The following is a 68,496-nucleotide window of genomic DNA, read 5'->3' on the forward strand; positions in this document are numbered from 1 at the left end:
AGAAATTAAACCTGGCCTCGTACACTGCAGTTGTGACTACTTCCAACCCCACATTCAGGATATTTGCTATTCTGATTGTATGAGCCCAAGTCAGGTACACACGCTGGGGCTTCTGAATATATTTACAAGGAAATCAGCATAATACACAGTTAATATTCAGCATATGATTAATCCAAAAGCTCCGCTCCATATTCCAATTACGTCCACTGCTCCCCTACGTGCGCCGGGTTTTGCTTAAATGCATTTAGAGTTAGTGGAGCGCCAGATTTACGGAGGCTGCCAAAAGGATGGTGCTCTGATGGTAATAAGTTATATTCCTATTATGTGGCGGGCAATAAAGAATCTGACATTTATTCTTCTGGATTTTCGAGAAACTCTTGGAAAGAATCTAGGCTGCTGGAACACAGTGACATATTTCACAAACAAATGTCCCCACTGCGGTTTGACTGTTTAGAGGAGCTGGGGCTGCCTTAGAAACCCAGCACCCTAAAAAAAATTTTTGATTTTAAAAATAATTTTAAAAATAAAAATAAATTTAAAAATTAAAAATTTTTAAATTTAAAAATAAAGGGACTTCCCTGGCAGACCAGTGGTTAAGACTCTGCACTCTCAATGCAGGGGACACGGGTTCAGTCCCTGGTTGGGGAACTAAGATCCCACATGCCGCATGGCACAGCCAATAAATAAATAAATAATAAAAATTAAAATAAGAAGTAAAAATAATTTTAATTTTTTAAAAAATTTTAAAAAATTAAATTAAAAAAAAGAAACCCAGTACCCAAGTACTCGAGTAGGTCAACCAGCACCTCCATCATGGTTGGAAGTTTCTCACTACCCTTAGAGAGACACCTGGTTCTGTCCTCCTGGAAATCACAGGCTGTGTGACCTCGGGCAAGACCCTTACACCTCTCTAAGCCTTTTTCTCCATCTGTAAAATGGGAATAGCAATAGCAACCTCAGAGTTCTGTTGCCAGGATTAAATGAAATACTGAGCGTGCACCTGCCTAGGCCAGTGCCTGGCATGTAGTAAGCTTCTAATGGATGGTTTTCAAAGAAGAACTGGAATTTACCAATGAATAAGTGGATCAAAGTTAATTTCTTCAACTCATGAGGGCACTTATTAGAACAGTGTGTCCTCAAAAATGTGGTAACCGGGGACTTCCCTGGCGGTCCAGTGGTTAAGATTCCGTGCTTCCGCTGCAGGGGGCATGGGTTCAATCCCTAGCTGGCGAACTGAGATCCCACATGCTGCATGGTGCAGCCAAAAAATGAATAAATAAATTGTATTTAAAAAAATTTTTTAATGTGATAACTGTACCACTCGGGGGTGTAGGGAACGATTTTTGATGGAACATGGATGGTGAATTTTATTTTTAAAGTTATGTGTTTATTTTAGTGGGTCTTGAGGGGAAGTAATACACACTCAACCTCATGATTTTGTGAATATGACCGCTTGAGCCAGAACTATAGAGGGATGACTACTAGAACAAATCTTAAAAAAAAGGAATGTGTAACCAAAGATAGGGTAAAAACCTTGAAGGTGATATTAAAATAACTGGGGTTTGGGAAGCACTGTTCTGAAAGGAGAAAAATAAAAACTCTTGGGGTTAGCAAAGCAAATCTTGGGGTCAGCATAAACATATGTTTATGTTTTAAACATAAAAGAATCAGGAACCATGAAGGGTAAGACTGTGGGTATCTCAGGGTTGTTCCGAATTCCCCAGATGGTACCCACTGCCTATTCCCACCCATCCCCCACCTGCAGGAAAGCACATCTGGAAGTAAAGCATTGAAAACAGCATCATTATAGAAAGAAACTTGAATGTTCTCAAACTTATTTTTTAAGCAAATAATCTGCCAACTTTGTTATTTCACCAATAGCTCAGATTATTTTCCAACGTCCTTGATAACTTATGGCCACCCAGTGGGGATGCCATGCTGTGGCTGAGAACTGCTGGTCTCCAGAACCATGTCACGTGGTTAAATTAAAGCCACCTTGGGTATCAAGAAGCTGAACTCAGACTATAAACGGAGAGAGTTGGCTCCAGCTCTTTCTGCTGGTGTTTCAACATCTAAAGTGCTGCTACGGCCTTTGTCCTCTGCTCTCCTAAGTCCAGAGCTCCCCGCTCCCTGGAAGAGAAAGTCATTCCAGGCTGGAAACTGCAGAATGACAAGTTTCTGAAGCAGCAAGCATGGGGTTAGGTTGGTTGGCAGGGCGGCGGGGGCGGGGGGAGAGAAGTTCTCTCATGCACATGGCTAGGAGGAGAAGCTCTTTTCCTCTGGCAAATGCTAAGGAGCTGAAGGCTTTTCAGATTGCCAATGGCGGGGGTTCTCACTCAGAAACTGGGGTAAGATTCAGGAGGTCTATGGACCCCCTGAAATGACTGGAAAACCAGTGAAACCAGTGTGTGGTGTGTGTGTGGGGGGGGGTGCGTGCACACACATGCGTTTGAGTATTTCCCCAGGGGAAAGTCCATGGCTTCCACCAAACAGTCAAAGGGGCTGCTTTGGGTTTTGTCAGCTGTTTGGAGCTTCAGTGATATGGAATCTTAATGCAAAAGGTAAGAGAAGGGAAGCAGATGCATCAGTTAAGAGCAGAGAAGGTGGTTTGGGGTGTGACTGGGATAGAAGAAGAGGTTTAAGAAATACTTCTGTGTGGGCCTCCCTGGTGGCGCAGTGGTTGAGAGTCCGCCTGCCGATGCAGGGGATACGGGTTCGTGCCCCGGTCTGGGAGGATCCCATATGCCGCGGAGCGGCTGGGCCCGTGAGCCATGGCTGCTGAGCCTGCGCATCCGGAGCCTGTGCTCCGCAACGGGAGAGGCCACAACAGTGAGAGGCCCGCATACCACAAAAAAAAAAAAAAAAAAAAGAAATACTTCTGTGGAGCATGAGTCGTCTCCTAGTGTTGGGGAATTACGATAAATGAATGTAAGTTATTTTGAAATTATTCTTGGGAGCATGAGACTGTGCTCTGTTGATCTCAACAGCTCTTGAGACTGGGTCATATGGATCCCTGCGGTATAAGCACTACATCAACACTTCTCTCCATCACTCTTTTCTTCTTCCAGGTGCTCATCCCCTAGAAGGTAGGAACTCTGGCTAATGACACATCATATCCTCCACCACCTCTGAAGCTGGTGCTTGCTACATCCTTGCGGAAGGAGTGTCTGTGCCAATCTTTAGGGGTCATTGGTCAGAAGAGCACGAGCTTTGCACCCAGATGGACATGGACTTAAATTGTGATCTCCATCACATAGTCAGAAGGTTTTCCTGGGCAAGTTATGGAGCCATTTTCATCCACAGTTTCCCATTTGAAAGATGGGGGTGAACATTTCTAGTTGGCATGGCTCTCAAGATGATTAAATGAGTGAGTGGATTTCATGAGCTTAACGCCATTCCTGGTACATGTGAGGCACGCGGCCAATTGTAGTTATTGCTCTAAAAACACATTGGTTTGAAAGACCAACCCTACTTAATTGTTTAAAAATCATTTAGGGTCAGCAGCATAAATCTCACACAGAAAAATTTGCTGAGAGCCTTCTGCATGCTTTCTGTGTAGGGCAGCAATGATGCAATTCTTGCTTTCATAGGCGCCCGAAAGAGAAGCGATGGGTAAGCTGCACTTTGCAAGCTCAGTGAGAGCTCGACGCCATGAGTACCCCCCTGGACTTGGGGTCAGAGAAGAATTCCAGATGAAAAGACATGAGAGAAGAAGATGTAAGAAAAGAGCTGGAGAGGTAGCGAGGGAAAGGTGCTGAAAGAGGATTGCAGGTGAGGGACCACCATGTGAGGAACCCTGAGACAGGAAAGGGCTTGGTGAGTTAAAGGATCTGCCAAGGATCCCAGTGGGATGAGACAAGAAATCCCTCAGAACGTCCTGTGCTAGGACTACTGCAGGGTCTCCTACCTGTTCTTAGTACTGTCCTTCCAGCCGCCTTTTCCTTCCTGCCCACAGCAATCAGGGGGATCACTGAACAATATAACTTGGATCCTGCTGCTCCTTTTCTTTTTTTTTTTTTTTTGTGGTACGCGGGCCTCTCACCGTTGTGGCCTCTCCCGTTGTGGAGCACAGGCTCCGGATGCACAGGCTCAGTGGCCATGGCTCACGGGCCCAGCTGCTCCACGGCATGTGGGATCTTCCCGGACTGGGGCACGAACCCGTGTCCCCTGCATCGGCAGACGGACTCTCAACCACTGCGCCACCAGGGAAGCCCCCTGCTGCTCCTTTTTATGGCTCCCTGCTGCCAGCAGGATGAAGTCCAAGCTCCTTTTCTTACCCTAACTGACCCCTGCCAGCCTCATCTCTGGCCCTCCTGACACACCAGGCTCCTCTGTGATTCACCACACACACTGTGTGTCAGCCTCCTAACAGCATCCTTCCTCTTCCCTGTCTGGCCCACGTTTGCTCCCACCACAGGGCCTTTACACCTGCTCCTCCCTGGGCCTTGAATGCTCTGCTTCCTCCAGTCCCGGCCTTGCTGCCTCCCTCTCTCCATTCATGTGTCAGCTCTGCTGTCCTCTCCTACTTGTTTTCTCCACGTAGATCCCACAGTTGCCCTCTGTCACATCACCCTATGCTTCCTTCACATTCCTTACTATCTTCTAACACTTGGTTGCTCTGAATCAGACCTTTACACAAAAAGAAATAGAAATTTCTTCTCCCGACTCTACAGTGGCTACATTTATCCAGCGTCATCAGGGCAACCATGGGTATTTGCCCCAATTGCCATGGAAAACTTGATTTCAAATCCAGAAAATCCCTGACAAACCATGAGGTCCAAGAATTAGAAATTCTGATTAACTGGATTTTCCAGTCAACTGAAGGCTAATCAGGAAATCTTTTGCGTTTTAATCCCTCTGGCTGGTTATCTTTCAATACATGTTGTGGTCCTCTCCTGCTCTGAATCCCAGCTCTGTCCCGGAGGAGCTCTGTAGCCTTGGGCAAGTTACTGAATATCTTAGTTATCTATTGCCACATCACAAATTTCCTCAAGCTTAGTGGCTTAAAACCACATGCAATCAATATCTTGGCCGTTTCCATGAGTCAGTAGCCCAGGCATGGCTTAGCTGGGTCTTCTCAGGGTCCCACGATGCTTCAGTCAAGGTGTCAAGTGGGCTCCTTCCCAGAGCTCAGGGTCCCCTTCCAAGCTTGCAGCAGTATTGGCAGAATTCAGTTCCTTGTAGCTGTAGGACTGAGGTTCCCATTGTCTTCCTGGTTGTCATCTGGGGCTGCTCTCAATTCCCAGAGGACACCTACAGTTCTTTGCTATGTGACCCTTTGTCAACATGTTAACTTCCTTAGCATTAACTTGTTTAGTGTTCACCAAGATCCTCTGAAGGAGATGCAATTATTATTCCTACTTAGCAGATGAGGAAACTGGGGTTTAATAATGTGCAACGATTGGTAAAGGATATCCATCTGGTAAGTGGCAGAGCCCAAAACAAAGTCAGGTTGGTCTGGCTACAAAGCCCATGTGCTTACATAACCACTACAAGATCCTGCGTGTTGTGTCTTATTAAAACCTGGCTGAGGGCTTCCCTGGTGGTGCAGTGGTTAAGAATCCGCCTGCCAATGCAGGGGACACGGGTTTGAGCCCTGGTCTGGGAAGATCCCACATGCCATATAGCAACCAAGCTCGTGTGCCACCACTACTGAGCCTGCGCTCTAGAGCCCATGAGCCACAATTACTGAGCCCACGTGCCACAACTACTGAAGCCTGCATGCCTAGAGCTCGTGCTCCGCGACAAGAGAAGCCACCGCAATGAGAAGCCCGCGCACCACAATGAAGAGTAGCCCCCGCTCACCGCAAGTAGAGAAACCCTGCACGCAGCAACCAAGACCCAAAGCAGCCAAAAATAAATAAATAAATAAATAAATAAATTTATATATATATATATATATATATATATATAAAAACCTGGTTGAGTTTTATTTTGTCTTTTTTATTCTAGAGTATAGCTCTTGCACACAGGATAGAGATGTTCTTGGGAAAAGGAGCCAGGTCTCAAGTTATATGCGTCCTAGGTCCATAACACAGGTTGTAGCACATAATGAGTAATTAATAAACGTTTGCTAAATGGATGGATAGGGTGGGCAAGTGGTGGATGTCTGGATGGATGGATGGATGGATGGATAGATGGATGGATGGATGGATGGATGGGATAGATGGGTGGGTCTGAAGGGAGATGGAGTGGGTAGAGGAATAGATGGATGAAGAATGGGGTGGGTATTAGGTTGGATATGGACTGGGTAGTTGGGTGGAGGGATGAATGTGTGGCTGAGTTGGTGGGAGATGGGTATGGGTATGAGAGAACCGGGTAGAAACAGATAGTAACTTCTCTCTAGTAGCTTCCTAGAGATTTTCTACTTTCCCCCTGTAATCCTTTTATACTGTACACATCATGTATCTACAAGATTCAGGCTGGCCTAAGTTCGTCATTGGCTTGATACCCATAAATGTATATTTAGATTCAAGAATTCACAAATCCTAGGCTATTACAGGGACTGGCAGAGCCCTGTTTCTCTAGAATGGAGCAAGCTGAATGGCTGTTTAATAGGTGGATGACCCCAGACCACCAAGAGGCTGATCCTAGGAGACATTCCCTGCCCAGTGCATCCCAGAGCTTTGGAGGGCTGAGGGATGCCTCAGCTCCTACCTGCCTGGAAAGGAGAAGAATTTTACTTTTCTAAGAGCCGATGATATCCCACTGACCAAAGAACTGTGCATAGCCCTCCCAATAGCAGGGGTGGGTAACCCAGTGCTGTAGCATCAAATGGAGCATTCTGTGATATCCTGGCCCATTCCGGAGTCTCAGTCTTTACCCTGACCTCATTTAGGACATGTGTAGTTACAATAACAGTTTAACAAGCATTAGCAAAGTACTGTGCCAAGGGCATTAATGTACATCCCATTTAATCCTCAAAGTGGTCCTAGAACCTGGTGCTGATATTCTCTCTATTGGTTCAGGAATCAGGTGAGGTCAGCCTTCAAGGTCACCCAGCTGCCAAGAGGGGAACTTGGGCTTCACAACCACTTCGATCTGGCTTTAAAACTCTCGTTCTGCACTTGTGTTCCAAACTGCTCCCATCCAAGGAGAAGAAACGCCTTGTCTCTTGACTAGCAAGATACTTGGAGACGACAGGACAGAGCTGGGCCTCTTGTGAACAATCTCTTGGAGCACATGGTTTTGATAAAGACATTGGGAGGCAACAGATTCAAACAAATACTCTCTAAATCCCCCTCTCAACCATAATAATCTTGGGAATGGCTCTTGCTTGGCTGATGTATTGGGGAGGGGGGAAATTCCTGAAATAATTGTAGGATTGTTCAAGGAAGCCCTCCTGGCTAAGTCCACGGAGAGATCCCAAAGACCGTTCCCAATCACTGGCCAGGGCAAGAGAAAACCAGGGAGACTGAGAAGGTGCCCAAAGGGCTGTACATAGATGGGGCTCCTTGTGCAAAGCTCCACAGTGCTTTGTTAATTCAAGTGCCCCACACACCCTCTTTTGCTCTTAACTGCGCTGCCAGTTGCGGGTAAATAAGAATCAGATGGACAAAACTCATGCCATCTTCTTGCTGAGCTCACACTGTATCCTGTGCATGGTGCTGATTTATCTTTATGTGCATTACCTCATTGATCATAGCCGCCCTGGGCAGGGGCTTCTATTACTATCCCTATATATGAAAACTGAGGCTCAGAGTGGTGGAGTAACTTCCCAAGGTTACTCAGCTTGGAGGTGAAAGAGGCAGGATTCCATGCCAGGTCTGCCTGACTCCACAGACTCTTTTTTTTTTTTTTTTTTTTTGTGGTACGCGGGCCTCTCACTGCTGTGGCCTCTCCCGTTGCGGAGCACAGGCTCCGGACGCGCAGGCTCAGCGGCCATGGCTCACGGGCCCAGCCGCTCCGCGGCATGTGGGATCCTCCCAGACCGGGGCACGAACCCGTGTCCCCTGCATCGGCAGGCGGACTCTCAACCACTGCGCCACCAGGGAAGCCCTACTCCACAGACTCTTAAGGACTGCACTTGACAGCCCGGCATTGCAGTAAAAACAAGGGCTTTGCAAACACAGACGCATTTCATTTTGTCCTCATCTGTGCAATTGGTTCAGTTAATTGCCCATTTTACGGAGGAGAAAACCAAGCATCAGGGAACAGAGCCCAATTTCCTCAGAGAATCACAGGTAGAAAAGAGCACAACGGAAATACAAATCCGGTTCTGTCCACCCCAGAACTTAATCTCTTTCTTCCATGCCTCACTGCCAATCAAATCTACTCTCTCAACGAGACGATGTCCTGAGCAGGTCCCAATGGGAACTCTGGGCAGCTCTGTCCACAGCCCCCTGGAGAGAGGTCGGCCTCCTCCACCCTCTGCCTCGTCTCTCCTCTAATAGCCTGGCCCCTCTCCAGGCCCTGCAAGCTCTCCACCCCCATGTCAACTGTTTTTCAGGCTGCCTGTCACCCATGGTTTACAGCTCACTCGATGAAGAGCAAATTTGTATTGATCTCAGAACAACTCAAGCTGTAAATTACTCGTCATGATTGGCTCGGTCACCTCAAGATGAGGATCTATCCATTGCACCAGGGGTCTAAATCTAATTATCATCCCAGAAAACCCACTGGCAGTGTGACCCAATGTCTACGTGAAAAGAACTATTAAGATGGCCAAGAGCTACCTGTAAAAATACATATCACATGATTCAGAGCTGACCCTGGTCTTGGCTGACGGATCAAAGTCTTAGCGGATTACTTTGGCCATTGAATTAAGTTTGAGACCTGACCGTGAGCCATTTCTGTTATTAATAATAGTGGTAATAATGACCATGGCACAACAATATAGCTAATACTCACTTGACCCCTTTCCATGCAGTATTTCATTCTCACAAAAGCCCTGTTACCTATTAGCTATGGGATTCTGAGCAAGTTACTTAGCTTCTCTGCACCTCTGTTCCCTCACCTGTAAAATGAGGAATAATCTTAACAGCTCCCTTATCACAGTGGGGGAAAGGTTAAATGAAGTGATTTATGTAAATTGCTAAGATCAGGAGCTAGGTGTACTCTTACCCTCACTATTCATAAAGAAACGGAAGCTCAGGGATGTTAAGAGACTTGCCCAAGGTCACACAGCCAATATGGGGTTTTATTATAGATCACAGTGCATTGTTTTTAAAATGTTCAACTGCCAACACCGAAAAATAGAGATGACTTTCTGTTTCTCTTGAACATTGGGGAAAAAAACTGGCAGCACTGGGCTCACCTTTCTTTCCACCATATTTTTCTGCTAACCAAATCTGTTCCCTCCCATCAGCTAAGCCCAACAATGCCTAAATCTGCCCACAGACTCTGGAAAAAAAAAAATTCTGGGATTTTGAGGTTTACTAGAATGCCTGGATCAAATGCCTGAGTGCCCTGGAGCAGATGACGCTGGCCAGCAGCTGCCACCATTCCACGGGGTTAGGGCTCCTGGTTTACCACAGCTCCCAGCACTCCCTGCTGCCCTACACCTGGCCTACTTCTCATGTTCACAACGCCTGCCTGGCCTCTGGAGGCACCTGAGACTGTGGAATACATTAGCACACTCGAACCCCTGAGGGATGTGCCAGCGTCATTCTCAGGTGCAGAAGCACGGTCATGGAGACCGTGACTTGCTCAAGGTCACCCAGTCAGTGAGCGTCAGGACCGAGATTCCAACTCAAGCCTACCTTCTCCCAGAGCCAACCTTCTTTGTCCTTTGCCGAGTTTCCTTCCCAGGCTCGCAGGCTACGTGAAAGTCTGCAGGCAGAGACAGGAAAGAAAAATCAATAACAATCTCTCACCCTGGGGAAGGAATGTAAAAAGAGAGAGTCTTCAAGTCGTCTTTCAGGTCTCACAGCCTCTCCTGAAATGACTCTTCTGAGGACAAAGGCCTGTTTCCAGTGGTTAATGGCTTGGTCTGTGAAAGACCCATATCGGTGAGAACACAGAGCTTACATGTGTCCCTGTTTTGTGACCGTCACAAAAAGTCTCCCACGTTCAGGTTGCCGTCCCTTTTTCCATCTTCAGACCTAGCAGGAAAGAGGCAAGGAGGGCTGTGGCTGACAGACACCCCACGCCAGCCCCGACCCTAGGAGGTGACAGCACCTAGGCCCCTGAAGAGACGGCTCCCCCCACCCCAATGAAAGCAGCCCCCCTTCCTGGCCCCAGGGTTCGGGAGGTGGGGCGGAAACGGAGGCGGCGCCCGGAAGAGAGATTTCATTTTTTCTCCTCTTCCAGAGCTGACAGCTTGGACAGTAGCTTCTGAGGAACAAACTTTATTCTCAGGCAGACCGACAGGCCTGAGCTTTAAGTGATACCATGAATATTTATGGCTTTTCTCCCTGCTTCTTCCTCAGCCTTGGCCATTACACAAGGTTCGCGCTCACTGTCGGCAGATGCCTCATTATTGCTCCGCGGAAGCCGCTTCTCTGTCCCCGGGATGAAGAGCCACCAGGTGGCGCTGTTGTCTCTCGTGAATGTCGGCGACGATAAATCTACATCAGCCTCTGTAGTTTATGGAGTGCGCTAAGGGCTTTACACAGGTTACATCATTTAATCCTCGCAACAACCCCGAGGAGGAGGCAGTGAGGCGCAGAGAGGAGAGGCTGCTTACCCAAGGTCACACAGCTAGGAAGTATCGAAGACAAGATTCAAATCTATACGCCGGCGGCAGAAAATTTCTGTAGCAAAAATGTCAGTGTACAAACACCGACTGTCCCTGCCTGGGAAAGGCTATGGTTATTTTTTTTTCCTGAAGTTATGTCCTTCTTACGTTTAAGTGTTAAGATGGATTTTCTTTTTTGAAATGATGGAGACGGGATGTGTGGTGGGTTTTCATGTCTTTAATAAGCAAAATTTAAAATTTCCTAGCCAATGGACCTAGAGATTATCATACTAAGTGAAATAAACCAGATAGAGGAAGACAAAAATATCATATGATATTGCTTATATGTGGAATCTTAAAAAAATGATACAAATGAACTTATATACAAAACAGAAATAGACCCACAGACATAGAAAACAAACTTAAATTACTGAAGGGGAAGGAGGGGGGAGGGATAAATTAGGAGTTTGGGATTAACATATACACACGACTATAGACAACCAGCAAGGACCTACTGTATAGCACAGAGAACTATACTCAATATTTTGTAATAAACTATAAGGGAAAAGAATCTGAAAATATATATATATACGTATAACTGAATCACTTTGCTGTACACCAGAAACTAACACAACTTTGTAAGTCAGCTATACTTCAATAAAAAAATTTTTAATAAATAAAATTTCCTATCCAAAACTTTTTCCCCCCAATTTTCAAGCCCCAGATATTCAAGATCAGGGACCATTTCCCTTAATGGACAAGCTCTGGTGTTCAGTTAGGAGGAAATTCAAGTTTGTACAACAGAATTCTGTTGGTAACCCAGTCACACAGAAGTACAATCAGTAACGCATCGTCTGGTACAAGTGGATGTAGACAGGGGACCCAAGCTCTCTGGGCCTCAGTCTCCTCACTAGTAAAATGGGATAATTACAGCAACTCACGGTCTTGTGATGAGGACTGAGTGAGATGATGCGTGTAACTTGCTTATCACATTATCTGGCCAACAGTAGGTAATCTGGTGTCTGATTTCCTTCCTCTGTGAGGTTCGTCTATCTTGTTCCATGCAGTTGTGGTTTGCTCATTCTCTGTGTATGTAGCGTCCCACTGTGTGAATATGCCACGCTTTATTCATTCTGCCATTAATGGGCATGTGGACTGTTTCACATCTGGGATTTCACAATCTTAGGGATTGTGGTCCTATGAACATTCCAATACATGTGTATTTGTGAACATAAGTACACATCTGTGTTGGGATTATGCAGAGGGGAGACTGTGGTGTCCAAGGTATGGATGTACTCACTTTTAGGAGATACTGACACATAGCTTCCCAGAGTGTGTGTCAACTTACCCAACTGTCAGCCCTGGAGGAGTTCCCGTTCCTCCACATCCTCAGCAACACTAGATATGAGAACTTTTATATACTTTTGACATTCTAGCAAATGTGTGGAACTGTCACATTGAGGTGTCAAACTGCATTTCACTGAAGACTAATGAGCACATTTTCATTTGAGTTTTAGCAATGGATATCCTCTGTTGGGAAATGTCTATTCACGTCCTTTGTTCATTTTTCCTTTTTTTTTTTTTCCACATCCTTTGTAGGAAATGTGTTTTGAAGAAAGCCTTTTCCATTGCACTTTACTGTCTCTCACTTAATGGTGTCTATTGATGAATGGAACTTATTTTAAAATAATCAATTTTTTCCCTTCATGGTTAGCACTATTTTATCCTAGTTACGTAATCTTTGCCTACTCCCAAAGTCATGAAAACATTCTCCTTTGTTTTATTCTACAAGTATATTGTTCTACCTTGCATAATTAGATCCACAATAGACCTGGAACTGATTTTGAGGTCGGTTTAAAGATTTCCATATGGAAAATTTATTGAAAAGCATGGTCAAATTTATTCTTGTTTTCACTTCCAAGAGTGAGGTGTTTTAGCTGCAATCATCTTTAAGTGCTTGTTGTAGAACCTGCAGTAGTTTATTCATTTATTCAGTCAACATTAACTGAGGTTGTACTTTGTGCCAAGCTCTCTGCTGGGCACTTTGGACACACGGGTGCTGCCCTCAAGATTCCCTGGGGAGTGGACACAGGACATACTGTCCATTGAATGGATCTGTCATTCATCTCTGTATTCTCCAAGCCCCACACAGTGCCCAGCCCATAGTAGGAGCTCAATAAATAGCAACTGCCTTGGGCAACAGAACAATATTATGTCTCTGGCATCTGGACTTGGACAAAAACTTTGTCAAATCACAGCCTGTCCAGTTATGTGCTGTGTGACTCTGGGCAGGTCACACCATCTCTCTGAGACTCGATTTCCTGGTATGTAGGATGGGAGTTTACATTGCAGGGTCTCCTGGGGGTTTAAGGAGCTAATCCACGAAAAGAGCCTGGCACACACTGAGTGCGTGACAAGTTATAGCTTTTGGAGTTAATATTGTCACCATAATGTCAACAAGCCCTGGTAAATACTACGGTCTCCATTCTCCCTTCTGGAAAATAAGGAGGATGGACCACATCACCTCTGTCTCCTCCACACCAGGACCCTAAGGGATCAGACACGGCTGCTGTGAGACCTTCAAGATGGCGGAAGAGTAAGACGCGGAGATGACCTTCCTCCCCACAAATACATCTACCTGTGGAACAGCTCCTACAGAGCACCTACTGAACACTGGCAGAAGACCTCAGACCTCCCAAAAGCCAAGAAACTCCCCACGTACCCGGTTAGGGCAAAAGAAAAAACAGACAAAAGAATAGGGACGGGACCTGCACCTCTGGGAGGGAGCTGTGAAGGAGGAAAAGTTTCCACACACTAGGAAGGCCCTTCACCGGCGGAGACATGGGATGGCGGGGCGAGGGAGTGGGTGCGGAGGGGGGAGGCTTCGGAGCCACAGAGGAGAGCGCAGCAACAGGGGTGCAGAGGGCAAAGCAGAGTGATTCCCGCACAGAGGATCGCGGCCGACCGGCACTCACCAGCCCGAGAGGCTTGTCTGCTCACCCGCCGGGGCGGGTGGGGGCTGATAGCTGAGGCGCGGGCTTCGGAGGTCAGACCGCAGGGAGAGGACTGGGGTTGGCGGCGTGAACACAGCCTGAAGGGGTTAGTGCGCCACAGCTAGCCGGGAGGGAGTCCGGGAAAAAGTCTGGAGCTGCCGAAGCGGCAAGACAATATTGTTACGGGGTGTGTGAGGAGAGGGGATTCAGAGCACCGCCTAAACGAGCTCCAGAGATGGGCGCGAGCCGCGGCTATCAGCGCGGACCCCAGAGACGGGCAGGAAACGCTAAGGCTGCTGCTGCCGCCACCAAGAAGCCTGTGTGGAAGCACAGGTCACACTCCACACCTCCCCTCCCGGGAGCCTGTGCCGCCCGCCACTGCCAGGGTCCCGTGATCCAGGGACAACCTACCCGGGAGAACACATGTCGCGCCTCAGGCTAGTGCAACGTCACGCCAGCATCTGCCGCCGCAGGCTCGCCGGGAGCTCCGTACCACGCCCCCCACCCCTCCCTGAGTAAGCCAGAGCCGCTTAATCGGCTGCTCCTTTAACCCCGTTCGGTCTGAGCGGGAACAGACGCCCTTACGCGACCTACGTGCAGAGGCGGGGCCAAATCCAAAACTGAACCCTGGGAGCTGTGCGAACAGAGAAAGGGAAATCTCTCCCAGCAGCCTCAGGAGCAGCGGATTAAATCTCCACAATCAACTTGATGTACCTGCATCTGTGGAATACCTGAATAGACAATGAATCATCCCAAATTGAGGCAGTGGGCTTTGGGAGCTACGATATATATGTTTTTTTCCTTTTTCTCTTTTTGTGTATATGTGTATGCTTCTTTGTGTGATTTTGTCTTTATAGCTTTGTTTTACCATTTGTCCTAGGGTTCTGTCTGTCCGTTTTTTGTTTTTGTTTTTTTTAGTACAGCTTTTAGCACTTGTTTTCATTGGCGGATTTGTTTTTTGGTTTGGTTGCTCTCTTCTTTCTTTTTTTTTTCTTTTTTTAATTACTTTTTAATTTTTAACTTTTAATTATTTTTTATTTTAATAACTTTATTTTATTTATTTATTTTTCTATCTTTTTTTCTCCATTTTCTTCTAAGCCGTGTGGCTGACAGGGTCGTGGTGCTCCGGCTGGGTGTCAGGGCTGTGCCTCTGAGGTGGGAGAGCCGAGTGCAGGACTTTGGTCCACCAGAGACCTCCCAGCTCCATGTAATATCAAACAGCAAAAGCTCTCCCAGAGATCTCCATCTCAACGCTAAGACCCAGCTCCACTCAACAACTAGCAAGCTACAGTGCTGGACACCCTATGCCAACCAACTAGCAAGACAGGAACACAACCCCACCCATTAGCACAGAGGCTGCCTAAAATCATAATAAGGCCACAGATACCCCAAAACACACCATCAGACGTGGTCCTGCCCTCCAGAAAGAAAAGATCCAGCCTCATCCACCAGAACACAGGCACCAGTCCCCTCCACCAGGAAGCCTACACAACCCACTGAACCAAACTTAGCCACCGGGGACAGACACCAAAAACAATGGGAACTACGAACCTGCAGCCTGTGAAAAGGAGACCCCAAACACAATAAGTTAAGCAAAATGAGAAGACAAAGAAACACACAGCAGATGAAGGAGCAAGGTAAAAACCCACCAGACCAAACAAATGAAGAGAAAATAGGCAGTCTACCTGAAAAAGAATTCAGAGTAATGATAGTAAAGATGATCCAGAATCTTGGAAATAGAATGGAGAAAATACAAGAAACATTTAACAAGGACCTAGAAGAACTAAAGAGCAAACAAACAATGATGAACAACACAATAAATGAAATTTTAAATTCTCTAGAAGGAATCAATAGCAGAATAACCGATGCAGAAGACCGGATAAGTGACCTGGAAGATAAAATAGTGGAAATAACTACTGCAGAGCAGAATAAAGAAAAAAGAATGAAAAGAATTGAGGACAGTCTCAGAGACCTCTGGGACAACATTAAACGCACCAACATTCAAATTATAGGGGTCTCAGAAGAAGAAGAGAAAAAGAAAGGGACTGAGAAAATATTTGAAGAGATTATAGTTGAAAACTTCCCTAATAAGGGAAAGGAAATAGTTAATCAAGTCCAGGAAGCACAGAGTCCCATACAGGATGAATCCAAGGAGAAACACACCAAGACACATATTAATCAAACTATCAAAAATTAATACAAAGAAAAAAATATTAAAAGCAGCAAGGCAAAAACAACAAAGAACATACAAGGACATCCCCATAAGGTTAACAGCTGATCTTTCAGCAGAAACTGCAAGCCAGGAGTGGGTGGCAGGACATGTTTAAAGTGATGAAAGGGAAAAACCTACAACCAAGATTACTCTACCTAGCAGGAGTCTCATTCAGATTTGATGGAGAAATTAAAACCTTTACAGACAAGCAAAAGTTAAGAGAATTCAGCACCAACAAACCAGCTTTACAACAAATGCTAAAGGAACTCCTCTAGGCAGGAAACACAAGAGAAGGAAAAGACCTACAATAATAAACCCAAAACAATTAAGAAAATGGTAATAGGAACATACATATAGAAAATTACCTTAAATGTGAATGGATTAAGTGCTCCAACCAAAAGACATAGACTGACTGAATGGATACAAAAACAAGACCCGTGTATATGCTGCCTACAAGAGACCCACTTCAGACCTAGGGACACATACAGACTGAAAGTGAGGGGATGGAAAAAGATATTCCATGCAAATGGAAATCAAAAGAAAGCTGGAGTAGCAATTCTCATATCAGACAAAATAGACTTTTTTTTTAACTTCTTTATTGGAGTATAATTGCTTTACAATGGTGTGTTAGTTTCTGCTTTATAACAAAGTGAATCAGTTATACATATACATATGTTCCCATATCTCTTCCCTCTTGCGTCTCCCTCCCTCCCACCCTCCCTATCCCACCCCTCTAGGTGGTCACAAAGCACCAAGCTGAGCTCCCTGTGCTATGTGGCTGCTTCCCACTAGCTATCTATTTTACGTTTGGTAGTGTATATATGTCCATGCCACTCTCACTTTGTCACAGTTTACTCTTTCCCCTCCCCATATCCTCAAGTCCATTCTCTAGTAGGAAATAGACTTTAAAATAAAGACTATTACAAAAGACAAAGAAGGACGCTACATAATGATAAAGGGATCAATCCAAGAAGATATAACAATTGTAAATATTTATGCACCCAACATAGGAGCACCTCAATACGTAAGGCAAATGCTAACAGCCATAAAAGTGGAAATCGACAGTAACACAATCATGGTAGGGGACTTTAACACCCCACTGTCACCAATGGACAGATCATCCAAAATGAAAATAAATAAGGAAAGACGAGCTTTAAATGATACATCTAAACAAGTTTTAAATGATACATTTAAACAAGCTTTAAATGATACATTAAAGACAAGCTTTAAATGATACATTAATTGATATTTATAGGACATGCCATCCAAAAACAACAGAATACACTTTCTTCTCAAGTGCTCATGGAACATTCTCCAGGATAGATCATATCCTGGGTCACAAATCAAGCCTTGGTAAATTTAAGAAAATTGAAATCGTATCAAGTATCTTTTCCAACCACAATGCTATGAGACTAGACATCAATTACAGTAAAAAATCTGTAAAAAGTACAAACACATGGAGGCTAAACAATACACTACTTAATAACCAAGAGATCACTGAAGAAATCAAAGAGGAAATCAAAAAATACCTAGAAACAAATGACAATGGAGCCACGACGACCCAAAACCTATGGGATGCAGCAAAAGCACTTCTAAGAGGGAAGTTTATAGCAATACAATCCTACCTCAAGAAACAAGAAGCATCTCAAATAAACAACCTAACCTTACACCTAAAGCAATTAGAGAAAGAAGGACAAAAAACCCACAAAGTTAGCAGAAGGAAAGAAATCATAAAGATCAGATCAGAAATAAATGAAAAAGAAATGAAGGAAACAATAACAAGGATCAATAAAACTAACAGCTGGTTCTTTTTTTTTTTTTTTTTTTTTTTCCGGTACGCGGGCCTCTCACTGTTGTGGCCTGTCCCTTTGTGGAGCACAGGTTCCGGATGTGCAGGCTCAGCGGCCATGGGTCATGGGCCCAGCTGCTCTGCAGCATGTGGGATCTTCCTGGACCGGGGCACGAACCCGTGTTCCCTGCATCAGCAGGTGGACTCTCAACTACTGCGCCACCAGGGAAGCCCTAAAAGTTGGTTCTTTGAGAAGATAAACAAAATTGATAAACCATTAGCCAGACTCATCAAGAAAAAAAGGGAGAAGACTCAAATCAATAGAATTAGAAATGAAAAAGGAGAAGTAACAACTGACACTGCAGAAATACAAAGGATCATGAGAGATTACTACAAGCAACTCTATGCCAATAAAACGGACAACCTGGAAGAAATCGACAAATTCTTAGAAAAGCACAACCTTCCAAGACTAAACCAGGAAGAAATAGAAAATATAAACAGACCAATCACAAGCACTGAAATTGAAACTGTGATTAAAAATCTCCCAACAAACAAAAGCCCAGGACCAGATGGCTTCACAGGCGAATTCTCTGGCATTCCTGTACACTAATGATGAAAAATCTGAAAGTAAAATCAAGAAAACACTCCCATTTACCATTGCAACAAAAAGAATAAAATACCTAGGAATAAACCTACCTAAGCAGACAAAAGACCTGTATGCAGAAAACTATAAGACACTGATGAAAGAAATTAAAGATGATACAAACAGATGGAGAGGTATACCATGTTCTTGGATTGAAAGAATCAATATTGTGAAAATGACTATACTACCCAAAGCAATCCACAGATTCAATGCAATCCCTATCAAACTACCAAAGGCATTTTTCACAGAATTAGAACAAAAAATGTCACAATTTGTGTGGAAACCCAAAGACCCCGAATAGCAAAAGCAATCTTGAGAAAGAAAAACGGAGCTGGAGGAATCAGGCTCGCTGACTTCAGACTGTACTACAAAGCTACAGTCATCAAGACAGTATGGTACTGGCACAAAAACAGAAATATGGATCAATGGAACAGGCTAGAAAGCCCAGAGATAAACCCACATACCTATGGTCACCTTATTTTTGATAAAGGAGATGAGAATATACAATGGAGAAAAGACAGTCTCTTCAATAAGTGGTGCTGGGAAAACTGGACAGCTCCATGTAAAAGAGTGAAATTAGAACACTCCCTAACGCCATACACAAAAATAAACTCAAAATGGATTAAAGACCTGAATGTAAGGCCAGACACTATAAAACTCTTAGAGGAAAACATAGGCAGAACACTCTATGACATAAATCACAGCAAGATCCTTTTTGACCCACCTCCTAGAGAAATGGAAATAAAAACAAAAATAAACAAATGGAACCTAATGAAACTTAAAAACTTTTGCCCGGCAAAGGAAACCATAAACAAGATGAAAAGACAACCCTCAGAATGGGAGAAAATATTTGCAAATGAAGCAACTGACAAAGGATTAATCTCCAAAATTTACAAGCAGCTCATGCAGCTCAATATCAAAAAAACAAACAACCCAATCCAAAAATGGGCAGAAGACCTAAATAGACATTTCTCCAAAGAAGATATACAGATTGCCAACAAACACATGCAAGAATACTCAACATCACTAATCATTAGAGAAGTGCAAATCAAAACTACAATGAGATATCACCTCACACCAGTCAGAATGGCCATCATCAAAAAATCTACAAACAATAAATGCTGGAGAGGGTGTGAAAAGGGAACCCTCTTGCACTGTTGGTGGGAATGTAAATTGATACAGCCACTATGGAGAACATGCTGGAGTTTCCTTAAAAAACTAAAAATAGAACTACCATACGACCCAGCAATCCCACTACTGGGCATATACCCTGAGAAAACCATAATTCAAAAAGAGTCATGTACCACAATGTTCATTGCAGCTCTATTTACAATAGTCAGGACATGGAAGCAACCTAAGTGTCCATCAACAGATGAATGGATAAAGAAGATGTGGCACATATATACAATGGAATATTACTCAGCCATAAAAAGAATTGAAATTGAGTTATTTGTAGTGAGGTGGATGGACCTAGAGTGTGTCATACAGAGTGAAGTAAGTTAGAAAGAGAAAAAGAAATACCATATGCTAACACATATATATGGAATCTAAAAAAAAAAAATTGTTTTGAAGAACCTAGTGGCAGGACAGGAATAAAAACGCAGACATAGGGCTTCCCTGGTGGCGCAGTGGTTGAGAGTCCGCCTGCTGATGCAGGGGACACGGGTTCGTGCCCCGTCTGGGAAGATCCCACATGCCGCGGAGTGGCTGGGCCCGTGAGCTATGGCCGCTGAGCCTGGGCGTCCGGAGCCTGTGCTCCGCAACGGGAGAGGCCACAACAGTGAGAGGCCCGCGTACCGCAAAAAAAAAAAACAACGCAGACATAGAGAATGGACTTGAGGACATGGAGAGGGGGAAGGGTAAGCTGGGATGAAGTGAGAGAGTGGCATGTACTTATATACACTACCAAATGTAAAACAGATAGCTAGTTGGAAACAGCCGCATAGCACAGGAAGATCAGCTTGGTGCTTTGTGACCACCCAGAGGGGTGGGATAGGGAGGGTGGGAGGGAGACACAAGAGGGAGGAGATATGGGGATATATGTATATGTATAGCTGATTCACTTTGTTATACAGCAGAAACTAACACAACAAAGTAAAGCAATTATACTCCAATAAAGATGTTAACAAAAAAAAAAAAGAAAAAAGAAATGGCTGTTGTGTTGGGTGGGTGTAGAGTGGCATCTAATGGAGAGGAAGAAAAAGTGACAAAGTGTCACAAGGACATTTGGAAGAGAATGTTTTCAAGGCTGGCAGAAAAGCCAGCCTTGAGAGGTGACTGGCACGTACTTGTGTCCCCAGCAGTGGAGGTAGACAAACTGCCCTCGGCTGCACTCAGGACTCCCTCTCATGTGCCTGAGCCCCACGTACTAATGGAAAACTCCCCCTCCCCAGGCCTCTCTGGGTTCTGGGTCTCTGGGTCCTGTGGGCTCAGAGGCTCATCTTCCATGTTCTGCTCCACCTGCCCCGTGTCCAGCTAAGGGCATTGCCTCCGCTGCCCCCAAGTCCCCAGCTCTCAGGATAATTAAGACCATGTAAGTTAGCAATGTTCAAACACATTTTTCTGTTTCCATGTTTTGCTACTCCAAGTGCAGGAGCAATCTAAGGCCTGACTCCAGCCTTTTGTTTTCCTTGTTTGTAAACAAATCAATTTTCTTTGTGGTCCTGACAGGTCATTAGTCTGCAGCATCTTCATGTGACAGAGTCAGGCAGGACCTCTGTAGGTTCAGATCACAATTTTACTGGAAGCAAAACCTGCGAAGTCTTCTTAAATAATGTATCACAAAGTCTTCCACTCTGTGAACACAGGATATCTTTCCATTTATTTGTGTCTTCTGTATTTTGGTTTAGCAATGCTTTGTAGTTTGTGGGAGATGGGATATCTCTGCAGATTGCAGTATGGGGACAGAGGTACCATTGCTGGACACCAGGAGGTGTCCATGGACAGAAATAGGATGTGGAACTAAATGGAAGAGTATTTTCCATACTATGTGGGACGTGAGGCCTTAAGCAAAATAAAGAGGAACAATGAATCTCCAGATATCATGGAAGAAACTGGTCTGATTAATTTGACTGATTAAATTGTGCTTAATTTGTGATATAACAGTTCTGTTTTCAAGTTACAAACAACTTGAACATAATCTTACTGTTTTTCCCCACCTAAAAATGTATCATAAATTAGATATCTTTTCTTTCTTTGTATACATTTTTTGTAAGACTGAATTTTGGTCCTATTTGATAATGATTTATCACGTGATTAGCAGACACAGAGAACAGACTTGTGGTTGCCAAGGGGTGGGAGGGTAAAGGAGGGATGGACTGGGAGTTTGGGATTAGCAGATGCAAACTATTATACATAGGATGGAGAAACAAGGTCCTACTGTATAGCACAGGGAACTATATTCAATATCGTGTGATAAACCATAAAGGAAAAGAATATGAAAAAGAATGTGTGTATATATATATATATATATATATATCTCTGAACCACTTTCCCATACAGTAGAAATTAACACCACATTGTAAATCAACTATACTTCAACAAAATTAAAAAAAAATTTTTTTTAAATATCAAAAAGAAATCACGTGATTAGATGACTCTTACAGATTCAATGTTTTAGCAATGGGAATAAAGACTCGGGGAGATGGTCTGTGAGAGGCCAGGTTAATTCTAAATGGTTGGATTAAATTGTATTGCATCTAGAAAGTAATCACCCGGTGTTTGCTTTTTGCTGGGTTCTTTGGTCATTGTAAAGACAGAGCCCAGCGCTCCTGTATTATCTAATTAAGAAAATCTGAAAAAGTCGCAACTCTAGCTGAAAACTGTGATCCGTGTTCTGTGAGGTGGGGGCTAAATTTCAAGTGTAAAAACAAAAGACAGTGGAAATAATTTATCTCAATATAAGAACAAGTTTATACAGCATGCAACCAGTGAGCTGGGCTTTCAGTTTTCGTGGAGCCAAACACGCTCATCTCTGGGCTGAAAGGACGGCATGTGGATGTCGCTGGAAGAGTGAAAACAACATAAGCTGGTTTTTTGTTTTTTACCTTTTGGCCCCGCTACGCGGCATGGGGGATCTTAGTTCCCTGACCAGGGATTGAACCCACGACTCCTGCATTGTGAGCATGGACTCTTAACCACTGGACCGCCAGGGAAGTCCCCTGTTTATTAATCCTGTAGATGTAACTTGTAGGGAATAGGAGGACCCTGATGACCGCATTAATGGACAAATGTACAGTATGTCCACGAGGTGGCGCGAGGACGATATTCTGTGACCTGTGGAAAGATGTGCAGTATTTGCCTGCGGTGCCCCCAGCAGCTGTGCTGATGAGCATCTTGCGTGGCGGGAATGGCTGGGTGCTGAGACCAGGATGAAGACAGTCATGGTTTTGGGGAAAGTTAACAGAGAGCAAGGAGCTGAAGTCTTGGAGCAATGACGGGGTAGGCCCGGCAGCTATTGCGTCCCTGCAGTGAATCCATGTATGGCCCTAAGCAAGATGCTGAAAGAGCACAGTCCCCAGCAGAGAGGTCCAGCAAGGCAGCAGTGTAACCAAGGAGACGCCAACTCCGGTGATGGAAGCAAAGGGTGGAACCTTCAGAGAATCAGCTCAGGACACGTGGGAACTGTGGGTGAGCATCCACGATTCTGAGGCAGCCGGTGGAGGGTTGATGAGAGGCCAGAGGGTGAGGCGCTACCAGGCCCCACCTGCACGGAGCCAGGGGTGATTCAGGCAGTGGGTGGGTGTGAGGTCGACACCTGGGGGCAGGAGCATCAGACAGCAGGTGTGCCAATTTTTCAGATGTTGGTTACTACTATAATTAATTTTGTGAATGATGGAAATATTGATGGCATCATCGCTTAAAATTCACTGTGAATAACATTTGCTTTGTTTTACCAAGAGCCCAAATTGACCTTTTTTAGTCTTTTATATTATGTACACATTACTTTGATAATGTTATTTAAGAAATAAAATTTCCAAATTGTGTTTCATTTTTAAACAATATTGAATATCTTTAAATTACATTTTCAGAAGCTTCTTTTCTGAGTGTTCACCAATCTCCCCACGTATTGCTTTCGTCCAGTGTTTATTGATGTTGCTTTGACCTTGAAGAAGAGGTTTACATTATCAACAAAATTAAATCTAGACATTCTACTTTATTGTTGCATGTACATATATAATTATTACTGTATAAATATATATATAAGTACAGTATAAATATAACATTAGATACATATATGTGTGTATATGTGTGCGTAAATATTTCATGCTTAATCTTTAGCCAGGGCAATAGTGGGTTTTTAAAACAAAAACAACTCTCATTTTAACTTCACTTGATGGCTTTTTAAGATTTAAAAAGTTCATTATCACACAAATCGTATCAATGTTTTGTTAGGTCAGTCTCCCAAGGCATTAGAAGTAAAAGTAAAAATAAACAAATGGGGCTTAATCAGACAAGTTTTTATACAGCAAAGGAAACCACAAACAAAATGAAAAGAAACCTACGGAATGGGAGAAAATATTTGCAAATGATGTGACTGACAAGGGATTAATTTCCAAAATATCCAAACAGCTCATACAACTCAATAACAAAAAAACAAACAACCCAATCAAAAAATGGGCAGAAGACCTAAATAGACATTTCTCCAAAGAAGACATACACATGGCCAACTGGCACATGAAAAAATGCTCATGATCACTAATTACTAGAGAAATGCAAATCAAAACTACAATGAGTTACCACCTCACACTGGTCAGAATGGCCATCATTGAAAAGTCTACAGATAACAAATGCTGCAGAGGGAGTGGAGAAAAGGGAACCCTCCTACACTGTTGGTGGGAATGTAAATTGGTACAGCCACTATGGAGCACAGTTTGGAGGTTCCTCAAAAAAACAGAATTGCCATATGATCCAGCAACCCCACTCCTGGGCATATATCTGGACAAAATTATAATTCAAAATGATACATGCACCCCAATGTTCATTGCAGCACTATTTACAATAGCCAAGACATGAAAACAACCTAAATGTCCATCAACAGATGAATGGATAAAGATGTGGTGTGTGTATACACACACACACACACACACACGCACACAATGGAATATTACTCAGCCACAAAAAAAGAATGAAATAATGCCATTTGCAGCAACATGGATGGACCTAGAGATTATCATACTAAATGAAGTAAGTCAGAAAGAGAAAGACAAATACTATATGATATCACTTATATATGGAATCTAAAATATGACACAAATGAACTTATCTATGAAACAGAAACAGACTCACATGTATGAGAGGGGAACTCAGCAGTGGGACAGGAACATCGCCACTCATGTCCCTGTCAAACCTGCCAGAGGAAATAGGGTCTGGGTTTCTTCTGAAGCCTTAGCAAGTAACAAGTCAAGGGAGTTGTTTGAAGTCAAAGCAAATATAAAATGAGGCAGAGTCTGACCTGAGGATCCTTTTGTTTCATGGCTCCTGTGTGAAATGCATGGCGTTTTAATAGAATTTGATTGTCCTACAGGAGTGTTGATATTTTTCCCCACAAAATAAAAGAGTAGACTAGAGCTTCCCTGGTGGCGCAGTGGTTGAGAGTCTGCCTGCCGATGCAGGGGACGCGGGTTTGTGTCCCGGTCCGGGAGGATCCCACATGCTGCGGAGCGGCTGGGCCCGTGAGCCATGGCCACTGAGCCTACGCGTCTGAAGCCTGTGCTCCTCAACGGGAGAGGCCCGCATAACGCAAAAAAAAAAAAAAAAGAGACTACTTGATTAAAAAGATCAAATTTTCCCCCAGAAGCAAGGTTCTCATAACAAGATTATCCTAGAAATCCTTCATCTCTAGATCACAGATTCACAGGGGTGCTTGAGGGGACCCTGGCCGTGTGTGATTAAAGGTTACAGCGAGAGATACCAAGAGCAGCTGCCCAGTGGGTTCCATAGGAGACATCAGGGCCCAGAACCTTGGGCGGGACCTTGAGAGGGAAAAGATATGGAGAGACACAAGAAAGACACAAGAGTACCCAGGCCATGGGAAGGAAGAGGGGTGATAGATTCCAAAGTCTTCAGATGGGAAAAATCAGTAGAGCATCACCACCTGTGTCCAGCCATGGCCATCTCTACCTTTGTGCTCCTTCCATGTGGGGATGAGGGAGGATGAGGTGCAGTGGCTGCAGTGAGAATAACAGGGACATCCACCTTATTGTCTGCAGAGGGGAGCTGCCTTCCTATTCTGTTGTCTTCTCCATCAGCTGGAACATACCTGGCACTTTGCATCATGGCAGTTGGTGAGAGGCAGAGAAGAGGAGTCAGGTCTGACCTGGGTCAGCAGGAATGGACTACAGCGTCCGGCCAGAGACAGGAGGCTCTGAGACCTCTTCTCCCTCATGCTGGGACAGGGACCAGGTTTTACTTTTCATCAGCTTCTAGAGGTTGCATGACTACTACTCCTTTTCTAGACAATATTAACCAAGGATTTTTCAGCCCAGAAAAGTGTTTAAACTGAAGAGAGCTCACAGCATGTGGCCAGGCAGCTGTAGAACACTCCAGGTGCAGTGGAGGTGGGGAGGGGCACAGGCACTAGCACGGGGCAAGCTCAGCGAAGACGTGAGGGATGTTCCCAGAGTCGAGGTGGTCCTTGCTACTCTTCTCTATGACTGAGAGGCATCAATTTGAGAGTTTCTTCAAAATCGTCTTGGAATTCTCAGGCCCAAACTCTGTGTCCTCCCACTTGTGGGGACAGGAACTTTGGACGTAGGTGACCACTGCAAGGGCACTGCCTGTATCTTCCTCATCAATTCTCACTCCAGTGCTCAGCCCTAGACAACCTGTGTTAGGTCCCATAAATGTCTAATGTACATCCCCCCCACCCCGGACTGGGATCCAGTTCAGGGGTGGAGAGGGTCCCTCCTCAGCTTGTCCAGGCCTGCTGGGTCCACACCAAGCCAGGGGCCTGCCCAGGTTCTAATCCAGATCAGGAATGAGACAGGTGGGCTCCTGAAGCATCCCTCCCTCACCCCTGACCCCACTGTTCTGATTACATCTAGCACAGGTGCGCCCGGCCTTGCTTTTCATCTCTGCTGACAGGTGGGCCCCCTGCTGGGAATCCTCTAGGACCTGGGTGTTGACCTTACTGTCTGTGTCCCCAGGGCCTCACTTAGTGCCTGGCACGTGTACGTGAGGCCAGGAAGAACCTACAAATGCATGGTCAGATAAGACCAGCAAACTATACTTACAAGGAACAAGTCGGAGCGGGGGAGACTCTGTCTTCCTCATCTTTGGATTCTATAGCTGTGACATCCAGTGTGGTGTTCCCTCGCCAGATTTGCCTGTTTATAACTAACTAATTAATTAATTATAAATAAAATGAACATTCAGTCCATCCATCACACCAGCCATGTTTCACGTGCCTTATAGAGTTATGTGCTAGCAGCCACTATATTCAACAAGGCAGAGAGAACATTTCCATCCTCACAGGACACGGTCTTGTGCAGCTGACCTGATCCGGGCACAGGTCTATTGGTTGAACTCATCTAATTCAAAGTGTTTCAATCACAGGTGGAATTTCAGGTTGATAAATTTGCAGGTGAGAGTGGTACTTATCTGGTGGGAACTGGGGTGGTGAGAAGTTGAAGAGGGACCCTCTCTCTCATGAGAAGATTTGCAGCTATGATCTTGGTGAAGGGCTCTGGCTCCAGGGAGCCCAGGGAAGGCTGAGAACCCAGAGGAAAGAGCTGGGTGATGCCGAGTGAGCCAGCATGGCCTCCACTGGAGTAGAAGGAAGGAGTGAGCCACTCTCTCTAACAACCTTATTGCTCAAGTTTGTGTTTCTAAAGAATGGCTTGAGGAGAGCATATATGACTCAAGCAATGAGGATGAAGACGCTCCAGGTAGGGAACAAGGCTCAACTGCTTTAGTAGGCTGAGGAAGAAAGGTGTAAAATCAGAAGGAAGAGGAAAACATGGAGGCTTGTTTTGTGTTTTCCGCATTTTTAAAATTTTATTTATTTATTTATTTATTTTTGGCTGCATTTTATTTTTGGCTGCATTGGGTCTTCATTGCTGTGTGTGGGCTTTCTCTAGTTTCAGCAAGCAGGGGCTACTCTTTGTTGCGGTGCACAGGCTTCTCATTGCAGTGGCTTCTCTTGTTGCAGAGTGTGGGCTCTGGGTGCACGGGCTTCAGTAGTTGTGGCTCGCGGGCCTAGAGCGCAGGCTCAGTAGTTGTGGCACACGGGCTTAGTTGCTCCGTGGCATGTGGGATCTTCCTGGACCAGGGCTCGAACCCATGTTCCCTGCATTGGCAGGTGGATTCTTAACCACTGCGTCACCAGGGAAGTCCCATGTTTTCTGTATTTTAACGACCTAATAGGAAGAGTTGTATTATGTCTGTGGGCTTTGAGGGTGCTGTGTTTGTAATCACCTTTTCTTGCTTTGTTATTTAAGATAATCATTTCCAGGAGACCAGTTCTTGCTGCCTTTGCCACTGCCAAATACCAGAACCTTTGCTTACGTTTGGTTGGCATCTCTTGGGAATAAAGCACAAGTGTTATTGGGTTGGGGTTTTGGGGTTGAGCTGGGATGAGGCCATCTGGTGGGACACGACTCCCTCAGGAACACTTGAACCTGGAGACACAGTTCTCCGTGTGCGATCCCGGTGCTGGGTGAGAAGCAGACGCTCTCCCTCTGCACATTCAGGTCTTGTGGCGGCACCTTCATGTCCTGTCCTCAGGTTTACTCCTGGTTTAAGGGCGCTCCCAGGGGGTGGGGAGGTTAGACAGGACGTCCTCCCAGCTTCCTGCATCGGTTCCTGGGTCCTCCTGGAGAGGTGAGGGGGGAGCACACCCTGGAGCACATTTCTCGCCTCCACTGCTCACCCACAACCCAAATCCTGGGACCAGGAATGAGGCCCATGTTCAGCTGCCCCTTGAGCCCCTCCAAGGCTGGCTGGCAGGAATTCTCGAGGATGCTGTTAAGGGTTGTTGGGCTGGCCCCACACACTTGTCCTCATAGCCCTGCTGACCTGGTCCTCTGGGACTGACCTGCCCCAGGACAGAGCGTCTGGGAGGCAGGGCCAGGGGGTTGCTTCTCCTCTCAGAACCCACTACTGCAGCCAGGCAGCACTGCCCCTGCTCCCCCATACCCCAGCCATGCCCAACCTGTGCCCTTCCCCCAGGCCGGCCCAGGTCCCCTCCTCCCCAGTCCTTCCAGGACTCCAGGAAAATCTAGCAGGTACTGTTTACTCATGTGGGCATATATCCTCCTGCTGGAGAACCCTTGTTGCATCACTTGCAGAGCAAGAGAATTTGGACAAGTTACTTTACGTCTAAGCTTGTGTTCACCCCCTCTAAGGAGCTAGAAAACTTACAGGGTTGTGTGAGGACTAAGTATCTAGCAAGTAACTAAGGTCATCGTCTCAGGCACAGGACAGATAAGTTGTATGTGGAATTGGCTGCCATTCTCTCCCAGGAGGCCCATCGAAACCCTAGGTCCATGACAGGTGCTTCCTGCATTTGGTTGGATTGGTTCATCGATCCATTGATTGATTAGGGAGAGTGGCAGGATACCTACAATTGTTCCTGCAATGTTCCCATATGTTGGAGAACAATATGGTTGGTGGAGGTTGTGAAGGAGAAGGGACTTTAAGCCGACAAGGAAGGGAAGAAGTAAGGAAGAGGAGGGAGCTGGGAGGAGGGCAGTGTTGTGCACAGAAAGCCGTGGAGATGTGACTGGCTGTTGGAGGCACAGGAGGACACAGGCATGGCTTCCTGGTCATAGTTACAGAATTCGAGGGCTGGAAAAGGGGCCCTAGAGATCCTAGACCCTCTCCCTCATTGCAGAGGTGAAGCCATCAAGGCCCTGGGAGAGATGGAGACAGAAGGGGCCCCGAGTTCTGACCTTGACTCTGATTCTCAGCTCTCCTTTCACATGCCCCCACCCCCAGTATCATTGCTGTCCTTGGGCACTAAAATACTCGTTTGCTGACAGTGAAGACTCTGAACAGGAGGGCAACTATCTGCATGTAACTTACTCTTTCATCTCCTTTACATTTTCTCTCTTTTCTAATCCATAAGCTCCTCTATGTAGCTCTTCCCCATCCCCTCCTTCCCTCTTTTTAATGATTCTCATCCAGAAGGACCTGTTCTCATCCAGGCACTTGAGGTCCTGGGATCTTCTATAAAATCTGTACAAACCCTCTGCAGCCATCGTCCTCCACTTTCCTAGCATTGCCCAGGCTCCAGAGTGCCCGCCCACCACCCTGTCTGTATCACTGAATCGTGTTGAGCAGCCCTGAGTGCCCCCCTCCCTGGGGCAGGAGGCAGGTCGGAGTCAGAAGGACTGGGCCCACCCTGCTAGAGCCACCCCAGCCCCACCTGTGAAGTCTGGCTCTGCCCTGCCCCCTCCCACCACTGCCACCAATGGGTGTAGTCCTGCCCTGGGCGCCTCTGACATGTGCCATTGTTTTCTCTCCAGCTGTCAAGAAATTATCTCCTACTCTATTAGAATGAAGGAAGGAGATAAAGTGGAATAAGAGGAAATGGGAGTATGAAACAAGTAAACTGCGGAGGGGAGGCAAATAAGGGCACATGGGTTCCATTGCTTCCTAACTTTCTTTCTGGCACTTTGGTAGAACCAGCAAAACTGAGGAGCACACTGGGGTGGCCAGTATTGCATGCAAGGAGACAAGAGGATGGTAAAAATCTATACAGACAAATGAAGGGTGCCCTGAGAACATCTTTCCTGGAAGCGATAACCCACTCCACATAACCTTTTAAGGTTGCTGGGCCAAATCCTCCAATGGCTCCTCCATTTGGAGGAGAGGGCTGTAGGTTACTGTAAGACCACCTGTGCCTGACTCCAGGCTGCGTTGTTCACGTCATACACATTTGTAAGAGTCTTCCAGGATTTATTTAATATCTTGGGAGTGCGGGACCCAGCTCTGCTCCAGCAACCCCCTTAACAGCAACAGGGGGCATCCCCCACTCAGCGGCTGAATGCTAGATCCGCTAACATTGGATATGATGAGACAGCATGGCATGGTCCTGACCCTCCCCCTCCTTCAGGCCTCCTAGGAAAAGGGTGAGAAGGACAGAGGCACCTGGGACTCCTTCTCATGCAATCAGGACAGCTCACCTGGGCCAGCTTAGAGCCCTGTCTGCCTGTAGTAGTCTCAGGATCAAGTAGGGGACTCTGCAGGATCCACACGCAGCTGGGAGGGAGCCAACCCCTGGGGGCCCCTCAGCCTCTACAGAGCCCTGCAGAGGGCCTGAGTCACCTCATGGCAACGTTTCTCAGGCTGAGGTTCTGTAGATTTGTCATATGTATGTAAGAACAAAACACACACACAAAAATGGAAGGAAACTCAATGCCATGCTCATTTGGGATAGGGTAAGGGGGCAGAATTATAAATTGCTTATGTTTCTTTAATTTCCAAATTTGTAAATAAGTAAAAAAAATTATATATTTGATTATATTTCATCTTTTATTTATTTTTAAAATATTTATTTATTTGGCTGCATCAGGTCTTGGTTGTGGCATGTGGGATCTTTAGTTGCAGCACGTGGGATCTTTAGTTGCAGCACGTGGGATCTTTAGTTGCAGCACGTGGGACCTTTAGTTGTGCATGCGGACTCCTAGTTGCGGCATACAAGCTCTTAGTTGGGGCATGTGGGATCTAGTTCCCCGACCAGGGATCGAACTTGGGCCCCCTGCATTGGCCCTTAGTACTACTTCCACACTTGTTTTAGTTTATCAGGACTGGCCTCCTGTCAAACTCAGTGACGTCTCCGCAGTTCTCTTGATATCTCTTCTTGAAACCTTCCAGCCTTGGCATTTAACTACGCCTGTTCTACCTCTGTCCACACTCAATGAACAAAGATTAAATGGAGAAAATCTCAATATTTTCTGAATCTTGAAAAACAAATCAAATCCTTAGCTCTAGAGCTGAAAGGATGCTATTTGAGTGTAATGAGCAACGCTCTGCCTACACCATGGCCACACGCTGGCAGTGAACTGCTGGAATGTGCCCAATGTTCCAGACTGTCACTCACCCTGAATCCCTTGTACCCAACTCACTGTCCTTCCTTCATAAAGTTCAAGTGACTGGAGGTCTCCCCATGGCACCCAGCAACCTGACAGTGACAGGGATCTACACTCCAAAGTATTTGCAGGAAAAGAGCCTTCACTGTGATGCCAGACTGCCCAAATCTCAATGCTCTCACTTCCTAACTGTGCAGCCGCACACAAAGAGCTTAAACCTGCAGGTGTCCTCATCTGTAAAATGGGGATAATCAGAGCACTTGCCTCAGAGTTTGCTGTGAGGATGAAGTCACTTAACTTGCATCTAAAAGAGCACTGGCAAGTGGAGGCACTCAGCAACATTAGCTATTATCTGACCAACTGAAAAGGAAGAAATAGTAATTCCAAATCTCCAATTCCAGGAAGAGCTTGAAGTGGCCCCATGGCCAAGGGTACCTTCCAGGGAATTAGAAGAGACACCTGTCCAGTTAGGAAAGGTGGACGTCTCACATGGCTTCCCTTTACCAACTGCTCTGAGTGGTAACACCTCAACCTCCAATATCCAGCACCTTCTACAGTGTGACCACAAGGTATGCGTCCAGGTTAATCTCCCACTAGCTCCCCAAATGAACCTTGTTCTTTCATTGGACTAAAACTTAATCCTCTGCCTGCACACGCCCTGTCCTCTTCTACATTTGGGCCATCACCCTGGACTCCACCCTCTTCCACTTTAAGTACTCCAACATGTCACAATCCCACATCCCTTCCAAATCCTGCTGACTCATATAAATCACTTTCTTTAATGCCTCCTGCACCGTTCAACCTTTTTTACAAAGCTGAATCCTCATTACCCTTTGTAAATTCTGTAACTGTCTTCTTCCACTAGAATGTGTGCCGACTACCTTTCTGTTTTTTTTACATATCCCAAAGTGTTTAGCACAGTATCTTGCATATAGAAGATGCCCAATGTTCACTAAATGGGAGGACCTGTCTCAATTCATTACCCCATCCTACCCCACGTACATCTATAATGATTGAAATCTAAAAGACTTGAATTCTTTTTTTTTGTTTTGTTTTTGTTTTTTTGCAGTACGCGGGCCTCTTACTGTCGTGGCCTCTCCCGTTGCAGAGCACAGGCACCGGACGCGCAGGCTCAGCGGCCATGGCTCACGGGCCCAGCTGCTCCGCGGCATGTGGGATCTTCCCGGACCAGGGCACGAACCCGTGTCCCCTGCATCGGCAGGCGGATTCTCAACCACTGCGCCACCAGGGAAGCCCAAGACTTGAATTCTTAATTCTGAGCTAGATCCAGACTTAAAGTGAGACCTCTTGCTTTGAAACTCGAGAAGTCTACTGGTCTAAAACAAGTCCTTTAACAGAAGGAAGACCTTGCCTTAAATTAAAATACAATATACTTTATAAGCTCTTTATCCTTTGCATGTTAAGAAGCTCTAGCGGTTTGACAGGAAAGTGTCTATTGATAGGAGAGTGTCTGTGAAAATTAGATTATAAGTTATAATATACATTTATAACAACTATACCATCTGTGTGATTAGCTGATAAGACACACGAAATGCTGTTCAAATGTCAAGTAGACATTTGTTGATTCTAGATGTTAGTCTGCATACTAACTTTCTACCTTCTAAATAAATGCCATGATCATCCCCTAATTTCCGATTGTTTGGATTTTTTTTTAGCAATATGATATTTTAAGGAGATATAAATAAGCTTTACCAACCATCAAATAAACTACATTCTATTTTTATATGGCAACAGATTCATATCTTTAAAAATATATTTTATTAAATAATCTACTTGGAGAATAATTACAAAAGCTTTAAACAATAATTCCAAGTAGTGAAAGGCAGTTTCCTTTAAAAGAAAAAAAAAAAAAAAAAAAAAGACCAAACAGTCCATATTATGTTTTGCTGCTTTATACACAGGAATGATTTATTTTAAAAACTAGTCAGTTGCAACATTAGCCTGTAAAAATCAAAAACATTTTTTATTATGTCTCAAAGGCAAAGTTAACTTTATAACGATATGTTTTCACATTAACCAGTATGACAAACCATAAGAAACTTAACGCCATAACAGTTCAAAATAAAATGTACAGAACAGGCACTTTGAAGTCAGCTATTGTGTGTAACTCTCACAGTTAATGTTATGTGTACACATCTCATATTTCATCAAAGGTTATCAACCAATGAAGCAAATATTCCTTTGATGCAGAAGCACAAACACATTTAGGTTCCAAACACCATGTTCTGGTTGTAATACGTGCAAGACAGACCCTAAATTAGAAAAATCTTCTGAAAGAAAATGAAGAAAAACAAAAAGCCAGGAATGAAAGCATTTACAAGCACTTGAATAAGGCCTTTAAGTGTTAAATCAGTGTTTTTTAAACCCCTTCATTCTCAGGTAAGGGATTAAGAGGCCGAGAGAGAGATCGTCTGCGAGGGTGAGGATACTGGAGGCTGGCAGTGTCAGCATCGCAAGAGTGCTCTATCAGAGGAGGAGGAGGAGGAGGAGGAGGAGGAGGAAGGAGCTGGGCATAACTGGACCATCTCGATCCAGCCCGTGGGGAATCCAGAGGGGGAAAGAAATACCTGAAACAATGAAGACAGGAACAAAACACCAAAACAAAACAAAAACAACAGAAAAAAAAAAAAAGAAAAAACAGAAGAAAAAGAGAAAAGTAGTAAATACAAAGAGAACCAAAGAGGAAAAAGCACATGCTAGAAAAAAAAGCTTTACTATATTCATGCCAAAACTAACGGAACATAATAGCAAAATCAAGACCCTTACTCAAATCAGGCTCACTTAAGCAAGTATAGAAACTTGAAAAAAGAAATACAATCTGTTAAACTTAAAATGTTAAAAAAAATTATCAGTATGAATGTTACAAAAAAGACATTAATTTTATAATTTAAAACATTTTCTAGTCTCTCAGAAACATATTGATGCTCTCCTGTAATTTACAAATCAAATAAGCTTTTTCTTTAAGCAACACTTCACTTGTAGCAGCAGCACATTTTTTAGTGCATACATGATACTGAGGACCAATTCAGATAGACTTTCACATTGTATGGCCAGCTCTGCAACATACTTTTGAAGAAACACAATCTTTGAATGTACTTAGATGTTTTTCTGCAAAAAGATTAGTACAAAATTTTGATAAGTAAAAGGGCTCAAAAATATGTCCTATTGTTATTCTTCTGCCATTTTAAAACTTACCCGTAATACTTTAGCATTTTCTCAAAAAAAGATTTATAGCTTTGTCATCAGAGGATATGAACTAAATGAAGCAGCCAACAAAATTAAGAAAATCCTGGGACATGGAATGTGGAGGTTAACATGCATGCACAATTTTAACAGAGTTTTATCTGCTTCTTATACTATGTTTCCAAATTTTGACTTGAAGGAAAACTTAAGCCATGAAATCACACCATAAAAATATACAAGCACATATTAGAAACATTTATCTCTTTAGTGAATATGAACTGAAAACTTACAAAGATGTTTTCATTTTACTTCTAAATTATAAATGAAGCAATACCAAATGTTGTTTGGCTACAAACTGTACAGCCAAGTTACTTTCACTACTACTTCTCTCACTCCTTCACTAATACTTTTTAAATATTACAAAGAAATAACAGAGTTGTACTGAATAATATCATGTATAAACCAATTCTACAAAAGGTAAACAAATTAGCACTCAAAACAATCTTTATGAAAAATATTCAATCTTCAAATTAAAATTATAAAAATTCATTTTAGCTTACTGTTTTAGAAAATAAAAGACATAAGTCTATATATAGTCTCCAGATGGAATAAAGTGATATTTTCCCTCCTCCCAACTAGCAATGAGGATGGTAACAATTCTTTAATTTTAAATCCCATGTTCGTTTCAGAAACATTTCAAAAAATTGTTTTGGTGACAATGTCTCAACAAAAAGCCTCTCCATTTATATTTCAAAAGTTTCAAATAATGTCAATAAACTGGCTAGCACAAAAAAAAATGATATACACTGTATTTTTAAAGGCCTTTTGGACTGCGTTTAGTAGTAAGCAGGCTGTTGGTGTATCTTGGGAGAGGTCAAACGGCGCTGGGGAAGGGGAAAAGGAGCTTGCTTCCCATTCCTGTGTGCATGCAACAAGCAGCAAAACAGCAAAGTTACTCCAGTTAGCTGGTACTCAGCTGTGCTTTCTGTTAAAGGACATAATACAAATGGAGAAGGGAAAATGCATCACAGATCTAACACACATGGTTATTGGCACAATAAGAACACATCAAAACTTCAAAGCTCTTTACAAAAGAAAATATGCAGTACAGGCAGCAACCAAAAACCAGATTTAAAAAAAAAAAATTAACACTAGTATCTTTGCTTCATGAAATAATCTTTATAATCTGATATCTTCTATGGTAACCTGAAATTGTTTTCATGTAAATACTTAAAAATCAAAAAGCAGGACTCCTTTATAAAAATATAACAATATAAAAATAGTTGAGGAGGGCTTCCCTGGTGGCGCAGTGGTTGAGAGTCTGCCTGCCGATGTAGGAGACACGGGTTCGTGCCCCGGTCCGGGAAGATCCCACATGCCGCGGAGCAGCTGGGCCCGTGAGCCATGGCCGCTGAGCCTGTGCGTCCGGAGCCTGTGCTCCGCAACAGGAGAGGCCACAACAGTGAGAGGCCCGCATACCGCAAAAAAAAGAAAAAAAAAAAAAAGTTGAAGAAATTTAAAATACAATTCTCTTCTTTCACTTAAGTTGACAACAGGACAACCACGTGACAGTTTGTTAAGGCTGTGCTTTGAAGTTTCCTAAATAGTGTTCCAAATTATTCACGAAGGCATATTAAAATAATTTTGGCTTACAAATTCACATTTGAAATTTGAATATGAAAACAAAAGGACAACTCTTTAGATAACATTAAACATTCTTTGAGAATCTAAAATACACTAACAATTCTAAAAATCAAGAACTCAGAATTTACCATATCCTCTTACAATCTCCATGAAAATTTTAAACACACACAAAAAAACATATAATGTACTCACTTTTATAAAGCCTTAGTTCGTGTGTTTTATTTAAAATTTCAGTTTAACCTAACTCAAAGGCCACCCTACCAGCACTAGCAACACTAATGCTCATCTGGGACTACGATCCTCAGTACTGTCCCAAACTTCCTCCTCATCTTATTACTTCAAAGTTATATATGTTTCTGGAAGACCACTAAATTTCAGCATATAATTGAGTTTGTTTAACGGCCTCAGAACCTACCTGTAAATATTATGACCAAGTAATAAGCCAAATACAGAGCTACCAAAGTGCCTCCTTCTCTTCTAGTGCCACAATTACGTGTGAATTTCTTGATTCAATCTTAAAATCCATGAAATAACACACCTTCAGTATGGCTACCAGAATGATTTAAAAAGAAGATAATTTCTAGTTTTCTCACAAAACAGCCTACCTGCCAGCAGAAGATCCGTTTAATGAATTCTGAAGATTTGGGATATTTGAACCTAGGGAAGGATTTGAGTTTCCCTGCTGAGAGCTCCCATTGACAGGGCTCCCATTACCTTTCAGAATACCAGTACACTTCCAGTTGTCCATATAATTAGCTGAAAGGAAAATGGTCAAACTCATTAACATGACTAATACCTATGTTCCAGGACACAAATCTACCATTAAAGAAATAAAAGAGACCTACAGGCTACATATCTCTCAGGATAAATGGTAAAGACATTTTTTTAAATGAAACACATATATCTCAATTTTAACAATTATTTTTTGAAGTTTTTAAAGAAATACTAATTTAAAAACAAAGCTCTCACCACCCATTTCCTTTCCTTACAAGATAAATATTAACAGAGACAATTCTCTAAGCTACCACATTATTACATTAAGTTAATATCAAAATAAAATTCTGTCTTCATTATAATGAATTTCAGTTCTGATGTGTGGGTAACAGAGTCACCTTCTCGGTTAAGCGAGTACAAGTCATGTCCTCATGGATGTAGGTAACAGAACCTCTGGGGTTTGAGTGGCTTATCCAACTTGGCCTAATTGTTTGGATGCAAAACTGGTCACTGCAGACACTGAGCCCAGGAGATCCAAGTTAGGCAGGACAGGGCAGCAAAGACCCTGAGGAAAGGGACACCTGGGCTGGTTCTACCACAGCCTAAAGCTGATCATAGGAGACTCAGCCAAACTGCAGTTTGGGAACAGTAACTCCTCAGGGGAAATGAACGAAGCTATAACTTCGAATCCTAAAGATGGGATGCCACCGACTAGAGTGGTACACAGAGCCAGTCGATAAACATCCGTGGAGAAGTGCAGACCACGCCACAGCACCCACAGTCTGTGTCGACCGTCCAGACCGCCTTCTCTGCTTGGCATTTGTAAGAAACTTTTAGAATCAGTGGCCTCAAGATTCTCTAACTTTGGGGAGCTGTAGAGAAGAAGTGGGGAAGATACTGGATTTTTCTTCTCTTAAGGGCTTGTTGGCTAAAGCAATTGTTTAATCAAGTAAGAGATGACTATATCCTGAGTTTGTAGAGAAGTCCCACAAGTTACACACATAGCAAATGGTATCTTTGGAGGTAGTGTATATTCTGTTACAATTAGTTTTACTTTGTTCCACATGGAAACTTAAACAATTCAATTAGTCAATTACTGCTATGAACTAGGTAAAATGATAAAGATTCAACACAATACGAGACATTAATTTAAAAGTAACTGTAGAAAGATAATTTTTTTTCAAAATACTTCAGAGTTTACATTGCTAAGTGAAAATTCTAAAGTAGCATCATAAAGCAACAATTCCTCCAATGAAATCTTACCTTTCCACAACCTGACACAGCCATCATCTCCTGAAGATGCCAGCACTGTCCCTGTTATATTCCAACTCACTCGCCAGACCTGAGAATTATGATTATCAAACTGAGCCACTATATGGATTTCAAATTTTGTTGGCCCACCAGAGGAAGTAAGTTCTTTCCTGTTAATAAAAAAATTTTCCTGAGGAATTCTGAGTACGTACACACATACACACACACACACACACACACACACACACACACACACTGTTCTAAATTAAAAAATACAAATGGTCTCACATAACACGCCATATCAATGTCATATTCATACTTGCCCCCCAACCTCCGTAGCTTACTGAGAGATGGGCCATGTCACTTTCATTTGATTCCCCAGTACCTGGCATGATCCTACCACATAAAAGATATTAAGTGACTAAAGAGGATTTTATTCCCCCCAAAAGGTTGAGGAATAAAAGAGATGATAATGATTAATTTTAAAAGAAAAAGTAGTAGGAAGGGAAGAATAGGAGAGAAGGAAAAAGGAAAAAAGAAAAGAAAAAGAACTGAAACTCACAATTCCAAAGTTAAAGCTAAATAGATTATTCACAATAATGTCTCAGTGCTAATTTAATTTTCCCTAAGTAGACTGCCACCTCTCATTCCTTCAAACATTTATAGAGTGCAATTATATTCAGAGGATCCAATTCATTCTAGTATCTGCCTAAATAAAACACAACTAAGAAAACATAAATCTCCTCTCTTTACTCAATTCCCTATTCCCAAAAGTCATATATTTGTAGATAAAAGATTCATTAAAGAATCCAGTCTTCAGACCACTGTTGCCTCTACACCCTCCTCCACAAATGAAAACAAGCAAGAGGTAAGAGAACTTTCAAATTAGTAATTGTTTCAAAAACTCACCTCACAGGCTTTAATGTAAAAATTCTCACGTCTTTGGTTGCTATGGCAAGAATGTGGAAAGACCGTCCCAAGTTTGGAGCAAAGGCGATATCGTGGACAGGATCTGTGACTGTCAGGAGGGTTTCAGCTTTCGCATATTTCCTAAATGAAAAAACAATTTACGTTAAAATTATCAGAAATGAAAATTTTAAAAATCCACATGTCTAGGTATCTCCATTTTCTCCATCTCGCTCACAATGAAGTAGTGTTTATCTCTGCAATATATAATATGTCCAGCCCCAACCCCCAGAAACTGTGAATGTGACCTATCGGAAAAGGGCCTTTGCAGATACAGTTAAGGATCTCAGGATGAGAGAGAAACAGACATTAGAGAAGAAGCCATGTGAAGACACAGGCAGAGATTGGAGTGATGCAGCTCAGCCATGGAACTCCTGGAGCCTCCAGAAGCTGGAAGAGACAAGGAAAGAGTCTGAAAGCAGCACAGCCCTGACAACACTTTGATTTCAGATTTCTGGCCTCCAGAACTCTGAAAAGAAACATCTCTTTTAAGCCACCAGTTTGTAGTAATTTGCTTTGACAGCCCTAGGAATGTAATATAACCTCCCAGGTTTCTTCCTTTAATTTTTTTTAAGTTTAGCTTAAAACAGAGTAACTAAAACTTAATTAGAATGAGATCTTGATTTGTTAGCCATTAACATCTTTTTTAAGAAAAAGGGTACCTGAATTTCCTAAGATTTGAGTGTAAAGAAAAAAGTTAAGCTGACAACAGCAAGAATTGAGTTTTTTAAGTGATGATAAAGGAAGCTACACCAAAGTCTATTTCCACACCTCAGGAGTGTTAAACTACCATCTGATCCTGTTATTCTCCAACTGAGAAGTCTTTCAATGGCTTCACATTACCCTTAAGATAAAAATTAAACGTTGAATAGTAGGTCTTGCAGGTATAAGCCTTCCAGATTTCTCATCACACTCCCTTTTACCTATTATGTTCCAAGCACAGTGAAAATATATTGGCTCTTTCTCAACACATGCAGTTTTCTCCATCTGGAATGTATTGCCCTCTTTGTCTGGCTAACTTCTATTCATTCTATGGGTCTCCTTTTGAATGAACCTTCCTTGCCCCCTCCCCCTAGGCATAATCTCTTAACATCCTGATTCTCCCAGTTTATAAAATTCATCACCATTTTTCACCTTTTTTTTTTTGTTTTCCCTTCATGATGGTACATACTGGGAGATCAATTACCTTTTCCTCTACACCACTCAATTTTATATTACCAGAGCAGAGAACTTAGCGTATCATAGGAAATCAGTAAATATGGGACAAATAATGCATAACTGAGTTAATGAATAAAGAAATAACATTTTAAAAAATTAAATGCAATTCAGAACAATAACTAAACCAAAGCAGTACTGACCTGGTGTTTTCATTATATTCGAAAATCTGAACCTTGGCCATTGCGTTTGGGCTGCTGTCATCACTTCCTACAGCGATCATGGGGGAATGAGCACGAGAGCTAGAAAAGAAAAGTAAAAGATATTTTACATAATTATAAAGTTAATGCACATTTAGTTCAGAGAATTAAAAATGCATCCAGCAGCCATGCAACCCACCAGTCAGCGTGTCACTGCAGACCAGACCCCTGCCACGCCCGGCACCACACACCCAGGAAGGGTACCCCAGAGGTCTCAGCCTGGGGACTGAGGACACCAGGCTTTCACCTTGTTTTTAACCACATTTTCTTACGGCTGAGATAGAAAGTAGTCCTTTTCCCAAAACAAAAGGCTTCAAGCAGTTAATAGATTTTTTTTTTTAAAAGACACCTAAGAGGCATTAGAATTTTTCTTTCTAAAAGATCTGGTCATTAACTATAGAATGAAAAGTAATTTTATGGTGACCAAATTCATGGCAAAAAGATTTTTACGTGCTTCGTACAAAAAGAACCCCACCCCGATGGAGGAGGAAAAGTAGAAAAAGACCACCCTCAGGAAGGCATGCCTGTCATTCTCTAGTCTCCAGACTCATTTGTGGTCAACTGAGTTTTGAAAAAGGCAAAAGATAAGCAATAAGAGAGTGAACTCCACTGAGGTGGACTCTAGGTTGAATCATTTTTTTTCATTTCTATGTCTAATTTCCTAGATATTGATATCCTTTGCTTCCCCCATCCAGATTAAGTAATACCTCTATGAACATGACATAGAGGTATTGTTTAACCTTTGATCTTGATATTGTGATCTGCCAATTTCATAAAGCTGAAAACAAAATGCGATAATTAAAAAAAAAGGTTTAGGTGTTTATTACTAAAGCTTCTGATAACGACATCACCTAATATAAGGAAAAAACCAGGTAGGGACTTCCCTGGCGGTCCAGTGGTTAAGAATCCACCTTCCAATGCAGGGGACACAGGTTCGATCCCTGGTCGGGGAACTAAGATCCCACATGCCTTGGGGCAACTAGCCCACGTGCTTTGGAGCCTACACGCCACAACTAGAGAGAAGCCCAAGGGCTGCAACTAAGACCCGACGTGGCCACAAATAAATAAACATTTTAATTAAAAAAAAAAAAAGAAAAATACCAGGTAAACTACAAAGTGCTATAGTAATAAAATAAAATTACAAGTTACTTATTATAATTCTTGGCTACTCAAAGGGATGTAAATCATAGTAATTTCTATATCTTGCAAAATTTCTTTTTTCAATGTTCCACAAATGTATTTATTTCAGCAAGGACAAGTACATTTACAGTAATATATTCTAAAATTACTGAAAATATAAATTTTTAAAATATTCTAAAAAATAAATTATGAAACATCCAGATAACAACCTGAAATGAGGATTATCTCATTTGTATACCCATAAATAAGATGATCACATTTAAACCATTTTCCAAATATGACTCATAATTAAACAGTGAGCAAAACCATCCAACTCTCTGACTGAATACAGGAGACTGATCACCTGCATCTCCTTCCTACGCCTCCAGGGAAATGATGAAAAAATAACACTGTAACAGCGCAGAAATCAGAATGTGCCATCAGAAATCATGAAATCTGGAGGATTCCAGGAAGCAAAAGGAGATCAGACAGTTAAAAAATGCTAAGGTAAAAAGAGCTCAACAACTATCATTAAGGAGGAAATTCTAGGAGCTCCAACCTCTAATCAATAAGCAAGTAAATAACGAATCAATCAATCAACCAATAGTAATGAGTAATGGGGCAATCATGAATTGATTCATTTAATAATCTGCAATCAGAAGAGCCCCATGGTTGGCAGCTGACTCTGCTCTAGGCTAAAGAAAGTCTGAGGAAGGATCCTAGTGAGATGATTAGAACTTATAAGAGGAGAGATATGAATCTGAAATAAAGTAGCACTCCAAAGCCGGCAGGGAGAGGGACAAGAAGAAAATACATTAAAGTGCTCTATCCCCCAAGTCAAAACCTCCTGACTTTGGCAATTTGGGGGTAATGCCCACCTGCCAGCTCCCTCTTGGTTGCCCTACAAGGAAACTCTGCCAAACCACTCCACCTACTTAGTCAAAACTCAGCCAATCCCCTAAGTAAGAGAATGAGCTGTTAAGAAAACAGCATCTAACAGGAGAAAAATACCAACACCAGTTCTCTCTAGCAGCCATCACAGTCTCCTGTTCATAAACACAAATACATGAGCAAAGACTAACATGCACTTGAGAAAAACAAGGAGTGTGACAGTTAAAGACCAAGGTATACAAACAGTTCTTTGAGGAAACAGATCTTTGAGAAAATATAAAACAGCCTATAGTCCACATCATACGCAGATTCTACATTTGTAAACTGACCTACTTGCTAAAATTTATTTGCAAAACCAAAAATCCAATACTTGGGGCATTCATGGGCCTTCCTGTTTCAGCTTCATGCTGAAAAACCAGTGTCTGTTTTGCACTCTATTTACCATCATGTTTTCTGCATTTTTGTTCTTTGTGTTGATTATTTCGCTGTTTAAAATGGCCCCCAAGCGCAGTGCTGACGTGCTGCCTTGTGTTCCTAAGTTTAGCAAGGTCATGATGTTCCTTATGGAGAAAATACCTGTGTTAGATAAAAGCTGCATTCAGGTGTGAGTTAGTGTTGTTGGCTGAGTTCAATGTTAATGAATATATGCTAAATAAGGTGTCTTTAGACAGAAATACACATAAAACAAGGTTAAGTATTGATCAGTTAACAAAAATGTGATCAGAGGCTGGTGGCACCTAATCCTGTATTTCCCCTGGGAGGGGTGGCTCAGTATTAGCTAATTCAGTGTTCGCAGCAACTTGATAGAACATAACTACTGCAAAAAAGGAGACTTGACTGTAAATCATAAAACGTAAAATTTTTAAAAATTTTAATTAGGATCCTCAGAGAAATGTTGTATCCATGTAACAAAAACTGACTGGCATAAAAAAAGGAGTTATCAGAGAAAAAGAAAGACTTCTTAACAATTAAAAATGATTGCTACCCCCACCAACCCCCAACATCACTGGATGGTATAAAATGGACACCTGAAGAACAAGTTGGAGATCTGGAAGACAGAGTAGTAAATCTCCAAACAATTTTAAAGAAATAGAGAGTAAATCCAAGAATAATCAAAGATGAATTCCAGAAGGACAGAATCGAGAAAACAGAAGGATAAATTATCAAAGAATCCTAAAATATCCCCAATCTGAGACAAGGACCTTCACCTTAAAATGGACCACTAAGCATCAAGCAGGATGAATTCAAAAAAGACCAACATCTAATAGTGTATGTCTGGATTTACTTAAAAATAATCCAGTTTTGGGCTTCCCCGGTGGCGCAGTGGTTGAGTCCGCCTGCCGACGCAGGGGGCGCGGGTTCGCGCCCCGGTCCGGGAGGATCCCACGTGCCGTGGAGTGGCTTGGCCCGTGAGCCATAGCCGCTGAGCCTGCACGTCTGGAGCCTGTGCTCCACAACGGGAGAGGCCGCAGCGGTGAGAGGACCGCGTATCACACACACACACACACAAAAATAATAATAATCCAGTTTTTTTTGTTTTGTTTTGTTTTATTTGTGAAGGTGGGGAGGAATATACAGATTAAACAAGAGTAGCTTTGAATTACTGTAGCAGGTGATGGATATGTGAGGCTCTGCCTATTATACTTTTAGTATATTTGAAATCTTCCCTAACAGAAAAATGTTTTAAAAGAAAAAATACCTGGAAACATCCTGGTATATAAATTTTAGAATTCTACTACCTTAAACCATACAAAGCAATTCTAGGAGTTTTAATGACCCAAGTGTGAAAGGCAAAACCAAAAACCTTTCAGAATACACTTAACAACATCAAGGTGGGGAAGAATTTCTCAAATAAAAAAACAAAAAGCACTATAACAAATATAGAAAGACTGTTAAGTGTGGCTATATTAAAATTCAGAACTTTCTGCAGACTATCAACAGTCATGATAGTGTCAAAATAACAAACCACAAACTCGGAGAATATACTTGCAACTCATAGTAAGACAAAATCCTAAAATCTTCCAGAAAGACTAGGCTACCTACAAAAGATCCAGTATCAGACTGACCTCAGACATCTCACCACCTAAAGTTTAAAAGATTCAAGAATAGTACTTTGAAATTCTTACATTTGGAACTTGGCCGAAGTTCTAAAACTAGCCAAACTACAATTAAGCATGGAGAAAAATTAAGACATTTTTGGGTATGCCAGAATTCAGAAAGTTTGCCATCCATCCCATATAGGAAAAAAAGTTACTTTAAGAGGTATGCGACCAAAATGAAAACAAAAAATCCAAAGGCAACTCGTGATATGGAAATTGTGACAGCCAAGTATAACCCAGAAGTAAAGGAATCAGTAAAGAGAAAAGAGCACCCATCAGGAGTTAATGCCAGATTATTCTGTGTGAACGACAGTTTTCATGAAATAGATTACATTTATGTCTGTAATGAATATTTACATAATCTAGTCTTATAAATTTGGTTGCTACTTAATATTTAGAATCAACTTGTAGTCAAAAGATAAAGTACTTATATGTGTACTTAACACATATAACTTAACATTATTAAATGTTTACAAAACGTAAATAGAAACATTGTAGATCTTGTCACTGTATAAGCAATATAACAAAATATTAGGAAATGGGAGGGTGAATGTGTGGTAGAAGCAAATAAAAGCTAATTTCCCCTTTTTTAAAAGAGAGGTGAGTCAATATATAGTCTAAAAATTGATAAATCACTAGAGAAATAAATATTTGAAATTAAGATAATTACCAATATAACTAAACAACTATTAACACTTCCACAAATAAAATATCTTGTCATACCTTCACTAGTGGAAAGCTTTTAAGTGTGCTAAAGTCATCTTTCACAAAATGAGTATAAATACTGTCTAAAGATAACACAGCAAGAACCAAAGGTATAAATAAATCATTTAAAAATAAAATAGGGCTTCCCTGGTGGCGCAGTGGTTGAGAGTCCGCCTGCCGATGCAGGGGACATGGGTTCGTGCCCCGGTCTGGGAGGATCCCACGTGCTGCGGAGCAGCTGGGCCCGTGAGCCATGGCCACTGAGCCTGAGCTCCGGAGCCTGTGCTCCGCAGGGGGAGAGGCCACAGCAGTGAGAGGCCCGCTTACCGCAAAAAATAAATAAATAAATAAATAAATAAATAAATAAAAATAAATAAAATAGTGACTACCAGAATTAAAATCTAAAAACAAAACTACTAACAGCGTTTGTTTTTAGGGAGTAAGGGAACTTTTACCTCTCATTTTGTACTCTTCTAGATTATTTGAATTTTTTTATCAGGTGACTCATTACTCTTTTAATTTTAAAAAGTTTAATAAAAATCAACTATGATACAGTCTTAGAATCACACTCTACACAGCAGTTAAAGGAGTAAGGAAGGACTAGTTACACTGACACATGGGAAAATGCCCATGATGTATCTGTAAGTGAAAAAGGCAAATTGCATGAAAGGAAAATGTTATGTCTAAACATGTCTGTGTGTTTTGTGTCCACTTGTACATGATAGCATATACTTTTATTTGCATATATTTGTGTGTTTATAAACACACAAATTAAATATTTGTTATTAAATATTTATTTTATATGCATGGAAAAAGTCCAGAAGGCACACCAGAATATTTACAGTGGTTGGCTTCTTCTGTGGAGTAGAAATAGGGGTATAAGACACATGACAGGGTGGAGAAGAGAGAATTTTTATTCTACATAATATACATTTTTAAAAATAGTGAACAAGACTACTTAAGAAAAGCATTTTCAAAAAAATAAACCATCTGATGCTAAGTGTAATAATTACTAGGCTTATATCACCAGAGGATTGCTGTGTAAGCATACCTTGAAGGGTTCCAAGAAATACAACTACAGCTTAGCTTGCATGAGATCTCATGTTGCAGAGACCACTGGCTGAGATTCATGACGTCTGGTGCCTCGTAGATTCTGACTATACCATCTGCTGAGCAGGTTGCTAACATAAGACCCATATGCTTAGGAGCAAATTTCACGTCGGTAACGGATGTTCTGCTGTCCACTAGCGTTGTCCTCTTGACCTGAAAAAAAATTAACAATTTAAATTAAATTGGACTTCCCTGGTGGCGCAGTGGATAAGAACCTGCCTGCCAATGCAGGGGATACAGTTTGGATACCTAGTCTGGCAAGATCCCACATGCCGCGGAGCAACTAAGCCTGCACACCACAAGGAAGAGTAGCCCTGCTCGCCACAACTAGAGAAAGCCCTCGTGCAGCAACAAAGACCCAACACGGCCAAAAATTTTAAAAAATTAAATTAAATCTTAAAATAAATAAATTAAATACAAAAAAAAGGATGGCAGAGTGGAAAGAACACAGGCTCTGAAATCACACAGAGCTCCTCTGCCACTTACTAGGTATATAACCTTGAATAAGGTATTCAAAACCTGTGTGGGCCTCAATTTCCTCCAAAGCACTTAACAAAATACCACATACACAGCTAGCAATCAGTAACAAACCAGTGACCTATAATCAATACTCCCTCTATGGCAGAAGAAAGAAGGCCTTACGAAGTCTAACTTTATTAAATTAGGTAAGTATTCTCCTCTTAAGCAGATAGGTCAGTAAACCAGAAAATGTTAGAATTTTCATATGGGCAGTTTTGTCATACAAAGCAGGCCGCAAGCCGCAAAGTAAAAGAATTAAGATTCTTTAACAGCAGAATGGAGGGTGTGAAACTTCTTCCATCAAGTGTAAGTGTTAGTCCTACTCAGACCGCTACCATCCACTTTTAAAAGAAGGCATATAGTAGAGACCAAGCGAATGGTACGAAGCTGGCATTCTGGTAATTAGAGAATATCAGCATAGCATGTACCAGTTACTGTCTGGCACCTAGATGAGATGATTTTTGACTGAAAATGTCAATAAAATTTAGAAATCAAGAGTTTACTATCTATGGTTACTGAAATACATCTTAAGGTGTCTGAATATCAAAAGAATATCAAACTTCAAAGATAGCATAGCATCTTTGCAAACTTTTGTCTAAAAACACCACTGAATAATTAATAACACAAATGCTGAAATATCAAATGTATTAATGACAGTGGATGTAACTAAAGACAAATAATTAAGTTCGAAGAAAAATCCTTTCTATGCCACCACTCCTAAACCCAACCTATAGTATGCTAACTGATCCATCTCAGACTGACTGCTAGAAAAATCCTTTCTATTCAAGAAATGTCTCTGCTCCCCTGCCCTTAAGCAACTGTTTGCCTGAGGAAGGCCCTGGTGCAAAGGCAATGAGGCCAACCCCTCCCATCATCTACAAAAAAAAAATGTCAAACAATATGAATAGTATGCAAGCTACAAACCTACAGTAATTAAAACAATGTGTTATGGCCTAAGAATAGACAGACACCAATGGAATAGAGTCCAGAAATAAACTCTCCATATATGGTCACTTGATTTTCAACAAGGACGTCAAAATCATTCAATGGGGAAAAGACAATCTTTTCAATAAAAAGTGTTAGAAAACTGGATATTGACATGTAAAAGAATGAAGTTAAATACTTACCTTATACCATGTACAAACATTAACTCAATATGAATCAAAGACCTAAACATGAGAACTAAAACTACAACACTCTTAAAAGAAAACTTTGGGGAAAAGTCTCCATCACAATGAACTTGTCTATGATTTATGATACCAAAAACACAAGGAAACAAAAGAAAAAAATAAACCAGACTTCATGAAAATTTTGTGCACCTATGGACACTATCAAGAGAGTGAAAAGGCAAATCACAGAATGGGAGGAAATATTTGGAAATCATATACCTCTTAAGGAATTAATATCCAGAATACATAAAGAACCCCTACCTACAACTCAACAACAAAAAAATGGGCAAAAGACTTGAAGAGACATTTCCCTAAAGAAGTAAAAGGTTCTGGTAACAATTCCAGTTCCAGTGGGGGTGGGGGGTAGAGGCTGTTCACCACACAATTCTGATGCCAGCAGGGTGTCCAAGGAGAATTCAACTCAATTTTGACACTAACTACCAGGAGATAGCATCAGATTCCACGAGCTCAGAGTTCAGTCTCACAAGGCCACCCTTCTTCAGATGCCAGTCGAAAACCCAGGTTGTTACCTGTGCTTCTAACTGACTGGTGTAACTCAGGGACAGTCACATGGAAGAGATGCACAGGCTGGGGACAGGTGCCCAAGGCTGGGGAGAGGTGTGGAGCTTCCATGCCCCCTCCAGGAACCACTCTCCCCAAATCTCCAGGTGTTCACCAGCCCAGAAGCCTCCGAACCCTGTCCTCTAGGGCAGGGGTCCCCAACCCCTGGGCCATGGACCAGTCCCAGTCTGTGGCCTGTTAGGAACCAGGGCGCACAGCAGGAGGTGAGCAGCAAGCAAGCAAGTGAAGCTTCGTCTGTATTTACAACCGCTCTCCATTGCTCACATTACCACCTGAGCTCCGTGTCCTGTCAGCATATGCTGAGTTGTATAATTATTTCATTACTTTATTATTACAATGTAATAGTAATAGAAATAAAGTGCACAATAAATGTAATGTGCTTGAATCATCCCGAAACCATCCCCCTTTGCCCTCCCTGTGGAAAAACTGTCTTCCACGAAACGGGTCCCTGGTGCCAAAAAGGTTGAGGACAGCTGCTTTAGGGGTTTTATGGAGACATCATTACACAGGTGTGAATGACTACCTCATTGGCTATTGGTGACTACATCAATCCCCAGCGCCTCTCTCCTCCCTGGATGTCAGGGCGGGTGGGACTGAAAATCTTACCACCCCGAAGTGTTCTTGGAAAGACCACTGCTCCTCGGGTGCTCATGTCCCCCACCCACCAACCACTGCTAACAAATGTCTCACCCAATGGCTCTGTCCACGCAGTTTATCATTCGATTCTCCTACTATTTCTTCCCAGACAGCAGCTGTTCGGTCAAAAGAACAGGAAGCCAAAACCTGTCCAAATTCAGGATGGGCCCATGTCACACGCCACACAGATCCACTATGTGTCTGAGGAATTACAAAAGCAAAAAATGAAAAAAGCTGAGTTTAGTCACTTGAAGAAACAGAATACAGATATTTTTACTTCAACAAAAGGAGAAAGCTATTCAATTTAACATTTAAAAAGTTAAATTCTAGGGAATACCCTGGTGGTCCAGTGGTTAAGATTCCACTTCAGGGGGCATGGGTTTGATCCCTGGCCGGGGAACTAAGATCCCGCATGCTGTGCAGCGCAGCCAAAAAAAAAGTTCAATTCTAGCATTTTTAACGTTTAGAAGATACTCTGTATTTAGGATTGCAGCCCTTCTAGAGTCAAATTCTTCTAACATTTTACTAATAATGAAAAATCCAGCTGGATAAAGTTGACCTCTTTCAGTGCTAATAACAGTTGGAGACTTGGTTCAGAGTTTAGCCTAACAAAGCTTTTAAACAGAGATTCTATCAGTCCACTGTTTTTTTTGTTTGGTTGGGTTTTTTTTTTTTGCGGTACGCGGGCCTCTCACTGTTGTGGCCTGTCCCGTTGCGGAGCACAGGCTCCGGACACGCAGGCTCAGCGGCCATGGCTCACGGGCCCAGCCGCTCCGCAGCATGTGGGATCTTCCCAGACCAGGGCATGAACCTGTGTCCCCTGCATCGGCAGGCGGACTCTCAACCACTGCACCACCAGGGAAGCCCTGTTTTTGTTTTTTTTTTACTTGCAAATTTCCTCTATAGGAAACATCCACCTGATAAATAAGAGTAATCAAAATTATATGCTTCAAAAGCCTGACAGTATAAGAAACCATAGCAACAAAATGCTTAAATGATTCTGATGTCTGGCTAGACAATGGACTATTCTAGGAAAAGAGGCAATGAGAACAAATATAGAGAAGTCCAAATCCTTGTATTCTGAGGAAATAATTTAAAGTTCAATAGCATTATCTTTATAGATGAAAAATGTCAAATTAGTTCAAATTACTATTATCCAACTTTTTGTTGACAAAAAAAAAGGCAGAAAAGTCTTAAAGCATTTCACATCAACAGAATTCATTTGTGCTTTCCAGTAAAAATACTGTATGACAACAAGCACCAGTCCACCAATGATGTTTACAAAATCTGTTTCAAGCTTCTGTATATCTAACACTTTTATACTCAATAATCTCAGAACACTTTCATAATCCAATAATTTCTACATGGTAACAGTGTCATCATCCAATGGTAAACTTTGCACCCCTCCCTTTTTTTTTGGCCGTGCCATGCAGCATGCAGGATCTTCATTCCCCAACCAGGGATTAACCCATGCCCCCTGCAGTGGAAGCACGCAGTCTTAACCACCAGACCACCGGGGAAGTCCCTGCACCTTTATTATTATTATTTTTTTTTGCGGTATGCGGGCCTCTCACCGTTGTGGCCTCTCCCGCTGCAGAGCAAAGGTTCCGGACGCACAGGCCCAGCGGCCAGGGCTCACGGGCCCAGCCGCTCTGCAGCATGTGGGACCCTCTCGGACCGGGTCACGAACCCTTGTCCCCTGCATCGGCAGGCGGACTCCCAACCACTGCGCCACCAGGGAAGCCCTTGCACCCTTATTTTTTATCCTTTGTTCTGTCCAGTCTTTTTCATTTCACCTTTCTTATTTTTACAGGCTATTAAGTAAAAGATGCACTAGGGCACTGAGATTCTGCTAAATGTTAGATTCCCAGTAAAGCACAATCTAACTAAAGAATAAGGATTGCACAAAGGTGTTCACCACAATAAAAAGGAAACAACTAAAATATCCATCAGCTAAACAAAATAGGGTATATTTGTTGTTATATTTGTTTTGTTGCTATAGTTATGTTTAAAAACAAACCAAAGTACTTATGAAACATGTTGTTAAACTAAAAAGCAAGAAATATGAGTCTCCTTTTGGAGTGATAAAAATAAGTTTTGGAACTAGACAGAGGTAGTAATTGTACAACACTGTGAATGTAATAAATGCATTCACATTTATTTGTTTACTTGAAATGGCTAATTTTATGTTGTGTGACTCTCACCTCAATTTAAAAAAAGGGGAGAGGACAAAAGATTTGAATAGACACTTCACCAAAGAAGATAAATGAATGGCAAATACACACATGAAAACACTATCAACATAATTAATCATTAAGGGCATACAAATTGAAACCCAGTGAGACACCACTTCACACCCACTAAGATGGCTATAATCAAAAAGACAGATTGGAACCCTCATACATTGCTGGTGGAATATAAAATGGTGCAAGCACTCTGGAAAACAGTCTGGCAGTTTTCAAGAAAGTTAAAACATACACAGCCCAGCAATTCTATTCCTACATATCTAAGAGAATCGAAAATGTTTGCACTCCCTAACACCATACACAAAAATAAGCTCAAAATGGATTAAAGACCTAAATGTAAGGCCAGACACTATCAAACTCTTAGAGGAAAACATAGGCAGAACACTCTATGACATAAATCACAGCAAGATCCTTTTGGACCCACCTACTAGAGAAATGGAAATAAAGACAAAAATAAACACATGGGACCTAATGAAACTTAAAAGCTTTTGCACAGCAAAGGAAACCATAAACAAGACCAAAAGACAACCCTCAGAATGGGAGAAAATATTTGCCAATGAAGCAACTGACAAAGGATTAATCTCCAAAATTTATAAGCAGCTCATGCAGCTCAATAACAAAAAAACAAACAGCCCAATCCAAAAATGGGCAGAAGACCTAAATAGACATTTCTCCACAGAAGATATACAGACTGCCAACAAACACATGAAAGGATGCTCAACATCTTTACTCATTAGAGAAATGCAAATCAAAACTACAATGAGATATCATCTCACACCAGTCAGAATGGCCATCATCAAAAAATCTAGAAACAATAAATGCTGGAGAGGGTGTGGAAAAAAGGGAACACTCTTGCACTGCTGGTGGGAATGTGAATTGGTACAGCCACTATGGAGAACGGTATGGAGGTTCCTTAAAAAACTACAAATAGAACTACCATATGACCCAGCAATCCCACTACTGGGCATATACCCTGAGAAAACCATAATTCAAAAAGAGACATGTACCAAAATGTTCATAGCAGCCCTATTTACAATAGCCCAGAGATGGAAACAACCTAAGTGTCCATCATCGGATGAATGGGTAAAGAAGATGTGGCACATATATACAATGGAATATTACTCAGCCATAAAAAGAAATGAAATTGAGCTATTTGTAATGAGGTGGATGGACCTAGAGTCTGTCATACAGAGTGAAGTAAGTCAGAAAGAGAAAGACAAATACTGTATGCTGACACATATATATGGAATTTAAGAAAAAAAAATGTCATGAAGAACATAGGGGTAAGACAGGAATAAAGACACAGACCTACTAGAGAATGGACTTGAGGATATGGGGAGGGGGAAGGGTAAGCTGTGACAAAGTGAAAGAGCGGCATGGACATATATACACTACCAAACGTAAGGTAGATAGCTAGTGGGAAGCAGCCGCATAGCACAGGGAGATCAGCTCGGTGCTTTGTGACCGCCTGGAGGGGTGGGATAGGGAGGGTGGGAGGGAGACGCAAAAGGGAGGGGATATGGGAACATATGTATATGTATAACTGATTAAATTTGTTATAAAGCAAAATAAAAAAAAAAATCTTTAAAAAAAAAAGAAAATGTTTGTCCACACAAAGACTTGTATGGCATGTTCATAACAGCATTATTCATAAGTGCCAAAAACTAAAAACAATCAAATTGTCCATCAAATAGTGAATGAATAAATAAAGCGTGGCTTCATCTATACAAGGGAATACTACTCAGCATTACGAAGGATCGAACCACTGACACATGCCACAACATCAATGAACCTCAAAAACATGCTAAGGAAAGTAGGCAGAAACAAAGAACTACATATTGTAGAATTCCATTTATATAAAATGTCTAGAAAAAGTAAAACTATACAAATAGTTCAGTGGTTGCTTGGGGCTTAAGAGGGAACAAGGATTGACCCCAAAAGGCACAAGGGAAACTTCAGGGTTGATGGAAGTGTTCTAAAACTAGATGGTGGTTATGGTTGCATAACCGTGTAAATTTACTAACACTCGTTGAACTGTACATTTAAAATTGATGATTCTCAAGATACATAAAAATCTACCTGAGTAAAACTATTTTTTCTAAAATGCAAGAAATAAAACTATGTACAAAACATCACAACTATTAAAAAATATATAAAGGAAAAAGGTAAGAAATACTGAGATGCAAAAAATAATTAGAATGATACAGAATTTCAAATTTTTTATTCTTAAATTTTCTGAAGTGTATTTGTTACTTTAATAGTGAAAAAAATGTAAGTAAAAGATATAAATTTTACAATTCTCTCAAAGCTGAACAGCAAGTCACTAATGCTACCAAATAGTAAATGTTTCAATTCTTTCAAATCACTGTAAAAATAAATACTAACCTTCCAGCTAGCAGTGCAATGCCAATCCCCACTTTCACTTTTATCCCAGACCTGTAAGAAAAAAGATATTTTATACCAAGAATTCCTACAAATTAATAGGAAAAACATTAACATTAGTCAGTACGAGGGCAAAGGAAGGGAACATAAATTCACAAAAGAATACAATCAGTAAGTAAACATTCACTCATTCAACAAAATATTTATTGAGAAACTTGGATACGTCAGGCACTGTGCTAAGCACTGGGGTCAAGGAACCATTGCTCTACTAGTTAATGGAGACAATATCAGTTACAGTCAAGTCTGGTTACTTATAGCCATTATGTCCTAGTTATGTCCTAGAATGTCACAGTAAGCAGTGAATTGGCGAATACCAAACCACTCCTCCCGGGGAAAATACTGATAGGTGAGATTCACAGGAGCCTCTGGTCACAATATATTTGTCAGCCAATCGATACATAACCTTGTTTTATGTGTGTATGTTTAAAAACACCTTAGTTGGTATACATTATTGATTCAGTAACACTGAACTCACTGCCAACAGTAGCATAACTCACGTCTGAATGAAGCTTCCCTAACACACACTTTCTCCATAGGGCACATCACAGCCTTCTTGCTTGTGGAAACTCTATGCAGCACTACACTTGGGGACCACTTCAGACAGTGGAAATCACCAAAAAAAGAACAAAAATGTGAAAAATGTGACAGTAAATAGACAATGAGGACACTTGTTTACATTATGAAAGCCTGAATCATAAGGCAGAGTGTCACCTGTCCAACCTCAGCTGGGAACGCACATCTGACAACTCTATAATTTTTTTGCCACCCAGCTCATGTCAACAAACAACCATGAGCATTGACTTTGGGGTTACAAATAAATTTTAAAGAATAAGCAAATTCACAAATACAAAATTTGCAAATAATGAGGATCAACTGTATATATAACGAACAAAAACAAAACATTGAACGTTACTACCAACAAAAAATAAGATTACAATAACAACATGACATTTTAACCTGTGTTAAAAAAATGTAATGATAAACAGTATGGTGGTTCCTCAAAAAACTTCAAATAAAAATAGAATTGCCGGGCTTCCCTTGTGGCGCAGTGGTTGAGAGTCCGCCTGCCGATGCAGGGGACATGGGTTCGTGCCCCGGTCCGGGAAGATCCCACATGCCGCGGAGCGGCTAGGCCCGTGAGCCATGGCCACTGAGCCTGCGCGTCTGGAGCCTGTGCTCCGCAACGGGAGAGGCCACAACAGTGAGAGGCCTGCGTACCGCAAAAAAAAAAAAAAAAAAAGAATTGCCATGTGATCCAGCAATTCCACTTCTGGGTCTGCACCCCAAAGAGTTGAAAGCAGGGCCTCAAGGAGATATTTGTTCACCCACATTTATACCAGCATTATTCACAACTAAAATGTAGAAGAAACCCAACTTCACTGACAGATGAGTGATAAGTAAAATGCGGTATATGCAATATATATTTTTAGCCCTTTAAAAAATTTTTAAGTTTAAACATTCCCTTTTTCAGGAAGGAAATTATGACATATGCTACATGTATGAACTTCAAAACATTACCCTAAGTGAAATCAGCCAGTCACAAAAAAGACAAATCCTGTAAGATCCCACTTATATGAGGCCGCTAGAATAGCCAAAATCAGAGACATAAAGTACAAGGGTGGCTGCCAGGGGCGGAGGCCGGAGGGACCGGCTAGTTATGCTTAACGGAGACAGTGCGAAATGAGAAGGTTCTGGAGATGGATGCAAAGATATGAACATACTTAATACCACTGAGCTTCACGCTTAAAAACGGTTAAGGTGGTAAATGTTGTTACGTGTGCCTTACCACAATAAAAAATAATTAAAGATAAAAAACTGCAATGATAATGCCCGACACGGACAAATATCACACTGATACTCTTCACCGGCAGTTGTAACACAGTACAACCTGCAAAAAGGTAATTTGCCAATTACTCTCAAAAGCTTTTAAAATATTCACTAATTTCTCTACCGGAATGAGTCTAAGGAAATCATTCAGAAAACATAAAAAGCTGGATTAATGAAGATTTTCACTGCAACACCACGACAGACAAAAGCTCCGTACTGGACGACACACTAGGTCCTAGTGACTTGGAGGCTGAGCTCTACTCGGATAAGGAAACACACTCGGCTAAAGGACGCTAATTATCGCGACACTCCCACGGCGGGGCGGGCGGAGGGGCGGGTGAGAAAACCTGGGCCTCGCAACACTTGCAGCCCGGGAAGTGGGGCCGGCTCACCCCACCCACTGTGTCGGCGCCCCCGCGACCCGGGTCCCAGCCTGACCAACGAGGAGCAGGGCCTTGGCGCCTGGAGGCCAGCCGGGCGGCCCTGCAGAGTCGGCGGGACCCGCGCGCCCGGGATCCCCCGCGGCAGGAGCGCGCACGCCGCCGTGACGCACGCACGCCGCCGTGACGCACGCACGCCGCCGTGACGCACGCACGCCCCGCAGCCGCGCGGAGGCGGCCCAGGCGGCGTTGACTCCACAATAGCTAGGAGGAGGGCGCCCGCCAATCGGCCTGGGCTCCGGACCTCGTGCCCGCAGCGCGCCTCAAGTCGGGAGGAGTCCACTCTCCACGCACCCCTCCGCTCGGACGGCGGGCCGTGCCCGCTCCCGCTCCCTTCCGGGCTCGGCCCCGCGCGCACCTTGACGCTCTGGTCACTGGAGCAGGTGGCCATCCGCCGTCCGTGGAAGTCGAAAGACACATCGTGGATGAGATCTTTGTGGTCCGCCGCGATGCTGCGCGCCACAAACATGGCTGCGCCAGCCCCTCCCTGTTCCAACAGAACGGCGCGGCGGCGCGCGGACCGCAGCCCACCCGGACCTGGCTCCGGGGCGCGCACGGCTATGCTTCCCGCGGGCCGCTCGCGCGCCCCGGCTACGCCGCGTCCCGCCCCCCAGTCCGTCATACCCTGCGGGACCCCGCCCCCGCCCCATCATACCCCGCGCGGTGGTGGCTACTGGACTTCTTGGGACGCTGGCCAGTCTCTTGGATGCGGCGCTCCCTGTGCCCTGAGGAGAGTTAGAGGATTCTCTGTCGAAGTGTGGAAATTGGGGAGAATGCGAAGGTTAAGACTGTCGTCTGCGGGCCTCGGCCCTGAGTCAGTCTCGTACGTGTTGGGGCGTGTGTCCCCGGGAGACGGGCCGGGCAGGAGTGGGCGCGGAGAGTGGGCGGTGCGGTCTGTCCGGGGCTGTGCCGGGCGGCCGGAGCGCAGGCTCCAAGAAATAGCGGGTGGGCCCGGCCGTTTCCCGCCCCCCCCACCACCAACCCCGGGAGGTGCGGAAATGGCTTAGCCTTGCTGGAAGTTCCTTCATTTGCCTTCCCCCCCGCGCCCCCCCCTAAAAAGAGGCAAACCCCCAAACCCGTGAGCTGCAGGTATGATAACTAAGAACTACTGTAACTGCTCTGAGGTCAAAGACATCATTTCCAGAGAAAGTACTCACTATCTGTGAAGGTTTGATAGATTTATAAAAGCTCCAAACTTTAAAAAACTTTGTATAAGCGAAGTTTAGAGACAGTAAACACAGCGGTTGTTGCCAGAGATTATCCGGGTGAGAGGTTGAATAGGAGAGATTTTTTTTTTTAAAGAGACTTCATTTTTTTAGAGCAATTTTAAGTTCATAGCAAAAGTTGATCAGAAAATACATAGAAGTCTCATACTGGCAGCTACCCTCCCCACTCTCAGTATTAGCAGCACAGTCGTACATTTGTTACATAGCATATTACTATCACCCAAAGTCCATAGTTTACCTTGGGGTTTGCTCTCAATGTTGTACATTCCGTGGGTTTTGACAAATGCATAGGGACATGTATTCACCGTGATAAGGTTGTACAGAATGGGTCCACTGCTCTAAAAATCCTTTGTGCTCCACGTAGTCATCCTCTCCTACCCCCATCCCTCAGTCTTGGGCAAACACTGATCTTTTCACTGTCTCCATAGTTTTGCATTTTCCAGAATGTTCTATATAGTTGGAATCATACAGTTTGTAACCTTTTCAGATTGGTGACTTTCACTGAGTAATATGCGTTTAAAGTTCTTCCATGTCTTTTCATGGCTTGATAGCTCATTTCTTTTTCACACTGATTAATGTTTCATTGTCTGGATGTATCAAAGTTTATCCATTCAACCCCTGAAGGACCCATTGGTTGCTTCCAAGTTTTGGCAATTAAGAATAAAGCTGATACAAACATCCATATGCAGGTTTTTGTGTGGAGATAAATTTTCAACTCCTTTGGGTAAATATCAAGGACGATGATAGCTTCCTCATATGGCAAGTATATGTTTAGTTTTGTAAAAAACCTCCAAACTGTCTTCCATAGTGGCTGAATCATTTTACATTCCCACCAGCAATGAATGAGAGTTCCTCACCAGCATTTGGTGTTATCAGTGTTCCAGATTTTGGTCATTCTAAGAGACATGTAGGGGTATCTCATAGTTTGTTTTAATTTTCATCTCCCTCATGTCATGATATAGAACATCTTTTTATATGCTTATTTGCCATCTGTATATCTTCTTTGGTGTCTGTTAAGGTCTTTGGCACATTTTTTTAATCTGGTTTTATTTTCTTACTATTGCGTTTTAAGAGTTCTTTGTATGTTTTGGATAACAGTCCTTTATCAGAAGTTTTATGTTGTTTTTCGCAAATATTTTCTCCCAGTCTGCGATGTGTCTTCTCCTCTTGACCATTTCTTAAAATTACATAATTATTACATAATTATTAGACTGTTTACTGTAAGAAATGTCTTACAATACAGGTACATACAAAGGAAAAAGTTAAAGTCCCCATTTACCCCACAATCTAATCTCCCTGCCTAAAGAATATGATTGTTGCTCTGTACGCCTCCACACATTTTCTATGGGATTATAGAGTACAAAGCATACATGTGTACCTAGTATCAGAACGTTTGTTTGGGTTTTTTAAAGTAAATTTACTATACTAGCTTTTGCTTTTTAAAAAATGTCTCGTATGTCTTAGACACCTTTCCACATGGGTCTAGTTCATTCTTTCACTTCTTAAAAAAATTTATTTATTCATTAATTTTTGGCTGCATTGGGTCTTCGCCGCTGCACGCGGGCTTTCTCTAGTTGCAGTGAGTGGGGGCTACTCTTTGTTGTGGGGCGCAGGCTTCTCATTGTGGTGGCTTCTCTTGTTGCAGAGCACAGGCTCAGTAGTTGTGGCGCATGGGCTTAGTTGCTCCGCGACATGTGGGATCTTCCTGGACCAGGGCTCGAACCCCTGTCCCCTGCATTGGCAGGCGGATTCTTAACCACTGAGCCACCAGGGAAGCCCTCTTTGACTCTTTTTAACATATGCATTCCCAAATACGGACACATTGTGGTTTATTAACCATTCTCCTGCTAATGTACTAACCTGTAAAGATCACCGTAGGCATGCTTTATTTCTTTATTCATATAGGTTTTATTATATGTGTTTTTTTATAGTTCTAAAGGTTTTCTTCATACAGTTTTACATGTATTAGGTTTATTAAAACTTTTAATAGTTTTTTTATACTATTGTGAAGGGCTGTTTTTCTATATTGTTTGTAAGAAAGCTATGTTAGTATATTTATTCTGTGTTTGTTCCCTTAATGGACTCAATTCATTTAGCTTCTACGTTGACTCTCTTGGGTTAAAAATTGTACCAGCTGCTAATAATGAGTTACAGATATTTTCTATCAGTCAGCATTCGATCACAAAAACAGTATCCACTACAAGTATTTGAAACAGGGAATTTAACACAGGAAATTATAATTATTATTATAAATATGTTGGAAGCAAAAATTAAGAGCAAAAAGGGAACATGTGAGGTTACCCAGAGATTAATTACTGCAGGAAACAGTCCCCCTACCAGGACAGGAGGAGTGAAAGGGAAAATAGGGCCTTCCATTACTGACCCTCAGGCTGCTGGTGCTGGAATGTTCACCACCAACTGGCAGGAATCTGGGAGCCAGCACCCTGGATGACCCTGCCAGTGTCCAGCAGTAGCCACAGCCAAAGGAGCAAGGGATACAAGCTCTCCACAACTGAGGTTCCTGGAGCCCCTGCTGCATCCAAGCTTATGGCATCCTACAAGTGGTTGCATTACAGCACAGATTGAAACCCAGCCTCACAGGCAACCTCTGCTATTAAAGGGCGTGGATTGGGAAAAGAAACAGTTGGAATGGGGACATAGGGGCAGGTCCTGATGAAGCTGGGGATGCTGAGGCCTAAATTCTGTGAGTCCCAGTAGAAGCAACCCTTCCACTCCATCTGAGGACAGTGATCCTGCTTTGCCTGAGGAGCCTGTAATAACCTCTTCTGCGGCAGTTGCCTTGAAAGACACTGCTGATCATCCTCAAGACTGGCCATGGGCACCCCTCTTCCAGACCCATAGCAAAACATGTCCCAGTAAGCCCAAAGGGTGAGGCACAAAGTTTGACCCAGGAGGAGGTGTACTATGCTCCAAAAGAAGCGTTACTTTTCTAACTTATGCAGAAATAATTCTGGGGAGTATCTGTGGGAATGGATATTAAGAGTGGGATAGGGGACTTCCCTGGTGGTCCAGTAGTTAAGACTCCATGCTCTGAATGCAGGGGGCCAGGGTTCGATCTCTGGTCAGGGAACTAGATCCCGCATGCTGCAACTAAGACCCGCCACAGCCAAATAAGTAAAGAGTGTGGGATAATGGTGGAAAGTAAATAAAGTAGGATCAGGCTGAATTTACTGATAACGAACCCACTAAGCAGAGATTCTGGATATAGTGTTGTAACTCAAGGGGTTAGAAAGGGCTCGTTTGGGGAGGTGAGACACTGACCAAAAGGTAAGCCACACTAAAAGGTAACCCACACTAAATGAAAACATGCCAGACCTGCCTTGGTCTATCGTAAAGGAAGGGACCCAAAAGGCCTAGGAAGGGGCTTCCCTGGTGGCACAGTGGTTGAGAGTCCGCCTGCTGATGCAGGGGACACGGGTTCGTGCCCCGGTCTGGGAAGATCCCACATGCCACGGAGCGGCTGGGCCTGTGAGCCACGGCCGCTGAGCCTGCGCGTCCAGAGCCTGTGCTCCTCAACGGGAGAGGCCACAACAGTGAGAGGCCTGCATACCGTAAAAAAAAAAAAAAAAAAAAAAGTTATAAAAGGCCTAGGAAGGTTGGAGTGTGAGAGTGGATTTATCATGTAGGACCTGCTCACCCACTCCAGGAGGGCCTGGAGGACACACCTTGCACCATGACTATGAGAAATACATTTGTGAGGGAGCCCCAGCATCCTTGAAGAACTCCTGTGGTCACTCCTTCCTGTAGGCACAAAATTACAGTGGGAACTGCCACCAAACTGGGATCCTTAAATGGGAATAATTGGATCCAAGGAGAGCAGGATAATTGCCAAAGACAAGGTGGGGCCAGGTACCGTAATGGACAGCAGATTCAAAGCAGTAATTAGCATAGTCTTATTGGCAGAGGCCTATGGCACTGACTAGTTGATCATGGTGTCCCTAGAAGAAAAGAGATGGGCAGTCTACTAAATTCTTACTTGTTCTGTGTCACAGGAAGAGTTCTAGATCAAGTGCACAAACTTGTGTCATAAAAAGAGTCACGGCCTTACAGTCAACGTCAGACTTGACCCAGTTTACAGACCCAAAAACACTTGAATAAAGGGGAGGCCAGATCCCCTTCAGGAAAGACCCTGCTGTGCTGGCAAAAACAGACACTGAATCTTCCTCCCAGCCTTCCCTCGGGATCTGGGGCCTTTTACCACAGTGATTATGCTCTGAGGAAAAGGAAATAATTAGACTTTTCAAGAATTACTGAACACTAGCTCTGAACTGACCCTAATTCAAGGTGACCCAGAACATCATTGTGGTCCACCAGTCAGAGTAGGCCTTGTGGAGGTCAGCTGACCAGAGGAGTTTTAGCTCAGATGTGTCTCACAGTGGGTCCCCAAGCCAATGCTGTGGTTATTTCCCCAGTTCTGGGATGTGGTTGGGGTAGGCAGCTGGCAGAATCCTCACGTTGGTTCCCTGACCTGTGGAAGGAGGGCTAATTTTTGGGAAGGGCCAAGTGGAAGCCACTAGAACTGCCTCTACTGAGGAAAGTAGTGAACCAAAAGCAATACTGCAGAGATTAGTGCCACCAACAAACACTTGAAGAATGCAGGAATGGTGATTCCCATCACATCCCAATTCATCTCACCTACTTGGCCTGTGCAGAAAACAGGTGGATCCTGCAGAATGATGGTGAGTTATCGTATATTTATCCAGACAGTCACTGCAGTTGCAGTTGCTGTTACAGATGCAGTTTCATTGCTCAAGCAAATGAATACATCCCATGGGAGCTGGTTTGCAGCTGTTGGTCTGACAAATGCTTTTTCCTCAATACTTGCTAATTACCATTTCCACCAGAAACAGTTTGCTTTCACCAGGCTTGGCCAGCAATGCACTTTCACAGTTGTCTTGGTCAGCTTGGGCCGCCACAATAAAATACCGCAGACTGGGTGGCTTAAACAACAGAAATGTATTCTCTCACAGTCCTGGAGGTTGGAAGTCCTGGATCGAGATGTCGGCAGATTTCATTTTAGGTGGGAGCGCTCTTCCTGGCTGGCAGACATCCACCTTCTCACTGTGTCCCCACACAGCCTCTCCTCTGTGTGCAGGAGAGAGATCTCTGACGTCTCTTCCTCTTTTTACAAGGACACCAGTCTTACCAGATTAGGTCCCACCCTTTGACCTTATTTAACCTCCCTCCCTCCCTACAGGCCCTGTCTCCAAATACAATCATGCTGGGTCCCAAAATTCATCTGTTGAAGCCCTAACACCCACTGTGGTGGTGTCTCCAATTGCGGCTGCTGTACCAGATGTGGCTTCATTGCTTGAGCAACTTACACATCCCCTGGCACCTAGTATGCAGCTATTGACCTGACAAATGCCTTTCTTGCCGTACCTGTCAGTGAAGACCACTAGAAGCAGTTTGCTTTCATCTGGCAAGGCCAGCACTGTACCTTCACTGACCTACCTCAGGGGTGTATCAGCTCTCCAGCCCTGTGTCATAATTTAGTTCACAGGGGTCCTGATTGCCTTACTCTTCCACAAAATATCACACTCGCCCATTATTCCTGACATTATGCTGATTGGATCTAGTGAGCGAGAAGTAGCAACTATGCCAAACTTACTGGCAAGACATTTGTGTGTCAGAGGGTAGGAGATAAATCTGACAAAAATTCAGGGGCCATCTGCCTCAGTGGAATTTCTAGGGGTCCAGTGGTGTGGGGCATGTCAAGATAACCCTTCCAAGGCCCCTCCTGCAACCAAAAAAGAGGCACAATGCCTGGTGGCCTCTTTGGACTTTAAAGGCAACATATTCCTCACTTGAGTGCTACTCCAGCCCATTTACCAAGTGACCCAGAAAACTGCTAGTTTTGAGTGGAGTCATTGCCCCCCGACAACACTATCTTCTCTGTTTCAGTCCCTGCCTGTGGCCTCATGGGGCGTTGCCCACAGTCAGTTGACTGAGGAAGAGAAAACTCAGGCCAGATAGACAGACGGTTCTGCCTGGCCTGTGGGCACCAGCTGCACCACTGCCGCCCATCTCTGGGACACCCCCAAAGGACAGTGGTGAGCAGAAGCCCTCCTGGTGGGCAGAACTTCCAGCAGTGCACCTGGTTGTTCCTTGAAAGAGAAATGGTCAGAGGTACAACTGTACACCGATCCCTGGGCTGTGACTTGATGGTCAAGGACTTGGAAGGAACATGACTGGAAAGTTGGTGACAAGGAAATTTGGGGAGAGAGATGTGGATAGACCTCCCTGAATGGGCAAAAAACATGAAGATATGTGTGTCCCATGTGAATGCTCACCAAAGAGTGACCTCAGCAGAGGAGGATTTTAATATTCAAGTGGATAGGATGACCCGTTGTATGGACACCACCCAGCCACCCCTGTCATCACCCAGTGGGCTCATGAACGTGGCTACAGGGGCAGGGGTGGGGGTTACACATGGATTTCCACTCACCCAAGGCTAACCTGGCTATGGCCACCACTGAGTGCTCAGTCTGAAGCAGCAGACACCAGCACTGAGTCCCCAGTATGGCATCATTCCCCAGGGTGACCAGCCAGCTACCTGGTGGCAGGTTGATTACGTTGGACCACTTCCATCATGGAAGGGGCAGTATTCTGTCCTTCCTGGAAGACACATTGACTCTGGGTATGGACTTACCTTCCCTCATGCAGTGCTTCTTCCAAAACTCCCATCCATGGACTTACAGATTGCCATCATGGAGTGCACACAGCATTGCTTCTGATCAAGGAACTCTCTTCACAGCAAATGAAGTATGGCAGTGGGCCCCTGCCCATGGAATTCACTGGTCTTACTCTATTCCCCGCCGTCCTGAAGCAGCAGTCGTGATAGAATGGTGGAATGGCCTTTTGAAAGACTCTGTTACAGTGACAGCTAGGTGGCAGTCCCTTGCAGGGCTGGGGCAGGGTTCTCCAATATATGGTGCTGTTTTTCTCAAAGTCAGGAATCAAGGGGTAGAAATGGGAGGGCCACCACTCACCATTGCCCCTAGTGACCCACAGTGACATTTTTGCTTTTTGTTCCTGCTCTGCCTCTGCTCTGCTCTGCTGGCCTGAAGGTCCTAATTCCATCAGGAGACGCAACAATGAGTCCATTGAATTGGAAGTTAAGACTGCTTCTCGTCCACTTCAGGTTCCTCATTCCTGTGAATCAGCAGGCAAAGAAGGAGTTACCGTGCTGTCTGGGGTGACTGGCCCTGATTCCCAAGGGGAGATTGGGCTGCTCCTCCTCAGTGGAGCTAAGGAAGAGTATGTCTGGAATACAGGAGAGCCCTTAAGGTGTCTCTTAGAATTACCATGCCCTGTGATTAAAACCAGGGGAGAACCACAACCCAATCCAGGCAGGACTACTAATGGCAGGAATGAAGGTTTATCTCACACCACCAAGGAAAGAACCATGACCAGCTAAGGTACTTACTAAGGGCAAAGGGAATACAGGATGGGTAGTGGGAGAAGGTGTGTTACAACCGCCAGTGATCAGTTGCAGAAATGAGGATGTGGTGGTTACATGTAATGGTTACGTGAATATTTCTTCCTTATTTGGTTACAAATAAAGATATATAGAGAGGTAGAGATATATATATATATAGATATATCTATCTGGTAAATAGCTTTGTCTTCTTCCCCTCTTATTCCCTTATTGTATGACATAAGAGTACAGTATTAATTTACATCATAGAATTATGGGACATCAAGAGGAGTAAACATCACTCCAGGACTTTGCATCCTCTCCTGGGGAAAGAGTCAGTGCGTTTTTCAGTTGTTCTCAGGATGTTCGTTGTATCCCTGTTCCCAGGCTGTTCGTTGTATCATGCGAGGCAGATGCTAGAGAATGCGAATGGGCCTCATCCATACTGTTGAAAGCCTTAAGAGCAAAGATGGAGGTTTCCCAGGGAAGAAGGAATTCTGCCTCAAGACTGTAGCACAGAAATCCTGCCTGAGTCTCCAGCCTGACAGCCAGTCCTATAGACCTCAGACTTGCCAGCTCCCACAGTCACGTGAGCTGATTCCTTTAAATAAATCCCTTTAAATATAAATTATATATAAATATATATTGGTGTTCTCCATGCCTACGTATAGGGACTTATTTTATATAAATTATTATATATTATTTTATATAAAAGGGATTTAAATAATATATATTCTATTGGTTCTATTTCTCTGCAAAACTCTAATACAATTAGTTCCACCTGGTTTTGTAGTTTTGTAAATTGTACAATATGTACTTTTTTCATCTAGCTTCTTTCTCTCTGCATTACGTTGCTGAGCTTCACCGCTGCTCTGCATGGTCCCCCACTGCATTGGGTGGGCTGTGGGGTACACCACCTGTCCGTCTGCAGTGCCTCCTGAGACAGTGACCTGTAGGTGGCACTAAAACACCTCATGCAGAACTTTGAAGAGCATGGCAACTGTGCAGATTCCTAGCTGTTGGCAACGTCTGAAATGTTCCATGGTTTATAATAGAGCAGACAGCATATAACCAAATTGGAAATGAAATCTTTCCGTTTCTAAATTCAGTGCTCATTGACTCAATACACTTGAAGAGCTCAGGACTCAGAAGCCGGGGCACAGCTGCCCTGAGTCCAGCCCCAGGGAGGGGGCCATGACTGGGAAGGGTCCTGCAGGCTCTTGGGTTCGGTGGCCCTGGGTCTCCTGCCGGGAGGAACCTGTTATCACCCACAACAATAACAGCAGTGAGAGCACCTGCATCCTCCTGCACCACCTCCTGGAGCCCCAACACCACCCGGCCAGGGGTCAAAGGAGCACCGGGAGTCCCGATTCAGAAGAATCTCTGAGCCCGGGGACCCTGGATATCTGATGACGAGCAGGGAGTCTGCTTATTCTCTGCCTTCCAAGGGTGTGGGCACACTGCCTTTTCTCTGAAGAAAGGCTGCTCGCTGTACAAATGTTCTCAAAAAAATAAAGGAAAACAAAGGGAAGCCAGTGCCTTGCTTGCAAGACACACAGAAAAGTAAGACCCATGGAAAATCAGCTCTGACAGGAGGGGCGTGGGGGTGACAGACGGCGCCTCCCATGGGAGGCTGGGTGAAGGAGAAAGAGGGGCACCTCTGGACTCACAGGTGGCTTCCGAGCACGACATCCTCAGTCCTTGGGGCCAAAGGCTGCCATCTGGGGAAAGAGGCTGGCTGGGTGTGGCCTTCTATGTGTCCCCTCCTGAGCATCTGAGAGGTGGCCTCCTCCCTCCATCTCTCTGCAGCACCTTAGGGAGAAAGCGGTCCTGCAGGTGGGCGTCCTCTGCTTCTCTAGCCCCTGACCCTGGGAAAGGGGAGCCCAGCTAATCCAGGGGCAGAGAGCCCAGGGCGAGCTTTCCTTTCGGCTGGGGCAGAAGGAGAGCAGAGCAACAGCCGTGCTGAGCAGGGCAGAGGGAGATGAGCCTGGAGGGCCCAGCTAAGGCACGGTGAGAACAGGGCCTGTTTCCAGAACACCGGCCAGGTTTCAGAGGGAAACCCTTGCCATTTGAGCCTCCCTCTTGGTGTAGAAGCAACAGCATTTGGGGCTGGGATGAAGGACCCAGCCTCCTTCCTGCACAGGGTTCAGAGGGCAGCTTGGACTGAACTGCCAAGAAAGCTCTGTGCTTCAGGACTAGGGTGGCTGCGTTGCTGGGTGTAAGGAAAGCACACCCCCAGGAGCTGTTCTTCCCACTCTAATTTGTATTACATATTAAAAGGACACAGTAGGAGTAAAATTACAGGATAATGGACTTTTACTGGTGGAAAGGACCTCAGAGAGGGCCCAGACCAGTAGTTTCCTAACTGGTGTCCATGGCTGGGCTCCAGGGGCCCAGCCCTCTGCCAGCAGACACATCTAACCCTTAGGATGTTTGTCATTTGACGGGGATCAAGCAGAACAGACGGGTCTGGGGAGTTTGGGCGAAAGGAGGTTGGTGTGGCTGGGCATGGCCAGGTGGGAGGTGGAGGGGTGACCGGAGGATGGAGCCAGTGTGGAGGGGACCCGGCGGCCTTGGAGTCCTCAACTGGGATGTGAAGGAAGGATACTCTGTGATGTTCCTTGTCAGGAATTTAGGAAACAAAATGAGAGAGGGAGAGGGTGAGAGTGAGGAGGAAAGAGAGCGGGGGCGGGGGGCACCTCACAACAGGTCCCGGGACACGCTACTCTAAGAAGCAGCTGGTCTCCACTCAGTCCTCAGGCTGAGGGAGAGGCGGGGCTGAGCTTCTGTGTCCCACGTCTCTCTCTAACTCTCTCCCTCTCTCGAGTAACGTTGTAACTTCTCTCCCCTTGGAACGCAGGGCAGCTCCTGTCTTCGAGTTCTCATGTCATCATGGGGCTTGTTGTCCTGGTACCTGAGAAAGAAAATGGAGTTTTCTGTTCATGCAATCACTGCCCAGCTGGTTATTTGGGACGCTGATGCACAGTGCTGAGGAGCCTAGGGAGATGGGGAAGTCTTTTGCAGGTCACTTTTCAGAATCGTTGGAGATGGCTGTGGAAAATTCCTGAGCCCTTTGCATTCCAAGATTCCAGGCGAGGGGTCAGGTCTCCCTCCGACATCTGAAAAACTGCATTTTGAGTAGCCGGTTAAAGGCCCCTCAGGTCTGTGTCCTAATCCCCAGGGCCTGTGAAGAGGTTGCCTTACATGGTAAAGGAACTGGGCAGATGTGATTAAGTTAAGGGTCTTGAGATGGGGAGATTACCCTGGATTATCCGGGAGGGCCTGATGAACTCAATATAGTCCTTCTAAAGGGGATGCAGGAGGGTCAACGTCAAAGGAAAAGGTGATGTGATGAGAGGCAGAGTCTAGAGTGAAGTGACTGTGAGCCAGGGAATGTGGGCGCCTCTGGAAGCAGATGCTCTCCTGGACCCTCCAGAAGGCAAGCCCTTGGTTTTAGCCCCTTAAGACTCATTTTGAGCTACTGGCCCCCAGAACTGTAAGAGGATAAGTTTGGGTTGTTTTAAGCTACAAAATTTGTGGTAATTTGCTACAGCAGCCATA

The 68,496-nt window shown here is 43.5% G+C and overlaps 1 protein-coding gene across 1 annotated transcript; it reads right to left on the reverse strand.

Moving 5' to 3' along the window:
* Positions 1-33,186: 33,186 nt before the first annotated feature.
* SEH1L (SEH1 like nucleoporin) lies at positions 33,187-56,811 on the reverse strand. The gene is made up of 9 exons (XM_079717289.1): positions 56,627-56,811; positions 53,945-53,995; positions 49,368-49,514; positions 46,349-46,560; positions 40,427-40,525; positions 39,012-39,152; positions 38,115-38,272; positions 36,743-36,893; positions 33,187-33,877 (listed from the first exon to the last, which is right to left on the reverse strand). Exons 1-9 carry the CDS (start codon positions 56,735-56,737, stop codon positions 33,670-33,672), a joined length of 1,278 nt encoding a protein of 425 aa, XP_079573415.1. The 5' UTR covers positions 56,738-56,811; the 3' UTR covers positions 33,187-33,669.
* Between the last annotated feature and the right edge of the window lie 11,685 nt (positions 56,812-68,496).

Source organism: Hyperoodon ampullatus (assembly GCF_949752795.1).
Source record: "Hyperoodon ampullatus genome assembly, chromosome: 13".
Lineage (NCBI taxonomy): Eukaryota > Metazoa > Chordata > Mammalia > Artiodactyla > Ziphiidae > Hyperoodon > Hyperoodon ampullatus.

Coding starts and splice junctions, on each gene's coding strand:
- SEH1L (XM_079717289.1), bottom strand. CDS start 56,737: ATGTTTGTGGCGCGCAGCATCGCGGCGGACCACAAAGATCTCATCCAC. Junction 53,996..56,626: donor CCAGTGACCAGAGCGTCAAG/GTGCGCGCGGGG, acceptor TTTTTCTTACAG/GTCTGGGATAAAAGTGAAAG. Junction 39,153..40,426: donor GAATATAATGAAAACACCAG/GTCAGTACTGCT, acceptor TTTTTCATTTAG/GAAATATGCGAAAGCTGAAA.